General features: G+C 46.3%; 2 protein-coding genes across 8 annotated transcripts in view; one reads left to right on the top strand and one right to left on the bottom strand.

Moving 5' to 3' along the window:
* Nucleotides 1-3775: 3775 nt before the first annotated feature.
* On the bottom strand, nt 3776-51322 carry ZC3H7B (zinc finger CCCH-type containing 7B). 6 transcript variants are annotated; one of them, XM_030959392.1, is made up of 23 exons: nt 50781-51322; nt 44591-44651; nt 42646-42679; nt 42066-42263; nt 41057-41215; nt 38390-38470; nt 36873-36932; nt 35443-35485; nt 31070-31329; nt 29250-29598; nt 28208-28317; nt 27186-27348; nt 26939-27100; nt 25884-26089; nt 24318-24418; nt 23456-23637; nt 19821-19906; nt 14328-14461; nt 12672-12777; nt 11499-11607; nt 9718-9851; nt 8775-8938; nt 3776-8017 (listed from the first exon to the last, which is right to left on the bottom strand). In XM_030959392.1, the coding sequence occupies exons 2-23, from the start codon at nt 44641-44643 to the stop codon at nt 7825-7827; spliced, it is 3087 nt and encodes a 1028-aa protein (XP_030815252.1). In that variant the 5' UTR covers nt 44644-44651; nt 50781-51322; the 3' UTR covers nt 3776-7824. The 6 variants fall into 6 exon arrangements, with proteins under 6 accessions (XP_030815252.1, XP_030815255.1, XP_030815254.1 ...); XM_030959395.1 differs by having other exon boundaries at nt 28259-28317; XM_030959394.1 differs by having other exon boundaries at nt 28208-28314.
* A 3477-nt stretch (nt 51323-54799) lies between these two features.
* Nucleotides 54800-56674, top strand: part of RANGAP1 (Ran GTPase activating protein 1) — a 23199-nt gene continuing 21324 nt past the window's right edge. The window contains exons 1-2 of one of the 2 annotated variants that reach the window (XM_030960729.1): nt 54865-54917; nt 55542-55579. The gene's annotated coding sequence lies outside the window, so the exon portion shown is untranslated. Of the gene's footprint in view, nt 54918-55541; nt 55580-56674 lie in introns of both variants that reach the window. The other variant, XM_030960730.1, reaches the window with a different exon arrangement.

The following is a 56674-nucleotide window of genomic DNA, read 5'->3' as shown; positions in this document are numbered from 1 at the left end:
GGGACTAGGGCTCTGTATTGGCTAAAGACCCTGCCTGGTGCCTGCAACATGGGCATGCAACCCTTTGGGTACTTTTGATGGTAGCAACATGTGACACAGATGCCTCACTCCTCAGAGCTCCCTTCCCACCCCTGGAAGGGCTTCCTTCCCCAGCAGGGTATGGCGTGCATACATGTGCCTATGTGTGTATACAAATGTGCCTGCCTGCCTCCCTGTGTGGAGGAGCAGCGCTGGAATCTCTCAGGCAAGCAGTGAACTTCAGTGGAAGGAAGTGCCTGCACCTCCTGCCTGAGGCAAAAGAATTTCTAAAAACTAATTCCCCAAAATGAGTGCCAAAAAGTTAATGAGCTTTGCTTCCCCACCACCCCCGCCAAGACTTCTCCCCCTTCTTGGGGTGCTCACATGGCAGCTGGGCTCACCACAGCTCTGCTTCTCTGCACATGGCCTTCACTTGTGAGGTGTCATTTGCCAGAGGACTAGGTGCTAGGCAGGGAGAAAACCTGAGAAAGGGCCTTGGGATCACGAGAATTTTTACTGTCCTGGGCAGGAAGGACACCTAGAGCTGCCTTTTTGCATTTCCCTGCTCTGAAAACACTCTGGCAGCCTGGACAGAGACAGTTTTGGGAGCTCTTGGAACAAGCCTTGGCAGGAGGCAGAGCCCAGGAGGTGCCGAGAGCAGCAATAAACCAAGGGGTTGAAATCAGGATGGGGAAATCCAAGGCCTGTGATGTTGGGCCATGGGAGATCATTGGGTGGGACAGCGAGACACATTCCTGTGGCTGCTTCTCTCTCAAAACCAAGGCTGTCTGTAAGGACCTAGGCTGTCTGTCAGTCATCCCTTCCTACTCACATCTGCTAAGGACAACATGGTCCCCAGCAAGAGCAGGGATTCTGAAGCATTGTAGCACAAGAGGTCTGAGCTTGACAGAAAGATATAGGAGTCAGCAGCTGAGCCTGGGGAAGGCATGTGGGCTGAAAGAAAACAAATGACCCTTAAAAAGGCTTTGACAGTTTGGCTGCCACTGATACCCCAAAACCAAGACATGAATGGTCTCAAACAGGAGAAACTCCAGGCTGCCTAGAGCTTCTTTTGAAACACTGCTGCTGTATTGAATCCCCACCACAGCTCCTAGGGGCAATGCCCAGCTGTGTTGCAGTTATTTTCAAGCAATTTTGCTGAGGAAAACTGGGGCCATCTCAGTCCCATGGAAGCAGGACTTTCCCTCTCTGTCTCAGAGCTTTGCTGGGGTACAGATGGGGGCATGTGCCTTGGTATTCAATTAGCAAAACTATGTAGCTCTTCATCCTTCCCAGCCATCTGCCGGAGGGCTGCAGCGCTATTGGAAGCCCACAGCTAAGGAAGACGTAGGAAATCCACTGAGAACAAAGGAAATATGCCAAAGAGCACCTCCAGAGCTGAGTGTTTTTCCAATTCAAAGCAAGCCAAATCTACTCTGGCATCTAGCTTTAGAGACTTCTATCACACCCCTGGGTAAATGTAATTTTTTAGAGGAACAATTCAGATGGTTATGAATGACCCTATTTATGGGGTCTCTGCTATGTTTGTGCCTCCTAAGGCTCTCTGGAACAAGTAGTAGTTTTCTGGGGCACTGCCATCCACAAGATAAACTGCAGATATGAGCATTCCTGAAAGAGGCAATCTTGGGAGCTGCCAGGGACAGGACTGTTGTGGTGGGAAATGAGTCAGCTGGAGCTGTCATCTGGTCTGGTCCCTGCTCTTGTCTTTGCTGCACCTGGAGCTGTTTTCAGGAAACACCACTCCTGTCCCAGAGGCACCAGGACACACTGCTCTTGCCTGGAGGAGGAACCACAAAGAAACAAGAGGTGACAATCAGTCTGGGAAGGGAGAGAAGTTATGTGGAATGGACAGATCCTGTCCTGTCCACTCCCATCCTGGGGAGAAAAGGGTGAGGCTCAATGAGATATGGCTCAGCTCCTGACCAGAGCCTGCAGCTTTCCAGGAAGCCCCAATAGCTGTGTGTCCACAGGACCTCTGCCCAGAGCCATCCCATAGTACTCAACCAAGTCTGTTCAGTGCCTTCCTCCACCACATATCAAACAGCTCTGTGCTTCAGCCAGCGTGCCCATAGCCTTTCTTCCTCCACTTCCCTCCAACTAGTCACTCCTAGCCAGGTCTCTTTGACTATTTAGCTTGTTGCTTTCTGGCCCATGTTTTTCCCCCCAGCTGCCCTACATAGCTATGTCCTCTGTGCCCAGCCAGTGACCAACACACCTCCCCAACTCATGCATGTCAGGAACTCTCTTCTGCTCACTGTGCACAGGACACTACACAACATGACCCTGTTCCTGGTTGCAGTGCAGCAGCAAACACAATGAAGGGGATGACAACATTTGCATGATCTGCTGTCACTGCCCAGAAATGTTTCTGTATAGTGTAGTATGCAGACTCCATTACAGGATTGCTTAGGATTCTCATCTGCAGCAAACTCCCTCTGCCAGGCTGCTGTGTGATGGCATTAACCGTCTTCAATACAAAGCCTTCCTCCCACCTCTCAGGGGTTTCTACTCTGCTCCTCTCAATCTTCCACAGAACCTGGATTTTTCCTGGCTGACCTGGGCCTCTCTGCCTTATCTTTGTATCTGCTGAAGTTCCTAGGAAGATCTGATTACTGAAATCACCACTCCTTTTCTTCCTCTCCAAAATACAAGTTTATTTCAGTGAAGAAACACCAGTTTACAGCTGAGGCTCAAACCCACAGGGAAAACAGGTGTTCTTCTCCTGATGCTTTGTCTTTCTCACAATTTGACAATTTTGGTTTCAATTGTACTGGAAAAGTTACCCTCAACTCTCACCAGCATGGCTTCAACAATCTTTGGAATGTAAAACTAACGTCTCTCACATTGTATGTATCAATTGATGCACCTTGGAAGTGCACACGGCTCCTCGTTCCCCTTGCATTACAAGAATGTGTTCAGGCCTCTTCTTTGACCAGAAGGACATGAGTTCTTATGTCTGTATGAAGGCGCATCAAGGAGAAGTGTGACAAATCTTGTTTCTTCAGGCCTCACTGGATATGACCTTCTGGTCACTACCAGTTTATACAGCAGTAACAGGGCATACCCATGGGACCCCCTGTCAGTGTCTTCACATCTCCAGTTTTGATTTTATCAAGAATCTAGATTAATCTGCATCGTGATGGATTCAAAAAATAAAGAAGCTGGGTTTATTAATAAATGTTTTCACACTGACCTCTTCCCCCAGTGCAGTTTCCTCACACAGCATCCTCTCTAGGAGGAAAGTAAGGGCATGGATGCTTCCCATGGTGAGTAGGGCTAAGGACATGTTCCCTAGCAGGGTGCACACTGCCAGGCAAAAGTACTGGCCAACCCAGTTGAACAGAGCAGCCTACACAGAAGAATCTCTAGATGCAGGTGTTTACCCTATTACTGAAGGTTTCAAAACACAGGTTACCCAAACACCTGAAACTATGTGTTAATGCAGAGCACATGGATTCTTGGCACTAGGGGGAAAGAAAAACATCTTAAGTACACCTAAAGTTTACTAGAACTGTGTGTCTGATGAAGAACTGCATCAACTGTTAATATGCACATTAATAGGCAATTTTCCACTCAGCAAGAAGAGTAGCAGATTATACTTAAAGATGGGAGAAAGCCACAGTGGTCCAATGCTTGATGCACTCCCTTTGCTTCCTGCCTCACAGCAGGGAAACCCGAAAGCAAGATAAAATCCTTTGCAGGCTGTTTGAAAAACACAAACACACTCTGGATCAGGAGAGGGTTTAAAGTGCACACTTTTATTTTCTATTACAAAGGCTAAAAGAAGCAAGTTTGGTTTTTCTTTCTTCATTTAAGAACAAAAACAAAAATGTTGTTAAAACATCTACATATTTATCCTTATACTAGACCTTATGAAAGATACTAAGTTCTTTTTTTAATAGTAAAGCGTGGTATTCTTAAATTATATTAATATGAAGACATATTAAAGGACTCGAAATCATTACTACCCAGCTCAGAACTGCAGCATCCCCTTGCTGTCTTTTCCTTTCACTTGCTAAAACCCATCAATTTTTGACATACAGTTTCATACAACTAAGTAGGGTATTTTTTGTTGGTTGTTGGTTTGTTTTGTTTTTTACTTCTCCCTGTAAAGGCCTGGTTAACTCCAATGCCAGTGTCACCTAATCCCTGCCCCTACCAAAGAATTTGGGAAAAGATTTTCACTAAGTCCTTCAGCATTTAATAAGTTTCTGCTCTGTGTGAATGTCTGTAGTTATTTTACAGGATATGAGATTTTCTTCTCATGTTATAAAATTAAAACATCACTTCCTTTGTTAAAAACTCTTAAATTTGGTTCTGTGCTGCAGAACTTTCTTCTTCCTCTCTCACACAAATAAAGAAGAGAGAGTTATCACAGGGTCTTGTGAACACACCACTAAAGCAGCCTCTACAGCCTGTGGTTTATCTGCTGTAGAGCTGCGAGCACTGAGCATTTCTGCTGAGAGCATATAACGTGCTGAAGAAAACCCTCTTGCCTTGATAAAGCAAGCCTGGGAAGTCAAGTGTGAAACTTCCTGCCTTTCACAATGTCCCTTTAAATAATATAAGCAAAGCCTTATATTAAAACTTTACTCACTAGTTAGCAGTATAATACTCTCTCACTGAGATGGGACTGAAAGGACATCCTAAAGGGTTTCAAAAATGTGAACAGGGAAACCTGTCCCATCTCAAAGCTTATACCTATCTATATAAAACCCTCCCCTCTTTTGTTATTTCCCTTTCCCTATCTCAAATAAAAGGCTTCATAATTAAACTGGAGATGCTGCGTTTCCTGGCTTGAGTCCTTTTCCTTTACGCTCATTTAAAAGATTCCTTCGATACCACACACATATAATATTATATAGAGCGATATATTTAATACCTGTGTATATATGCTTCATGGGAAGGGTCACATATATACACACTAAAACAAGTCTGGTGACGAAGTACTGCAACACCACAGACCAGGTTATCATATCAGGGAAAACAAGAGACACTTGATGCAATCCCCATGACCATGGGCCTACCTCACCTCACCTCACCTCACTCTCACCTCACCCTCTCCCCATCTCAGCCCCAGCCTGAACCTCTGAAGCCCCACTAAGCAGCTCAGCTCTCATTGTAGAGATGGGGAGAGGGGAGAGTGACTCACTCTGTAACTTGTTTAGGTTACATGAGAAATCATGGCTCAGCAAACGCTAGAGTCACACTAGAGATGTTTGTTTTAAAAATAAAAACCGCATTCCAGTGTCCCCCAATCCAGATTTCTTTCCTTGGCATCTCTGCCCAAGAAGAGCAAAATAAGACAACCCAGGAGCTGATGCCTGTCTCCTCCCATCTCTAAAGTTGACCATTGAGCACAAGGATGACCAGGAGAAGGTACCATAGCTACCACAAAGAACAGAGGAGAAAATACAGCACCTGACCACTCAACTGCCATGTCTGATATTGTTCATAGCAAACCAGAGACTACCATCCATATTTTAAGGGAGCGGAAAAAAAGCTCAGCAGAAAAGTGGTTAAGTTGCCCAGGAAAGAGGCTGAATCCCCATCCCCAGAGGTATTTAAAAATACATGTAGATGTGGCACTTTGGGACATGGTTCAGTCTGGGACTTGGCAGTGCCAGGTTAACAGTTGGACTTGATGATCTTCGAGGTCTTTTTCAATTAAATGATTCTAACTGCAGAAGTGCATTCAGTTTGCTTAGAGTACACTGTGTCTCTGGAGAGATTCCAGCACTCTGCTCCATAACTGGACCCTAACTATCCCAGTGGAGCTGAAGCACCCTCCTGCAGGCTGGTTTAGAAAGATGACAGCTGCCCCACACCATCTCCACATCTCCTGATTTCCTCATCCCATCTCTCCTGAAGCTCTGAACCCCAAGGATATGGGAGCAGAGGGGAATGGGAGGATGCAGCAATGCCAAAACATCCAGCAGTTCACGGCCAGATTGTATTTACCATGGATACAGCCCTACCAGCCCCAAGGGTTCTGAGACTGCTGTCCCAGGAGAATCTGTATGAAAAAGACAACCCTGATGAAGGCTGGGAGGGAGATGTGTTAGTGTTTGACTGGATGGTGCCATCCATGCATGCAAAACTGCAGAGCACAGCTGGACTGCAGAAGAGAGAAGGAGAGGGAAGCTCAGAACAGGGAACACGTTTACTGCTTACAGGATGAGACTGCCAGAAAGGACAAGGCTGGCATGCAGAGCAGTATCTTCTCTGCTCTGCTTCTCACTGCTGCCCCTTACAAAAGCAAAACTTCTGTCCCAGAGTTCAGCATTACTGATTACCTCATCAAAGCACACATCAGGCAGCACAAGAGCAGGCCATGGCTGGGTCCCACTCATTCTCCACCACTGTCCCTGCTCTGGGTCACATCCTGGTTGCACTGTGCATCCACAAGCTCCCTGTGCTCTGGCTCTGAGGAGGAGGGGCTGGACCTCTGGTACTGGTAAGTGCTTCCAGCTGGATTCCCATTAGCTTAACGTTGCCTGTGCTGCGCAATGGTGTCCTTTTAAATGGGTCCCCACCCAGTTCTTCTGGCAGCGCAGGGAAAAATGCAGCTCTAAGTAACCAGAAACACATGCCATTTAAAGAGTAAGAAAGAACACCATCACCTCCCTTCCTCTCTTCAGGACACAAGGCAACACAGAAACACAAGCTCCTTTTGGTGACCACCTCCCTCCTGACTGATCCTGCTGTGTGGACTTCAGTGACACATAGTGTGTCACAGACTCCACTACACCTCCTAGATGGGTTCTGTTTTATTTGCAGCAGTCACATCGGCCAAAAAAACCAAACCCAAGCTATCTGCCCTGAATACCTGCCACACACTGAAAAGGACATCTAATGAGAAGTCACCAACTTGCTTTCTGAGTACAGTCAGCTGAAGTTTGAAGTCACCTACAACCCAGTTCCCGCTGCTGCAAGCAGTTTCATTACTTTGCTGCTTTTACCTTGCACTCCTTATATACCACACAGCTGTTATGCTCCTCAGCACCAGTTGATGCCTCAGGGCAATACAGACAGCTAGAGCATAAGCCCAGATCTCTTAAGCCAAATCTAGTGGTTTTCCTTCTTTGCACCACAATTTCTATTTCTTTTGGTACCAAACTCCCAGAAGAGCGGGAGGGCTGCAGCAGAGTAAGTGGCGCTTAGTCTGCAGCACTGAGAAAAGGAACATATGAAATTCATGGTCACCTCCTTTTAACCAGATTTCATAAAATCATAGAACAGTCTGGGCTGGAAGGGACCTTAAGATCATCTAGTTTCAATCCCCCTGTCATTCAGAAGGACATCTTCCACTAGACCACATTGCTCAGAGCTCTATCCAACCTGGACTTGAACAGTTCCATGGATGGGGCATCCACAACTTTTCTGTTCCCCTCTCTCAGCTTTGTCCTCCAGACCTCTGCAGTCATACTCTGAATTGAAAGACAGAAGAATGACACAAGGAGAAATTCTCTGATTTTCAGCCCAATACACAGACTGAATTAATTCCTTTGAATGAAGGGCGGTGAAAACAAAAAGATGAAGTGGAAGGGGAATTTGGGTGAAAGAAGAGAGAAAAGATGGATCACAAACTCAGTGAGCGTGGCGTCGCTGGCCAACGAGAATTAAATTCACAAATTCATTCACTAATAAATCATTGTCTCATAATCTTAAAACAAAAGAAAAGATAAAGTTCTCATTGCGAGACACAGATCTCGCTCTCCCTGCTACTGCCCTCGGAAAACCCACCCTGTGTTTCTGCAGCTGACAGACTCCCCCCCGCTCACACTATACGTCATCCCGCAATAGGAAGTTGTATTTCCCGAAGTCGTCATCCCTGGGGCAGAGCAGCATGTCCTTGCGAGCTTTGGCCAGTTTCTGTTTCAGCACTTCCCTCCGGTCCAGCCACTCTGTCAGCTCGTCCTGCCCGTGGGCGTAGCGACACTCCTCTCCCTCAGGACAGGCCTTGTTCTTCTGGAACCTGCCAGCACAAGGAGCGCAGTCAGGAGGGCACCCCCAGTGCAGGGGTTTGAGCTCTCTGTCTGGGATACTTGAGCAGGACTCACTGAAACATGCTGTGAACTCTCCTTTTTAAGGGTGAGCTGATTGTCCTACAAACCCATGTGCAGGTGGGAAAGACATCAAGGCTGGGAAAAAAACAAAGTAGCGAAACCAGCAGTGGCTACAAGGGGATTTAGTCAAGAGCACAAAAAAATGTGAGCTGGAACTTGACCAGTAGGGATGAGAAAAAAATAATGCACAAGAGAGGAAATGCCAGGTAACCAGCATGAAAGACAAGAACCTTCTTGCTAACCAAAGTGGCATTTTTACCATCCCAAGCTTTCTGAAGGCACCTTAAGGTGCTGATTCAGAGGGTGTGAGACATTCAAACCATTTAATAAGGCACCTGGGATTCCCCCAAGCACTGGGCCAAGTAGACTTCAGCAGCCTGAGAGCTGAGAGCATCCTGGCTATGAAGAGCACAGGTGCAGACAGGAAGCTCTCCTTTTCTAAAGACACATGCTCAGGAATGTGTTTTTATCCCTCAGTATTGTGGCTGAGCACCTCTGTGATCAAACAGTAGCCTCACTGTCACCCAAACCTGTCATCTCATCCCACTCCTACTCCATGCAGAAGTCTCCAAGAACTCTGTGAGAGGATGAGGAGGGATGATAGGCCCCGGGCCTGTTACCCTGTCCCTGCAGCAGCAGCACAGGAGGGAGGTGAGACAATGGTACCTCTCGCAGAGCCGGAATTCGCCCATGGGGAAGCGGTAGCTCCAGCAGCTGGAGTCACTGTCTGAGGTGAAGACCTTCTCCTTGTGCTTCTCTGACTGGATGTGCTGCTGCCATTGCTTCTTGCTGTTGCTGTTTTTCCCACAGAGCCAGCAGTGGTAGCCCATCTAACCGGTGCAGACAGGGAAAAGGGCCAGTCAGTGCAATAACATTCAATTCCACTGGCCTTCCCTATGCTGGTACTGCCTCTCATCCTCTCCTTCCAGAGCATCCTGGAAGGCTCCACTCAGTCTATGACTATGCACACTTCTCTGCCATATTGTCTTTGGGGAACTGTGCTGACACTAAAGGAGAAGAGAGGAGATGCTCTGTCAGAGTTTATCTATGGCTCAAACAGGCTCAGGGGACAGGGCAGCTCAGTTCATTGACATGGTCCCCCTGCCCCTGCTGATGGCCCCAGTGAGGTCTCATTGCAAGGCCCCCAGGTTCACAGGCAATGCAGCACAGACCCTTACATCAGTACCACCCATGGCATAAGGAAACACATCTGCCTCTAGTTTTTCAAGGCTTCTGTGCCAGCTCTTCTCCAAGCTTCTCCTTCTGCTGACAGGCCTGCAATGGTTTTGCCGGCCTGCCCAGGAGCAGGCAGGAACCCTGGAGAGAAGCTGAGCCCACACAAAAGGGAACCTAAGGTAGACTCCTAATGATTTGGGGATTAACAGAAAAGCCATTGTAGAGCCTTGTTGATCCCAGGTCGATCTCTTCCCACTTAGCTGTGCTGCCCTTGCTGTGCTGCTCCAAGCTGTCCATTTAACCTGCGTTAATACAGGCTGTTCCACTAGAGCAATGCAGTCACTGCTAGCCACACCTGGAGCACAGGAAAGAGGCAGGCTGGCAGCACTGAGGAGGAGGAGGAGGAATGAAGGACAAGAGATCAGCTTATTACCATGATGTCCGCATAGTCAGTGGGCATCTGGATCTGTTTCTCCCCTTCTCGCGAGGTGAGTGGTGTTCCCTCTCCAGGCTTCCCAGGATTGTGTTTCTTTAGCCACATGTCATAGGTCTGCTGCATATCTAGTACTGCACAAAGGGGACACATGAAGCCACTCAACAACCTCCCACTTGGTGCACAAACTATGAGAAAAGGACAAATGCTGGGGCAGCCCTTCCCTCCCCTCGCCTGTGCAGCAGCACCAGACTGAAGGGCTGTGCCCCATGTTGCCTCCTCAGATAAGACCCCTGGGGAGAGGAGCCAAATTCACAGCACACTACCTGGCACAGGGGGTGTCTTCTGTCAGTCCAGGGGCAACTGTGACAACAGCCACACAAACTTTTCAGAAAGATGGCAAAGTGCTGCAAGATCTCATTGGAATTCACCCCACAAGATGATTCTCCAAGAGGCCTAGATTCTACTTGACCTCAGGAGACATCTCATCCAGCCAGGAAGCTAAGGCATGACTAGTTTCAGATCCATCTCTTTCCTCTAAGCCCAAGCTTCACCCTCAGCACTACAGAGGAGGAGAGCCCCTAAGCAAGTTGGCCACAGGAAGCACTGCAAAGCTCAAAACCTGTCTGGAGAACTGCAGTCAATGTCTCTCGCGGCTTTTGATTTAAAAGCCATTCAACATTGGGGAAGGGAAATTTGAGGTGGAAACTTTAACTACACATCTGCCTTTGCAAGATCAGCTCCTGAGAGAGGCTATGGAAACATGAATGTTTTCAGATATCAATATGATGCTCTAAGTGTGATGCATTAGTGATTTACTCTTTGCTAAATGAGTGATTGAGGAACTTGAGGTAACTGGGGATAATGAATGCAAATTCCCCCAAAGTGAGACAACGCTGTTATTTGACGATTCACCTTTGTGCTTGAGCAAAACACACCCAGACTGATGTGCTTTAAAGGCCACAGCAATGAAATGCTTTGAATTGCAACAAGTAACAGTTTGGCTCAGCAGAGAGAAGGACCCTCCACAGAACCAAAAAAACTCAGGGCAGGCCTGAAATCCTTCAGGCTTTCCAGCAGCTCCAACAGAGGTCGATGAGCACCTGGACAGCTGGCCCTTTTTCCCCAGCCTCCTTATGATCTGAATAAACAAGGATTTCTGCCACAGCACTGGCTCTCCAGGATATGGGCAACCCCCAAACTATTGCCCAAAAGGTAAGCCTGCAGAATTAAATATAGACAAGTTCTTCCACAAAGGCACCACCCAACAATGTTCTCATTCCGGATCTCAACTCCACCCCTTTGAATGCAATGCCATGAACAGGGAGTGCCACAGCTCAAGACCAAGGAATACAAGCAGAAATAGGTAAGACAGACATGGCAGATAGAAGACAGACAAGAAAGATATAGGAGTAGCTACAGGCTGAGACTGGTGCTTTGGCAGAGCTCCATATAGAGTCAGACCTGGGACATTACAGGCAACTGGAGGGACAGTACAGGGTGGATTCAAAAGTGATGCAGAAAGAGAGAGCAGCAGTGAAGCAATGTAAGACATAAAACTTGTGCACTAGTCCCACAGCAAGGGACTCAAGAGATACATGCCCATTTATGAAAAGAGCAGCTGTAGACAGACCTGACCCATAATCCCACATAAACTCATGGCAGCAGCCTTGTTCAGCTCCATCTCTGTTGTCAAGAATATGTCTTAGCAGACCCTCCAGATGACCAAATGTCCTCTTCCCTCTCCCCAAACTCTTTGGTCCACATTTTCCCCCACTCACTTTTATTTTCCTTCATGAAGGTCCACATGTCTCTCTCCTCGGGGCTGTGGGCAAAGGAGCAGTTGCCCACATACTGGCATTTCCTGCCATTCTGTGCATGGATACACAACTGTTAAAAGACAGAAAGAAAAATTTAGCATCTGCACAATCAGTCCTTGCTAGAGGGGAAAGTGGGTTTGATAACAAGCTGGGGCATTAAATTGCACAGGAGAGGTTGCAAACAGGACACTTTATATATCATTAACTCATTATTCTTTTCCTCAGTCTCCTGATGACATAAACACACAAGCAGTTCAGCACTTGCTGCCATTTCCATAGGTGACTGGGTGCAGATACAGGGCAACAGCAGGGAGCATCCTGGATTGACCCAATAGTGTTTCCTACTGACGAAGCTACTGGTCCCCAGTGGCGACTCATTCTCACTCTCATTCTCTGAATGGATGAAGAGTGGCCTTACAGATTGCTTAGACCACACTGGTGCACACACAGCTACCAACAGCATCATTGCCAGAGAAAATGTGAAACTTTCTAAACATCATATTTACTGATCATCTTTTCTCCCCGTCCTGGCACGAAAGGAGGACCTATCATAGGGTAGGGGGAAGGAGCTTTCTCCTTCCAGGGAAAAAAGAAAGGACAGAGAGAGAAACTCTCTATTACGACATTTGGGGCTGGGGTTGGAGGCTGGATATCTGTAATTTTCCTCAGCACATGGCTTTTTAGCTGAGTTCTTAGTTTTGGTTTCAAAAGCCATTGTGAGCAAATTTCACAATCTATAGCACACAGTCACAGCAAAGGCAGGGATAGGCTTCTCCTAAGCATCTTGCCTCTCACCCACATTGAGAAACCCTGACCTAAGGGGAGTCTTAAATTTCATTCCCAAACCCTGTGCCAGCCAGAGATGCATTAACAGCTTTTGTTATGCGTTAACAGCAACACTGGAAACTCGCATTTGTGCAGAGAGTGGTTTAAATGGGTGCTGCTCCTTCTTCTGCTCCATCTTTTTGCTGGATGTATTTTGCTGCCATCAGTCTGTCCTTACCTCCCATCTCAGCCATCATGTGCTTGCCTGCCTGACAAGTCTTCAAGGGAGCAGCCCTCAAAACACTGTACCATGGTGGAAGGGAAAGGGGAAGGGATGGGGCACCTGGCCATGGCGGGTGTGGGGCTTACATCATATTGCTGTGGGAAATTACGGATGGAAGGCAGTGGTCGGACTGACACCCACTTCTTCTTAGCTTTGGACATCACCAGCAGGACACGGCGTTCCTTCGTCCAGCTGAAGAAGAGAGAATAAATCAAGAGAGACTTAAGAAAGAGCAGAAAAAATGGTCTTTACCTCAGAGACCCTTAAATCCTGAGAGATGAACAGATCCTCCTGTCTAGCTTGTCCCTGCACTATCTGGCTGTTGCTAGACATGCACATCTGTGATGGAGAAGCCACAAGAAGGCTGCTTTAGGAGGACTTCTCCCTGTAAATATTACCTATTTCCTGGGGTACCTCCTTTCATAAAGCCACAAAAGTCTCCTCCAAATCTCACATGGCATCACCACAGATTATTAAACAGCTGCATTCCATCCTTTGACACAGCCAATTCTTGTGCAATCAGATCCATGAAGAACACTTGGGAATATTTTCTGCTTGAAAGGTGCAATAGAAATGCAAGTCATTACAAGCACTACCTTATGAATAGTGCCAGGAAGTATTTATTCTCCTGCAGCTCCAGCACGGGATCACCAGGAGATACCCTGAGCAAAAACCCTAGCTCTATTCAGCAGCTGCACAAAGAGGTGTTATTTTTCCCATCCCAGGAAGCAATCCTCACCCACTTACTTCTTCCAGAAACTGCTGCTTCTGTCTCTTCTTCAACAAAAGTTTTACATTTACAATATTAAGCAGGACTGTGCCTTTGTGGCTTGTTTTATGAGAAGACAAGTTCTATCAACCCTTCCATCCTATCCCTGCAGGCTGCCTGGGTGGCACAGGCCACAGTTTCCATGACCAAACAGTGACTTCCCAGCCAATATTTCCCTTCTAGGGGCCTTATAAGACAAATGGGGACAATTTTTTTAGTGGGGCCTGTAGTGTTGTGACAAGGGGTAGTGTCTTGAAACTAAAAGAGGGTAGATTCAGACAAGATATAAGGAAAGAATTTTTTATGATGAGGATGTTGAAACACTGGCACAACCCAGAGAGGCGGTGGATGCCTCATCCCTGGAAACATTCAAGGTCAGGCTGAGCAACCTGATCTAGTTGAAGATGTGCCTGCTCATTGCAGAATGGCTGGATTAGATGACCTTTAAAGGTCTCTCCCAATCCAAACTGTTCTAGGATTCAATGCTTCTATCACACCAAACATTCTCATGTGCCCCAAGGAGTCAAGAGGTGCAAACAGACAGGAGATCCATCATAGAGGAGCAACCAAAGCAATGAAAGAGCCAAGTGAAACTAATTTAAAAGGAAGCAGGGTATCTTGAATCAGTTGTGACCTGACAGACAGCTAAGTGCATAAACACGTGCAGAGGAGAACGCTGTTAGTGGCCTTGGTAAAAAGAAATTATAGGAACTGGGAGAAAAGGGAACTGTGGGATCTGGACTGCCTGTGCCAGGAGTAACAGTCTGCATTTGCTGGCAGTAACGAGAGAAGGAAGCTGGAAAACAGCTATCTGCAATGCCTGCTATAGTGACAAACACCCTGAGCAGTGACAGGCTGCTAGAAAAGCTTACAGCCTCTTCCAAAGATGCCAAATAAAGCCCTAGAGAAGGTAGGATGAATAAATTCCTGCCCTTGAAGAGGGGTAGAGGAAAGAGAAGATTGAATTGCTTACCAGTGGGGGGCTTTGGCACTACAGTACTTGAGGTCTTTATCTGGCTCCACCAGCTGCCCATTCCTCCAGCACTGGCCACACACAAATTTCATCTGGAGGTCAAAGGTGCTTGATGTGGGATTCCGGGGAGAAGCCTGGGGAAAAGAACCAGAGCCTCAGGCCAAGAGAGGCAAAATGCACCCCCCCAAACCTGCCACAGAGATGCTGGCAGCTCCCTGCACGCCTGTGTGCCAGCAACAAGCCAGATTAAATCAGCTCTCCTTTGCCAGTGTTAGCCGGCGGCCCGATGAGATACCAGACAGGAGCAAAACCACTACTTGCTTCAGCATGATTTCCTGAGCTTTGACATCTGGCCAAAAGCACAGACAGCCTGGCAGCTTCCAACACTGACCATGCCTGGCTGTGAAACCCCTGCAGTGTACCTCCATGTACAGACAAGCTCTGTGAGACTTGCCCCAGAGCTTAATCCCCACTTCCCTGCAGAGAGGGCAATCCATGTCTCCACTCTGCCTGTGGAGAGCCCTTGGTCACACAGCCAAGAGAGGCCCCTTGCTAGGAAGCTGGACCATATCACAATGCAGGACACAAAACTCCTGCTTTTGGACCAAGAACCTCCTGTCACACCTAACATTTGACACAATGAAGTCAGATCTGGGTCTTCTTATTGATGTCCTTCCAGGCCTTTTCTGGGCAGGTTTCCGTCTCTCACAGTTCCTCTGCACTGCATTTCACAAGCAGTTAAATCACAGTCTCTGGACAGAGGTACAATGCACATATTTTGTATCTTCTCAGCCATTGCACTTATTGCTCCCACCCCATCTGAAAAGGCTAGTTTGGGATTATGACTAACAGATTGTGGAGAAGGAAAAGAAAAGGAGCCAATCTCATATCACCGCTGCCTCATGTTTTCTGAGCAAATCTCTGGAAAATTGTTTGCATTCTGTATCACCACTGGAAGAACATGACACTGGTGTCTCCTGTTCATTTCCAAACCAAAAAACAAACCCAACTGGATGCCAGTGGCCCTGGGCACAGGAGTATGTGAGAGTACAAGAGAACACCCTGGTCATCGAGCTGGCCAGGAAGCACAAAGGTCATGCACCAGCAAAACAATTCTCTGACTGTCAGCCACATCAGCAGCCCGTGCCACCTGCCATGCCTTGACTTTAACCCTAAGCATCTCACAATAACCAGACATGCCAGCCGAGCCCCTGAAGAGCAGGTTTCTGCCAGGAATTGATTAGCAGCAGCATGGAGCCTGGCTGCACCCCTTGGTGAAGGGAAAACAGCAAGCACAGGCAGCACAGAATCAAAGCATTTCCCAGGAGACACCACTTCAGCTATCAACTACCCCTCTGCATCCTCCAGACATAGTCTTTTGGAGAACCAGAGCTGACATATAGGGTCCTCTGTCACTGTGAAAAGCTGTCTGGGGAGCTGACCTCACCTGTGCTGCATACATGAGGCCATCAGTTCTCTGATGTCCCAGCAAAAGGACCCTCCAAGAGAACCAGCATCTCTTTTGAAAGAGGGCAATCTGGGAGAATGACCTTTCTGGTGGCTCCCAGCACATGACTTCTTCACCGCTTGCTGTCAGCTGTCACCTGTGCTGGTGACCCCCAAGAACATTTCAAAGTGGCTGGCTGTGACATGAGCAGAGTTGAGATTTGGGCTACCATGAAAGGCAGTAAGGTGCTTCCCTCTCAGATATGTGGCCTTGCAACAGTAGCTTTAATCTCCACTTGGTCTCCAAAGGAAATTCCACTACTGCTCACTACCGATCCATCAAACCTATAGGCCTATGGTAACAAAATGGCACTGCTGGCATATTCCCTTTTATCAACCCCATGCTATCCTCCTGGTGACATCTCTCTCGGCACAGCCAGGAAGCTTTGCTCAAACCTACTGACCCAGCAAAACTAAACACTGAGTGTCTGCAGAAGAGACAAGAGATCAGAGAGAAAGAAAATATGTCTCAGGTAGTTCTGGTAATCTGGGCTGCTTTTTCCACAAATTCTTAACCAAAAGAAGCCCTGTGCATTTCTTCATCTGAGTCATACAAACTGCTGGTCAATCCAGTGGGCATGTGTGCTCCCAGGGGATTAGGAGCCAAGCAGAAATTCAAAGCGGCTCCTGTTAATGCTACATGACTGTATTTGTAAAGGCAAGACACATACCTGGCAGGCTGCTGACAACCAACAGTGTGGAAATTATATCACATGAGACTCTAGCAGACGAAGCCAGGCAAAAGTGCTGTGGGCTATGGCACCGCCCCTTGCTATGAAGCCAGACAGTATAGTGCTAGCTGTGCTCCATGGCAACCAAATAAAACCAAACAAGACTCTGGCACAGCCGCTCTCCACTTCAGGCTCTGCAGAAAGCAACAGACCCTGCACGGCCATTCATGTCTCCCAGCTTCAGGAGCTCCTCTCAGCGATACTGAAATGCTCTCTGGAGGAGCCACATACCTCAGGTTACTCAGCCACCTAACTGAGTGAGTAGTACTTAGGTGCAAGTACTCCTTAATGGAGAGCGTTTTTTCCTCTCCATGCTTAAATTGATAATTCTAGGGTGAGCTTTCATGGGGGTTCTGGTGCTGGCTAGGGGAATAAAAACAAAGCAGCTCTTGAAAACCAGAAAAAATGAGGGCTACAATCCCTCAGTTTGCTGGGATGTGATGAGAGGACACCCAGCTCCTACAACAGCCCCTCCTGCTGACTGGCTCTTCAATCTGTGGCCACTGGGTTTACTCCTAGAGCAGCTGCTGTGAGGCCAAATTTGTGGGGCCAAGTGCAAGATTCCTGGCAGGTGCTTGGCAAGCAGTGTATCTTCATTTTTCATTTCTTGCTAAGCCTCTTGACCTTCACTGTCACAGCTACTGGGCCCCTGTATGCTGCCTGCCTCTTTTCTCCACAACTGGACAGCCCTGGGTGCTGAGTCCAGCTGGCAGCTGTGACAAAAGTGCAGCAAAATCCCCCAGAGTGACTTCGCTTCCACTGACCAGAGGGCACTGGAGTGAGAGTGGATCACACGGGACGGTGGGAAGGAGGGGTCTGTTTTTACAGCACTCCTGGGAAGTTGTCTTTGCCAGGCAGCCAACTTTGAAAGTTGGAAGGCTGCTGAGAAAACTCTGAGTCACGTTAGCCTGCTTGGACAGGAGAAAACAATGGCAAAAGTAAACATCTCTCAGCAGATAGCAAGTCCTGCCCGCAGGGCCTTCGGCAGCAAGCCCGAGTCTCATCCCAAAGCACAGCCCTCTGGCTGAGGACGTGCTGCTGCCAAAGCCATGGTGTGCTACTGCAAACACATGCATCTGACTGACTTGACTGCCTCCCTGCACAGTGCCAGTGCCAGTGCCAGGCTGCCAATCCTTAGAGACAGCTGGTGGTGCTGCTGGGAGGCACTTTCTCACTGTACCAACACGGCTGCTGCTTTGCCTCTGCACCCTGGAAGGGCTGTGGGTGCAGTCAGCTCTGTGACAGGCATTTGTGAGGCACAGCCAGACTTTGCCATTGGTCATTAGCCCTAGCACTGCCCACAGGGACCAGAAACTGTAGTTCTCTACCCATCCCCTGGTTTAGCAGGCTCTGGCATTTCCTTTCCTGATCCTCTGCCCCTTGCAAGCCCCAGCAGCCAGAAATGGAACCCTCACTTAGCATCCAGATCCCACGTGCTTCAGAGGATATGCTCTGACCATGCCTGCTGTACAGCTTATTCTTCCAGCAGCAGCACCTCCAGACAAAGGTGAATTTGAAGCTGCAAGGCTTACAGGAAAACAGTTGTCCATTTATCTTTTCTTTAATCCCCTCATTACGCACAGAGAATGGCAAGACAGAGCTTTCTTGAAAATGCAGGTAAATTCACAGCAGGCAGGACAGAACCAATCTCTGGACTGTGCTCTTGGGGCAAGGCACATATGGAGCAGGGATTGCTGATATAAATCCAACTGCTGTCACAAACTGCTGCAAATTCACATCTAGGGAATCCTCCCATGTGGAGATGCAGGCCACTGCCTCTCTTCCCACACCAGGCAGAAAGAGATCACAGCCAGCTCTGGTTGCAGGGACCATTCAGATCATCCACTTCTCATATAACACAGGATGCAGAAACTTGTCCTGCTCAGCTTCCTCAGAGGTTAGAACATATTCCTTAAGCAAGTCAGACAGTCCTGGGAACTACAGACCTTGGTTATTCTTGTTTATTCTGGACTGCTGCTTCCCATTCCTCTCCTCCAACTGCTTCAGACCACAACAGCTGCACAGGTTTATTGCTGAGCATCCACTTGAAGACGAATCCATCTCATGCAGCATAACCAGTGCATAGGTGGACACAGAGCCCCCTGCAATGTCAGTGCAGTCACCTACATATTTTCTGTTAGGCTAAGCTATGCCCATCAGACCTTCCCACAGATGCTTCCCCAGCATCAGTGCCCTACAGCCTCCAGAACACTTCTGATGGCGCACAACCAAGACAAAAAACAGCAGCTAAACATCACATGAGTGACTCAGATTCCTCTCCTATAAAAGACCTCCTCCCCAGGGTGCTCACAGACTGCACTTGGCACTGGTCTCTGCAGAGGAACTCCTGGGTGACAGATCCCACACAAAGGTGAAACATTCTTGCTCAGACAGTAAGGCACAGGCCAAGGGATGGCAAGCTCAGGTTTGCCAAGGTTAAACAAAGCTGTCAAATGGGAACAAAAAGGATTTACACCACTTTCCCCACCATTGTCCTGTTCTAATGGCAAAAAGTGCTTTAGTTCAACCCCAGGACTGGGCTAGGAATTGTCCTCACTGGGTGGGCTCTGCTCCTACAGTACAGAAATCCCCTCTGGGATAAAAAAAAAGGATGACAGAACTGCCCATAGCCAACAAGACAGAGGAAAGTAAATAAAGCAAAAGCCCTTTGCTTCTAACCCCTCTCACACTACCCTGGTATGCTCTTGGCAGTGCTGGAGGGTGCAGCCCTCCACACTGAGAGACTGGTGGCAAAAAAGAGGCAAAGCTCCCAGCCTCCTCCTGGTAAAGCACCACTAAGGTCTCTGTCAGCCTCAACAGCTGCCAGTTCCACCCACTCCTGCATGTAGATCAGACATCATGACTCATTCCTTAGAAGTCCTTCAAACTGCTGTACTGCCCCTTGGCCACTAAAGGGCAGCAGGACACATTTGGTCCCCACTGTGTGACCACTGCCCCAAAATCTCCCAGTTTCACCAGCAAGGTGGCACAGGAAACAACATTCTCAGGTGTGTTGCCCTCGGTGACCTGGAGGCTTCACCCTAGCAGGGAACAGAGCAGATCACAACACTGCAAAACAAGGCACAAAGCTCAACACCAGCACTGCAACCAGGAAAGCTCTCAGCTCTCCTCCACCTCAATGGCCAGCCTGGTCTGCCTGGGACCTGTCAGGCACAATCATGGGAGGAAAAGAGAGAAAGGGCTGGAACCACTGGGAGCAAAATCTGTCTCCAAGCCCTCGATGGACCTTACTTACCACGCTGTTGGCTGGTTTGCTGGCATGTGCCTCCATCTGCTGCCAGTACTTCTTGGACTCCTGCACAATATCTTCGTGGGTCATCCCTGGGAACAAAAAGGAGACAGAACTGAGCTACACTCCTTTGGCCAAGAGAAGAGAGGGAGGGGTTGCAGGACTGTTTAGTTTGGGCTTAGTAACCCCTGAGTAGGTGACAGCTCCCAACAGTCCTCCTGGTAATGTCAGGACTGAGTTGTGACAGAATGCAACACAGAGTATGTCTAATCCCTTGCTAAGCAAGCTCCTCTCTACACAAGCCAAACAAAAGGAGAAGAGGTCAGTCTCCTGGGCTTGTTCAGACTTGGCTTTCTGCTCAGGCAGTCTGCAAAGGACCCAGACACTGCTTCCAAGTGAAAAATTCTTCACAAGGGTCAAGAGCTTGACCAAGGCTGTCCTCGACCCCCATATCAGCAGATTCTACCAAGATTCTAAAGGCAATGCTTTGTTACTATTAATCTAGTGTATATGGAGTTTTTGCTTCTAGCTTGGAAGATCAAAGACACCCACTGAGACATCTAGCATCTGAAAGACCCCAGAAGTCTCACCTATTATCTGCTGGGATTAATTAGCCTGTTACACCTTCAAGTTGAGAGGGCCCCCCACAGGCAAAGAGAAAGGTGAAATTCAACAGAAATAGACACCAAGCACAACCAAGGCAGCAGTGCAAAACTAACCAAGGAACAGCTGCTAGTAAATAGCCAGCAAGGAAAGATCTGCAAGGTCTCAGATATCAGAAATACAACATCAGACAACAAGAAAAAGGATAGGTCAGACCTTATCTAAGGAACTAGCTCCTGACCAGCTCAAGTGGTGAGGGAACAGCCTCTGTTAGCACCAGCCAGCTAGATGGGCATTTGAGTTATTAAGTGCTCTAAAGACCCAAGACAGCTGCCAAAACAAACAAGCAAATATCTTGCACAGGCAGCTGATTGCAAGGGGCGTGCTGAGGATGGCCATGATGCAGCATCCCCAGGACACAGACATTGCAAATTTGATTGCTTTGCTGATGCCTACAGCTTTTATTCCTAAAATGAGGTGTTCCCCAGGATTATTACATGAACACAATCATTGATCTGGGAGACGGCACATTCCAGAACTTAAGGGCCACCAAACAAAGTTTTTGTCTCAGCTTAGGCTGTGTGTAGCTTGGGTAAGCCACAGCATTCCTGACCTCATTTTTCCTGTCTGTGATTTCGGCTGTTCATGTCCCTATCAGGCACCACTACTGCCATTTACACAGGGTTTGAACAGGATGAAAAGCACTCAGGAAACTTCACCATTATTCCAGAACATTTGCTCAGGTCTTTAAAATGGCAGCTACTGCATAATTGGTATTGCTCACAGATCAGAGCTGTTGGTGAATAGTCTACCTCTTAACCCTTAATCCCAGAAGAAATGGTGTCAGGTTAGAAAAATTGCAACTCCCTCTTCCATGTCCAAGTATTCCAGGGTCAGACACAATGATGATTCATATTTTGGGGGACAAAACCTCTAAATCTGGGAAAACCACAACAAAAAATTTACATGCTGCACTGGACCTGGCTGGCAAAGGTCTGAAGCAGCTCCCACCTTCTCCATTTTGCACACCTGTGATCCATGGGGTGCAGAACCAAAGGGAGAAGCACACACAGGTCTTGTCAGAAAACTGAATTTCAAACGTAGTTCTTGTGACTGCCTTATTCCAGTTCTAGAATTCTGAACTATCTCAACAATACAGTCTAGAAATGTGGTGGTTGGGAAAGAAAAACCCTCACAAATGTGAAAGGATGGTTTCCAATCTACCAGTTTTTCAAAGCAAGAACTGTCACAAAGAAATGAGCTGGGAACCAAAAGGCCCATGTGTTGATTACTTATAATATTTCGGCATCTTTTGCAATATCATTAGTGAAGACAAAGAGTCTGTTATTACCACTGGTTGAAGAAGATAACAAGTGATGCCTGTGAAAAGCCACAGTGAACAAGAAAACAGTCCTGCCTGTCCAATTTTCAGATCTTGGGAACCTTTACTCCACTAATACAATCCTTTATCCCCATGAACAAAGCCAAAAGCTCTGTAAATGCTCAAATGGCTGTGAAGTGTTTCAAATGTAAGCTGCCCTCTCCCTATTCTTGCTGAGCAAATAGTGCTCAAATGAAACTTCCTGCTCCAAAGCTAAAGCATTCCCAGAGAATGGCAACAACTACCTTTAATCTTGGTTTCCATAATGAAGGCTACACTTGAGAGAGGCAAACTATCAAGGAAAGCAGGCTCATATATACAGCTCTGCAGAAAAAAACCCAAACCAAGATAATGTCTCTCTATTGTTGGAAAAGGTGGACCATTAAGCACAAGGCTTAATGATCAACTCTGCAGCTTAACTCATGGCTTGTTTCATCTTTTCAACTTTCCCTTTGAAATAATTTCTTCAAATAAAGAAGGAAAGAAGAAAAAAATTATTTCTTCTGCAGGATGAAGAGGAAGGGACACCGAGGGAAGGAAGAAGGCAGCGAAGAAGTTTTTCAAGTGAAAAAACCTGACCAAAACAACTAAAATAAACCAACCATGAGATGGGGATAAAAGCAAGGTACTTGAATATTAGAGTGCCCAGAGTACAATGAGCAGAATCACAAACATGTAGGGCAGCAATGGTGGCCCATGACTCACAGGCAGTGTGCTATCTTAGAAATTCCAGAGCTGTAATTTTTTAATTTCCTCAGGCCACAAGTAAAAGAGGGCAAACGGAAAGATTAAAGATGCCATTTGCCACAGTGTGCTCCTTGTTCATCACTGTCCCTCATGAGCTGAAGCCAAGGCCAAGGACTGCACTGAACATCAATTATGACATCAAAGAATGGTGAGAAACATGCATAATGTATTTCCTCTCTGAAGTACTCCCATTACCAGGCTGGGTGTTGCACTAAATGAGACCCTGTGGTGAAAAAACATGTAGGTAGCACTGTGGGTGGAGTAATATCTACACAGCCAACAGGACAGCAGCCAGAGAAAACCTCCAATATATCAGACAGAGACAAAGTGACAGGACTGAAAGTGCCAGATGTGACAGTGTCACTATATGATTTCCCTGAGTATAATCTCCATAAAACCCTCTCCTGAGGCATGTCATCAAAGGCTTTTTGGGAAACACTAAGTATCTTGCAATTTCCTCCTGTTGGTGAATTTGTTTTGAGAAACTGGAGATTCACAGCCTTCTTTATATAACCAACTGCTTTGTCACCTGTGCTGCCATTCTCATGGCAAAACATGTTCACTCAGGGGTCCAGCTGCTATTTGCACAAGATCTAAGCACCAAACAGCTCTTGGGATTCAGCTCTACCTTCCTAATTATCATTTTAATTTATTCAGCTGGTCACAAGGGAAAGGCTTTCTGGTCTGCAAATTATAATAGCCCTGTTCCTATAAATGGACAAGGGCCAAATCACTTCACAGAACACCTTGGTCCTCTCTTTTCTGTCCCAGAGGAGGCAGAGTAAGTAATATGCAGGAGTGAGTGACACTTTCTCAGTAGTCCCAAATCACCTTCTGTCCCTCTCAACTGGCCCTGGGTGCACACTGGAAGAAACTCAGGTGTACACAACACCAGCCAAGTCACACTCACCTGAATATTGCTGCAGCAGCCAGACCTTGAGCTCAATGAAACTGTGAGCAAAGTGGCAGCTGTCCTCACGCAGGCAGCCATAACGCACCTCGTGTCGGCACACGTCAAACTGGAAGTGCTCCTGGAACTGACGGATCTTGGAATATTTCAGGGAGGTGGAACGCACAATGTGGACCAGACACCTGCAGAAAAATACAAAGCACCAGAGGATCAAACCCTCCCCTCTCCTCCTTACATATGACATCCAGACATTTGACTGGGCAGGCAAAGGACACAAGAAAATCAACACTGGGAGAGACAGAGTCCCTCTGGGAAAAGCAAAGCCCTGCCCTCCCACCCTGTCAAGCCTGGGTGGTTATTTTCACCCTGAGCACATGGGTGATGCTCTGCCTAACTTCAGAGATCAGATAAGTTTCAAAATAGGCAGCAAAGATACCAACTCCTCTGGTTCAGCATCTCCCCATGTCTGAGGTTGCCAGGAACCAGAAGGAATTGTATGACTGTGTACTTGACATGTTTGCTATACTTGTTTTCCTAAACATTTATTACTAGACAGTCAGAGGCAGGATCCTGAACTAGAGGATCTCTGTTTTGACCTTTTTGTAAAGGCCAAACTGAAAGGTAAATTAAGTCAATAGAAAACTTAACATAGTGACTCCAAAGGGCTTTGCTGATGCCTGAAATCCCTGAGCATCAGAAGGAAACATGCAGGGTGAAGCCCATAGTGCTATTTATCATGACTTGAGCTGTCCTATGATTGGAACCCATAGGGAGGAAAGAAGAAAGAGACCAGAGCCCTAGAGTTAAACTGGCTGGACTTGTGAGACATGGTTCCCATCAGGAGAAAAAATTGTTCACTCACTTGTTGTCATGGAAAATGTGTTTTGCAGAAAGGTTGGAGCAGACAGATGGCGTGTCCTTGGTCCCTTTGCTGATAATCCGGGGTTTGCTGTCAAAGCAAATCTGTGAAGAGAAGAAGTAGCACACTGGGAAAATCTTAGAGAGCAGTGAACCAGAGCAACTTCACTTAGAGGAGAAAGAAGAACCAGAGCCAGCCTATTCTAATGTTCAAAGTTCACAAGAAGTGTGGTGAAAACTTTGTGGTAGGGCTTAAAATAAAGCAAGACAATCTCTGGAAAAGCTTCCGGACAACATTTTTTGGCTTATTCTCCACAATATTTTCCATTGTGGTTGGAAAAATTTTGGTCAGAGCCACATATTCTTTCACTGTTAGCCAACAGAACAAGAATAAGGGAGAAAAAAGAACAGCCACTTCACAGCAAAGAACGGGTCCCTTTACATGCACTGCCAACATGGGAAACTCTGTGCTGCAGAGCATTAAGATGATATGAGGCAATTCTCAACTGACCAACTCAATAGCTCCGCACAGACATCAAGTGGGAATTTGTTGTATTATGGAATTCTAGTTTCTAAAGTAACTGGGGCTAAATTACAATTCAAAATGATATGTCAAAATGGGGGAAGAGACAGGTGATCCCGTGAGGCTATGAGCACCTAGTTCAGCTGCAGGGCTAAGGAGAGAAACTACTCCTTTCTCCTGCACAATCCTGTGTACAATGCTCACTGTCCTTCTGGGAGCAGGGCACTGGCTGGGACACACAGAGTTACAGATGGCTTGCTCCTGCACCTTTAAGATTTCCTTCTTGAAGAATGTCCAACATTCCTGGACTCTTTTTCCCTTCAGGACTGCCTCCCAAGATACTCTGTCAACCAGGCTCCTAAAGAGGCTAAAGTCTGCCCTTCAGAAGGTGAAGTGGCAAGGTTGCAGTTCTGCTGACCCCTCTCCTTATTGCTCCAAGAACTGAAAACTCTACCATTGTATGATTGCTGTGCCCAAGACAGCTTCCAACCATTCTATCATCCCCCAGTCCTTCTCTGCTCACAAACACCAGACCCAGTGGATGCCTTCCCTAGCTGTCACCCTCACCAGCTGTGTCAGGAGTTATCTTCCACACACTCCAGGAACCTCCTGGACTGTTTCTTCTCTGCTGTGCTGTACTTACACCAGACACCTGGTAAGTTGAAGTTCCCCACAATAAAAAGGGCCAACAATGATGAGACTTATCCCATCTGCCTATAGAATATTTTGTCTGCCTCTTCATCCTGGTTGGGTGGCCTGTAACAGACTCCCACCTTATTGGCCTTCCCCCAGTTCCTACCCATAACCACTCAACCCCATCATTGTCAAACTCTGGACAGGGAAAACATTCCCTAACACACAGGGCTCCCCCACTGCCTCTCCTTCCTCACCTGTCCCTCCTGAAGAGTTTACAGACATCCACTGCAAGCATTCCAGTTGTGTGAGTCATCCCACCATATTTTCGTGGGGGCAACTACCAATATATCAGTGGTCCAGATACATACTGAAGAGATGATGGATGCCTGCCCCCTCCCACCAGTTCTGTACCTCACAGAGGAAGGTGAAGATGCCCTGATGTTCCTTGAGGAGCTTGGCAATTGTGAGGCTGCTCTGCTTGATCCCACCTAGCGGGTCAAAGAGGAGGTCACGGTTGAGGGTCCCCTTCCTCTCCTCCGTCCAGACGTCGATCTCTTCCTGGTGGTACGCGAAGGTGCAGTTATCCCCGTACTTACAGTCCTGCTTGTTAAGCATATCTACAAAGCAACAAACAGCACACACCACCACACAGGCAGGGCGGCCCAGTCAGAAACTAAACTCTCTCTCGTCTTCTCCCACTGCCCATGCCTCACATGGAACTGAAAGCAAGAAAACAAAGAGCTACTAAAAGAAAAAGGAAAAGACATCTCCTGCCAAGTTCACCTATATCAAGACATTCAGGAGTTAATGCAAACTACTGAATGGTGACAATCTCCAGTAATGCTGCTATGGGGGAAACCATCTCAAAACAAGAGGCCACCTTTCATTCAGTGCCTGGCCTGAATCATGACTTCTCTAACTCTTTTTAAAGCCAATACAGATTAAGTTCTCTCATAGGCCCAGCAGTAAGGAGCTATTTTAGCTTGGCTCTTGCAATCTCCCCACCTCATTAGGTACTTTGTAATGACACTGCCTTGGGATACCAGTCTGGCCACACTGCCTGCATGTACTGTGGGATGGGCTGGAGCAAAGGAGCAGGCAGAGAATGCTTTTCCCTAGGCAGAACTACAGCCCTGCTATGGGGCAGCTGGGTTGAGTGGGACTAATTATGAGCACATGTACAGGAGGCAGGTTCTCAGTAAAACCCATGTCAGCAGAGCAGTTCTGAGCACTCAACTGTGCACAGCAGTTCACTGAGCCTTTGGAACCCTTCTGCCCCACCACTTTAGAAGCTGCCTGCTCTCCATGACATGGTAGCTCATTGCCCTTCAGTGTACTGAGCCATCCAGTCCATAGGCTACTGATGGAACAGGACACCCTAGAGCCAGCAGCCAACATCAAACACAATTTCCCTCCCAGTCTCCCCTGGCACAGCCCTTTCCCAGTGACCAACTGCCACAGATCACCTTTGCACAGATAATACGATCCTACAAAGTTGGTTTTGGTTGGGCGAGGACGGATCCTCTTCCAGGTCTTGTCTTCAGAGCTTTTCAGCCTGCCCAGCAGGATGTCCCGCTTGCACTTGTGCTCCAAGCCTTCCCGATAGGTGTAATCACCAGCCTTGGGCCCTGCCAGAGAGAATAACCCCATCAGCTTGGGGAAAGCCAACTCCTAGTCTGTGCCAGTGCTCTGGTGGCAGAGCAAATGCATCACCTGTTTTGGGGTAGCAGATATGACAGGCTTGTTTGAAAACGTGAGTAGACGCCAGGGGGTTCTTCACCAGCAGAGCCGTGTTGGGCATTACTGGTTCTGGCTGAGACAGCAGGTGCTCAGTGGCCTTGGGCACAGCTGGGTGACTCCCTCCACCAAGGCTGACCTGAGTGAAAACACACACACCTCTCTGTTCAGCTCTGCAACCACACAGGCAAGAGACCTCTCCAACCCCTGCCCCACCCCAGTCTCTCAAAACCTTTCTCATTCCGTCTCTCATCAAAATGCTCACATCTGAAATGACATTTCCAGAAGAGATGACTGCAACTTTTTCAAAGAGTATGAACACACTGTGGTGTGTTCACTTCAAAGACAGGCCTCTTTCCTACCAGTAAGAGACCTCAGTTTTCTATCACGAGCCACAGAACAAAATGCCCTCCTCACTCCTTCCCATTCCTTCCATCACAATCTACTCTGCAATGAAAGACTTTTAAATCAACCTCATCCCAAGCTAAGAAAAAACCCAAACTGCTTATCAGTCAATCTTCAGGGATATTCACATTGATGTTAACAGGGCCAGCAGGTGACAGGAACTCAAGAATAACTTTTGTTCCAAGCTTACTAATCCTCCCCTTTTTCTCCGAGACTGGAGACACAGGACAGAGGCAGAACATCTGGAGAAGTCTCCTGACAGGGGCAGAGAGCAACAAAGAACTTCAGTAGCCTGAAGTTGAAGTTGGCTTACTCTGCCCCATCCTTGAGCATTATGTGGCTGCCAGATCCAGTGGGAGCCCAGCTTCCCATGATCCCCTGCTGACCCTACAGCCTTGGTCACACCATGTTTACCTGGGCAATGTGGAGTTATGGATAAAAACAAAGATGGAACAAATGTCTTCCTGCTGACTCAGTGGAAATCTTTACCTGCCTTGCCATAACATGGGAGGCAACATTCACCAGGGCAGGGTAAGAGGAGGGCCCCAAATTACCTACATGACCCAAGTGACCACTACCACCACCACTACTACCTTGGTTCCAGAGCACCCTGGGACGTCAGCACGGGGCAGTAGCTCACTCACCACTGGGGCTGGCTTTTGGCTGCCAGGTGGGTGTCGCAGTTCCTGAGAGCTAGTTTCTTCTAGGTAAAAGAAGGGGAAAAGAGCCCCACAAAACAAAAACAATCATTTCACTCTCAGAGGCAGTTCTATTCACAAAGAAAGTTCTACTTTCTTCCCAAAGCATCTGTCTAGACTCGAAAAACTCCAGGGAACACTTTCTTGTCCCGGAAATCCTACTGAACCCAACTCTTTGCTGCTGAGAACTGGCATTACTAAGGTGGCAACCCAAAGCTGAGGTGAATTGTGAGTGTTCAAGTGCTGACTGGTCAATCTCTGCTGTTCTCAAAATACTTTTGTTGCCAATATACTGCAATACTGGGAACAAATTAACCACGAAGAAGCCCACTTCCCTCCTGAACAGGAGGCAACTTAGTCTTTGCCCACCATCCTCCACAGCTTTTCTCCTTATGACATGAGAGTTCAGAGCCCCATTCGAGAGGACACTCCTTGCCCTTAATCCAGAGATGGGAAAGACCTACCTTGGCCTCTACCATTCTGCCCAGCACAACAAGGTCCTGTATCATCTAAAACCATCACCACCATTCTGCTCACTTTGTGGAGAATGTCAAGGAATCATTGAGGAGCAAGGTGGAGCAATCATGCTATAGTCCAGCAAATTGTGCCAAGGAAGGTGTTCTGGACACCAAGGCAAGTTTAAATCTCATCATTCATCATTATATACCTTGATGTTCCTTTCTCCTCTTTAGATTTCACTCCATGCAGGTACTGGTTATCTGGGATAACATACCTACAGCTTTTTCTCATTACTTTTGAGCTAAACATTGTCAGTTACTCTGTCCAAGACAATTCACTGCTCTCTTCTAAATTTATATTCCTGTTCTGCCACACCAGCAGAGAAAGCTACAGGATATATGTCCTCAGCATTGAAGGAAATAATTCTGGCACGCATTCACAGCTAAGGCAACAAAAAGCCACATCAACCTGCACCTACCAATGGCAAAGGAATCCAAGGTATCCAGCGACCCCCTGCTTGTCCCAAAGGAGTCCAGGGCATCAAGCCTTGTATCTGTGTATGGAAGCAGATCCAGGGAATCCAGCGAATCTAAAGTGGAGCCGCCACTTCCTCCTGGTGGGGCCTCGAAGGCATCCAGGACAGAGGAGGAGGAGAGCTGCTTGGTGGGATCCATCACCAGGCCAAAGGAGGCAGGTGGCAGAGGGGTAGAGACAGGGATGCTGGCTGTCACAACTGGAGGCAGCAGCGGAGTTCCCCCCGGAAACACAGGAATCAACTGGGGCATCTCTGTCGGCAGGTTGGTGGGAATGGTGCCCTGGACCAGAGACTTCAGGAGAGCAGGAAGGAGGAAAATCAGCGAATTAGTATTGAGGAGCAAAGACTGAAAAGAGATGTCCTGGTTTTGGCCAGCACAGAGTTAATTTTCTTCTTAGCAGCTGGTACAGCACTGTGTTTTGGATTTAGCATGAGAATAATGTTGATAACACACTGATGTTTGCGTTATTGCTAAGTCATGCTTCCTCAAAGTCAAGGACTTTCCATTTCTCATGCTCTACCAGTGAGCAGGTACACAAGAAGATGGGGGAGAGCATGGCCAGGAGAGCTGATCTGAACAAGCCAAGGGGATATTCCATACCAGAGAACATCATGCCCAGGATATAAACTGAGGGAAGTTGGTCAGGGTCACTGACTGCTGCTTAAGGAAGGCTGGGCATTGATCAGCAAGTAGTGAGCAATTGTACTGTGCATCACTTGTTTCTCTTGGGTTTTATTCCTCCCTCTCCTTTTCTACTGTTATTGTTTTTGTTAATATTGTATTTTATTTTGTTTCAATTATTAAGCTGTTCTTATCTTAAGCCACAAGTTTGGGTTTTTCTCAATTATCCTCCTCACTGGGGAAGGGGCAGGAAGAAAGTGAGTGAGCAGCTGTCTGGTACTTAGTTGCTGACTGGGGTCAAACCATGACAACAGAGAGCAACAGGCTCCCAGTGAAGAGCGTGTTGTACTAGCTGGAGCAAAAGGATACCTGGCAGCTCAATCCACCTGCAGACTTTCCACAGACTTCCCAATTTTTCTGTACTGCAAACAGTCTGGACCGGGATCCCTGAGGAGGTGTTGGGATACCTGAGTTCATCAGTCTGCAAGGCAGTGCCCTGGGAGGGGCACTTAAACCAGCTCAGGTTGAGAAACAAGGCAGCTGAGTACACCCAGTGCAAAGGTCAGGGAAATGATCACAACCCGTGGCACCTCTCACGAGGGCTTTTCCAAGATGAAAATCACTATACTGCCTTCAGACCCAAGGTGGGTCACATAAGCAACACTGGCAAGTAAAATCCAACATAAGTATGAATACAGATTGTTTATGCAGCTCCCAGACCTGTTCAACAAGCTCAAGCTGAGTGCAACTTGAGTGCAACAAAATACAAGGAGATTAGAGCATGCCCACTGTATAAAATGCATCCATCATTCCTGCTTCACCACACTCCTTTTACTACTGTCAGACTTGCTTCAACTTCATGGACATGAGAGGCCAGGTGGAAAGAGATATAAGAGGAGGGCTACCTTGGGTATATTTTGAGAGGCAGCTCCCTGAAGCTGCACACAGCAAAGCATGCTTGGAGGAGGACTCTACATACTCACAGTAGCAGAAATAAAGGAAAGAATGAATGAGTTTTTCCAGAGGAAGAGATCGGAGAAAAGAATTACAGAAAGAGAATGAGAGGCAGCATGCACATCTCATGCTCCAAGGACCTATTTGGAAAAAAGAAGCAGCAGACCCATGCAGCCCCCGCTCTTACCAGAGGGTATGGTGACCCTTCAGCAAGCGAATCCAGGAGTGAGTCTAGTTCTTCCCCAATGATGTCCCCATCTGTGAAGTCCTCTGTGTTCTCAGGCACTGGCAAGGGTACACAGTCTGGAGACGGGAGCAAGCTGGCAGCAGGAAGTGAGGTGGGCAAGCCCTTTGCATCTGAGTCAGGAGGCAAAGGGGCCAGCCCCTCATTCACAGGGATGGAGGTGGCCACAGGAGCTGGGAGGCACTGCAGGTCCATAGAGCAGTCTGTGATGAGAGAGAAACAGAGCCAGTCACCAGGAGAGCCTCTTGCAAGAGACAAATACAGCACAACATGGCAAAAACAATATTGTACAACTCCATCAAATCACAAAAACCAAATATGCCAATTTTCTGAGAGAAGAGGCTCTACTGTGAAGAGTTCTTGCCCTTTCATTTTTGTTCCCACTCTCCAATGGCTCACCAATAGCTGAAATACATTTTAAGGGCCAGTGCCCAGTCTGACTGTCAGGATTTGGCAAGCACCTACAACAACCAGGAACAACACAAAACCTGTGGCTGAGCAGTTACCAAATTCATTATGGCCAGGACTAAAGGCCAGGAGCACGTAATACAACTTCTCTATAACCCACCACCTGGTGTTTTTCTTTAATGTTCCTCACTAATGCATTTGGCAGAAGTCACTGCCTTCTCCAAGGAGTAGTCCTTGGAGCTTTGATATCCCAGCTGAAAGCTTGCTTACTTGCACACCCTCTCTAAAAACCCAGGCATCCTAAATGGAAGAAGACAAAAACCACAAGGCCCTGTTGAGAGGAGAGTCAGAGATTTAGTGGTGAGATCAGGTTGTGCTAACAACGTGCCCCAAAAATCCCCATCAGACTCACTCAGCTCTCTTTACCCAAGTAAATTCTCTGCTCTTGAGGCCTTCCTGATGTCCAAAAGTTGGAGGTTGCTACTCATTTTCCCCCTCAACATCTGATCAGCAAACATGCCCTTGGGAACTCATGTGAGGTGGGGCTGAGGCAGGAAAGAGGCAGTGGTTTTCCCTAAGGTTTCTTCCCCTCTCCAGTACAGTACTGAAGTAGCAAGATGTTCCCATCATGCAATATAAACCTCTGTTAAGTGAAGTTAAGGTTGCAAGCACGTGTTCTTCACAGAATAGCATTTTATTCTCAAAAAAATTAAAGGTTAAAAAAAAGTTCAAATGTTAGAAATTTGGAAAATGCAGCGTTACATTCGCAGTTCTCAAACCAAGCACCCAAACTACCTTAATTCTGCCCCTGTGCAGATGTCCTGGAATAAAAGAAAAGAAATAAGACAAAGATGCTACTTTCTTCATCGACATCCCATTGGCTGCACTCTAACTGCAACAGAGTAAGGCTATAAAAGCAAGGCAAAGTTTGGAAGGAGAGACAATAGCTTTTATTAGAAAGACTAATAAAATTGGGAAAGAAACTAGACAAACTTCAGAGACACAAAACTTGATCCAGCAAGAAATGCTGCATCCTGTCTATACCAGGTCTGTTCACTCAGCCCCCATGAGAACTTGGCCATCCCTCTGCATCAGGGACCGGGCAAGCGAGCCCTGTTACTGGCTGCAAAGTGAGAGCTTCTTCTTTAGCAATTCCAGCAAACCCCCAAGTCCTTAACAAAACAACAGCAGAGATGACAAACACAGGCATGCCCCCTTATCTCTAACCCCACCTGGAGCACAGCACCAACCCCTGCAACCTTTCCTCCAGTATTTGCTGTGAATGGCCCACATGGATGGACTGCAGCAAGGTCACTGTGCAAGGCACTGGAGGCTGAGCCATGACAAAAGACAGGGACGCAGGAGAAGTGGCAAGGAACAGACACAGGTCCCTCTCCACATCCTCAAACATGCCATTGAAGGCAAACACATGTTGTACCTCATGGGATCCAACACAGGATTTCGCAGCTGAATGCATTTCCCACAGGCTGTACATGTCCTTAGTTTTGCAGCTGCCCCACCAATCAGGCTCAGCTCCAACCCCATGCCCCCTTAGCAATGACTTTCTTGTCTCGTCCGTCTCGTCTCGTCTCATCTCATCTCATCTCATCTCATCTCATCTCATCTCATCTCATCTCATCTCATCTCATCTCATCTCATCTCATCTCATCTCATCTCATCTCATCTCAATCATCTCAATCATCTCATCCTTTGGTGCAGAACCCCCAGCCACCAGGGAGCCAGCTATCCAGCTTTTCTCATGGCTGGAACCTTGGCCAGATTCCCTGCAGTACAAAGGGATGGCTTGTGCCTTCCCATTTTTCAGATGTTTAAATCTGGAGTATTGTCAAGATCCCTACAGAGGCCAACAAGAAGTTCAGAACATGCCGGAAGGGATGGGGACACATGCAGCAGAGAGCAAAAGGATGCACAATGACAGGGCCCCAAAGGATCCAGCAGTTCAGACCTTCTCTGAGGAATGAATGAAGCCCTGGATTTTCCACTCAGACTGGGAAGCAAAGAAAAGAGGCCCTCACACACCCTAAGAGACCACACACACCCTAAGAGGCCCCAAACCCAAAATGCTGAATGCATGACCAAAAGGCAGACAATAACATGAGACCCCCACAGCTCAATGCATATGAAGGGCAAGGAAAATAGCAGGGACCAACAGGTTCCGCTACTTGTAAGTGGAAGAGGGAAGATATCCATTCCCCTCTCCCTGACCACCCAAACACTATTATTCCTTCAGCCACTGCCTCCCACTCTATTCTGTCCAATCTTTTTCCTTATCTCTCCTTTCCCATTCCTGCTTTTCGCAGGACACCAGATCTGCTGACCTCGCTCACCAGCTGTGATACCCACATCTCACATATTCTCCTTACAGAATGCTCAGGCATCCTCTGCATTCCCCTAATGTTTGCTCCATCTTAAAAGAATAAAACAGCTTTCTCTGATGAGTAGCTCACAGGCACACCCACACCTGCTGATTTCTGCCCCTGCCATCACACTCAGCCCCACATATTATTATAAGGTCAACAAGGGGTGTGTCCATACACACCCATGAACCGAGTCTCTCATACCAAGCCCCCCCAGCTGGTAGCTTCTCTGGCCATTCACCTGCCTGTCCCTGAGGGGCAAGTACAGAGCTTTTAAAAGCACTGTTTCTAGCTCTGCTCTCCAAAACAGCAGTGGTTCCCTGGTGCATTAGCTGGCCAATGGCCATACTGAGCCAGATCTGAGCCATGATCTCTCTGTAGGACTGGGCTGAGTTAATCAGATAACTTCAAGCAAAACATGGAGGAAAGGGCTTCAAGAGTCTGCACTTTAAAACAACAACCACAAAAACTTGCTAAAAAAACTCTTCTAATCTGAAACTCTCAGGGTACCCAGCACCCACAGTCGTCCTGGTGGCACACCATGCTCAAGGCAATTGGATAACATAATTCGAGTGCTTTTGCAAAGATTTCCTAGCAGTAAAGGCTCTGTCTACCTGATCTGCAGTAAAGGTAGCATGCTGCTCTTACACCAAATCCAGATTAGATAAAGAGCTTACTGGATGCGGTCATTCGTTAGTCTGTAGGAGGAGTCCAGTTAATTTTAGCACAGCAAGATAATGTGAAAAACTCTCCTTAATTCACAGAACTGGGTCTCATGATCTCACATAGCATGCAGATACAAAGCTGGCATTCAACAGAGAACTAACATGCTTTCCAAAGCACCGTAATAATGAAATTAGTTTCTTTCTATAAAAAGAGCAATTGCTACTTGTGGTGTTAAGTCCTCACACTTACCTTCACGCACACAGAGCTACTTTACAAAGGAACAAAGACTGATGTGCTCAGAGGCAGAAGTTCAGTGCTCCAGCACACAAGGTAGCAAGCCTTTCTACAGGGGCAGAGTTAAGGTCACTTGTTTCCCAGCATGAGAAAAGCAACCCTGTTAATCTTCCTTCTCCTCCTGAGTGCCTAACCCTGAACTCGGCTCTCCCTGGGTTCCTCCCAACTCCTTTGTTTTCAATTCTTCCACCTCAGTGTCTTGGAGGACCACATGCACTCACATGCATGCAGAGCAAAACAACCTTAACTTCACTTTATCTGAACTGTTTTGTCTTGGAGCAGAATTTCAGAAGCTTTGCCAAGAGCAGCTTCAAGAAAGCACAACTGGAGAGAGCTGTGTACCTCAGCAGACCCTTTTAACTCCCAGACACACCTCTCACCAGGCCTAGACAAAAAGCTGGTTTTGGAAAAGAAACACTCTTGCTTTGCACCACTTTTTCCTTCTCCCAGTTACCAAAGTTAGGAGTGTGCAGAAGAGACACAAATGTAGGTGATGAACCTCTCAAGCCTGCCAGCCTGGTCACATACCATACTGAAGCCACAAAAGTCTGAAGAGAGAGATAGCTTTACCTGTTTCAATGTCATCTATTGAGCCCAATCCATTGGAAGTAGTCTGCAAAGAGAATGTAGGAAAAGGGAGACAAAAAATATTGTGAGAAGTTAATCTTTAAAGAGATATCCACACTTTACATATGGGACTCTTCACTACTGAAGAAGATGTATATGGCCCTTTCTTTTCCTATATGGCCTCTTTCTGTGCTGGAACAGTAAAACCAATGAACTTTAGGAGGCCATTGATCCAAGGAACCTATTCATGTTTACCTTCAGCAGCCGACAAATCCTTTTGCTACAAAGGAAAACCCTGTCTGCACCATATCCAACCATGTGAGCAACTCCATACATAGAACAGGGTATTTCATGTGTGGATGAGAACACTGTGTCCCAAGTCCCAGGACACATCAATTGGTCAGCCCACTGCATGGGAGATCTGATTAGCCTGATCTTACACAACGTTCCTTTTCTTAGTTCACATATTTTGCAATCTAACAACCACAAACTTCTACAGCAAATTCAAAACAGGAAAATGTTTCTGCCAAGACAACTGCTGACTTGGAGCTCAAGGCAAGGAATAAATTGAGTCCATATTTTACAGAAACATAAATAGAGGTAAGTACATGTGCCTTCAGATTAAGCTTTAAAAGGCAGAAGTAAAGCATTTGTCTTGTAATATTGCATCTACTACAGTGGGGTTTGGACTATTTTCAATTCTTATAAAAGGAATAGATTTTGAAATTAAAAACTAGGTGTAGCTATTAAAGAAAGTTGACTGGCCTTCCTAGAAAGACGTGAAGCCCAATCACTGAACAGTGATAGGTAAAGTTGTTCTTTAGTCGTTTGTTGTACAAAATTATTATGTTTATAGTTTTATTGTTTATTTGCTTTGAGGACCATTGTGGAATACCAAACAGATGGTAAAAACACTAAGTACTTGTTGGGACTTTTTTTTGCCCAGTGGTAGACCGAGGAAACCAGAAATTTCTTATATTTTACCTTAGTATTTGTACACTGTCCTGCCCAGCTGGGTCTCCAAGGACAATACAAACAATACATGAACTGTGTATGTACCTTACTCAATACATCGCAGGATTTAATTTTATATGTTTCTTCAGCAGTTGCACTTTCTGACTTTTATTTAGCATTGTTGTTAGACATTCAAAACTTGAAAAGAAAAATTTATTTATAATGCAAGAGATAGCAAACATCCACAATAACTAAGAAAAATAACAATCTTTGGTGATCTAATTACCAACATAAAACTTATGTCAGCAGAAATGTTTTCAAAGAAATTAATTTCTTGGAAATATATCTTAAGAGCAGAAAGCACTAATTAAAACAGTTCAAACTTAAAAGACAGTTATAAATTTGCATGTAAATAAAACTTTAAAGCATTCTAGTAGCACAATCCATAAACAGTAACAACCACAGGATGCAAACTCTACCTGGTTTGATGAATTGATTGAAGTGCCATTACTGAGTAGAGAGAATGTTTCCAATTCCTGCTGCAAGGAAGAGAGAGGTCTTAGAGCAGAATTCAGCCTGTGAATGCTCATGAACTAGGTAAAGCTGGGTTACAATATGGTTTCCTTCCAAGCACTGCCCAAAAATAAAAGTCACCCCGAAAGGCTACCCTGCTGTGACACAAGAGTGCATGTTTGTCAACACTGAAAAGGGACATTTAATTGTTCTGTATACCTCAGAACATCTGACCCACAACCAGGAGGCAAAAAACTTCCTTGAGAAACAGATGGGTTTGCTTTTAGTCAAGAAGGTGTTACTTTGGGAAGGCATTCCCATACTGGAGTGAAAACTGGAACTCAACACAAAAGATCAAAAGTGTTAACAAAATACCAATCACAGAATTTCAAATAATAAAAAGCATTCTGGAGTGTTTAATTTTTATATTTCTAATATACAGGTGGTTTAAGCCCATCTCAGCTGAGTAACATGACAGTGGCAAAAAAGGTGGCAAGGCCAATACAGTGAACAGCTACAAAAAGTATTTCCACATAAACTTCCCTTTCTTTGAGACAGAAACATTTTGCAATGTGAAAAGCTGCTATGAGATCAAGGAGTTTTCTTAGGGAAGGCAAATCACACGTGAGGTTTGTTGGGGAGAGGATTAACACGTTACAGCCAGATTTATCCTAAAAGCTCTCTGCAAACCAGATGCCCACCAATCATTCCACCTCATGCTACAGAGGAGTCCCTCTGCAGATGGAACACGCTGTTTGTTTAACATTGCTGTGCTTGGGGCTGAGAATGCAAACGCAACGTCAGCCTCCACTACTAGCTCATGTTCTCTGCTCCTGAGAACAAAATCTGTGACCAAGGCAGCTTTATGGGAGAGCAGCTTTATGGCTAGCAGTGGCCTAACGCCCTCTAGCTCCATCCCAGGGTACACATTCAAACACCTACAGCACCTCCTTGTAGAGCCAAGTTACAGATCCAGCCACTGGGGTCAATTAGCTTCTGACCAGGTGTTCTCCCAAAGCCAAGCCTTTCCCCCACCACAAAGAAGTGTATGCCTAGAAATGGAGCAGGAACCCTTCATGATCCACTGCACTATAAAACCAGCCATGCCTCCAAAGCAGCAGAGGATCCCATCCTTCTCATCTCATAACAGGGAGAGGATTGTGATGCTGAACCTGCTTTGGGATCAGGTCACATGTTCCTCTCCTGTAAAAAACACAGCAGGCATCTACTGTGTTGGAAGTTTCTCCTGCAGCACCACCTGGGGACTCAGAAAACATCCTGGCAGTAGACACAGAACAGCACTGGGGTTAGAAATGGATCAAGGCAAAGTGAGTCAGAGGGTCAGGACAAGGAGGGTTGCCAGCAGCCTGCTAGAGTTTGGAGGGTTGTGTACACGTCTGTAACTGCAGAGCAGCACCTACCACTTCTGCAAAAGTAAATTTGTACAAGCAAAGGATAGCTTTTAAGACAAAAGGAGTCATACCTGAGGTCTTTTGTATGCTTTTCGAACCCTCAGTCCCAGCTTCTGGGCAAGCTCCTGCCCCAGTTGTGTGACACTTTCATCCTGGGGACAAAACAATTGATGGGACACTTTCAGTTTTGCCTTTGTGGCACACAGAACAAAATAAAGAGGAATGCAGTTATGCACATTGGGCTGCACCAAGTCTCAACTTCAGGTAACAGCAGATAGATAATTTCCAGAACAGCCCCAGGAGAGTCCAGACAGACTTCGGCATTTTTGTCATTTAATCCTGCCAAGATGCTGCAGTTGCACCAGGAGTTTTTCCCTACACTCATTCAATGCTGCAGAAAATCAGAATCAAGTATCTGCTTCCAACAAAGCACCCACTCTGTGAAAACAGGGTTCAGGAGTCCTGCAGGCAAGCTGGCTGAAGGAGCTGCCAAGGCTGGCTGCTGATACAGCTTCCACAAGGTCTCCATGCCTGGGAAGGCCTGCATGTCTTCCCTCTCTGCCAGCTGCAGAGTTAATAATCAGTTTTGATATGCAGACAGTACCCACTAGCCTGTTTTGCTTGTTTGTTTTTAAAGCTGAAGCCAAGTCTCAGTTTTCAACCTACTAGCTAGAAGGCATTTTGACTGTCTCCAGCTCCAGCTAAACTGTCTCAGCTTAGTCAAGCAGATCTTGAGCTTTCCCTGTTGTGTAGCATTTTACCATCCTCCCTGCCCAGTGTCCATGCCCACTCACACACCACCATGGGCTTCCTGCCCAGATTAACAACCTGCCACAGTCTTCTACACTTATATATCACCAGCAACTGTTTCCTTCTGTTTTCCTCTCTCTCCCTGTTTGCAAAAATATCAGAATGCTTCAACAGTTTTTTCAAAGAAGAAAAAAGGTATCTATCTGCCCAACCTGTCGTGATAGCCCACCTTAATCTCCCAACATTTCCCCCCTCATGTCCAACCTTGAAGCTTGCCCTCTTCTCTCTACTTGCCGTGCTGGTCTTTCCAATCCCCTTCTCCCTGCAGGTTGAGTCCTTTCCCTTTCAAGAGCTGAGAAGCCTCTGGTTCTTCCAGCCCACCATATCAGTAACTTTCCCCTTCAATCTGGCATGCCATTTTTTGATCATGTTCCCCCACACCCTCAACATTAGTCTTGGCACCATCTTCACTGAACTCAGTGAAAACAAAATCTAGCTTGTCCATTTCTTCTTCTAAAACACCTCATGCCATACCAAACACAAGTGTACCACAGAGAAGTATTAACTTCACCATACTGAGAACTTCTGCAAACTAGCAGCACTGAGTATCTGCACCCAGAAATAAGTTAACTCTAGTAGACAGTGAGCCAAATGAGTGGCACATCCTTTATCATCAGAAGTTTTAAGACAGGCTCTGTTTTGAACACAACAAAGTTCTCAGCAGTTACAGCAACGCGAAGATGGAAGTACCCATGTGCTCCAGAGGGCAATGGAAACAGGAGTGAAATGATGGATAGCATGACTTGCCTTTGATGCAGAGAAGGCTTATGATTTCTGTTAAGCAGGTAACAATACAATGGAGTATGTTAATTTACAAGGCTGAATTGTTTAGAATAGGAAACACAGATCACTCAATATGGAAATTTTTAGGCTGAACTTTCCTGGCACAGAGAAGTTTGATAAAGTAATGATAATAATGGCAGCTATGTAAACATAACTATATAGTTAAAATATAAATTAAGTGGCTAAACTGCAATGTAAAATATAGCTTTACAAGAACACCTACACTAGATGCTTTTGTTAATCAAAGGGTTTGTTTATAAAACAGTACCATGGGACTCCCCAAAAATGATATCTTAATATGTTTTGGTCACTCTGTTCTGCCAAGTAAAGAAGCTAGAATTTACAAGCTATACAAAAGGAATAACTAACTGCTAACAAGCCTTTCAAAGACTGCTTCTATACCACGAATAATAAAGGAAAGTTAACTTCTCCTGCTGAAGTGGAAGCATTTTTCTTCTAACAACATTACTGTGATGGATCAAAACCAACATCAGCAAAGTGCTCACTTGAATCCATGTAATCACAGTTTGCTCTCCAGATCAATATCTGGCCTAAGAGGATGCTCAGAAGCACTATCAGGAAAATATTTAGCTCCTAGTATATGCAGACAGTCCTCTCCGCATGCAAAAATTTACACACCGCTGAACACAAAAATAACTGTGCTGTGTGATGTCAAGGACACCTCTGCATGTTCCTCAAGAAATAAAAAGCCTGATCACTTTGCCTTAGCAATCAGTAAGTGAAATGTGAGACATTTATATCCAACACAGGAAAACCATACAAGTTTTCCTTTCAGAGCTCCAGTTCCCATTTATCCTTGTCACTTTTATTAGAGATAAAAAAGCAGCCATTTAAAACATTCTCATGGCTTTAGTTCACCTTTTGTTAGAGTAGGGGTTTGTTCTTCACAAACAGACCATGAACCTGCTGTCACTAACTGGTGTCTCTGGCTGGCACTATCTGTAAGAGGTGACTTGGCCTGAAGAAACATGTGAGGACAAACAACTTTGAGTCAGAGAGACAGAATTTCTGGGCATAAGCGTGTTCTTGGGAACAGACAAAAAATTTCTCTCACACTAAGCATGTTGAGGAGAGGAAGGCTGTGAGCCACAAAACCCAGGATGAGTTGTATGTCAAAAACTTACATGTGGGAGGGACAGCAAGCATCGGCTGTTGCACTCATACGCTTCTTTGTGTCTTCCAAGTTCATTTAAGGAACGGGCTTTCCGGAATAGCGCTCGGATGTTCTCTTTGTCGAGACTTAAAGCCTTCTCGCTGTCTTCCAGCGCCTTCTCATACAACCCCTGCATGGAACAGACCACCTGCAGTCAGCTGAGGCCCAGCAGGCTAACTTGTCCTTCTCTGTGAATGCAAATGTTCTATCTCTCAGCAGAAAACAGGAATACAAGCAGCAGGTGGAAGTACATATGTTATCTCATGCAAAGACCAGCGTGCAAACACACCTACATTAACAGAACATTTTGTTAAATCTTGCAAAACTCAAAACACTTCAAAGTCAGGGAATGACAGGACTAAGGCTGCTTGAGCAACCTTATCTTGTCTCCCCCTCTACCCTGAGCATGTTATACTTGAAAGTCTTTAATTATGTGACTGCTTGTTAATTTTCAGGGGACTCAGTGTCCTTACAAACAGGACAGGCTGGCTCTGGGGTTGTGCCATGAAGGAAAGCTGTTACATGCCTGAGTAAAATGGAAGCATGCAGCCTTTCAAAGCCTAGGTATTTCAGAATCCCTTTCCATGTGTATGCTGCAAGTTCCTTCAAGACCCAAAGCCTTCCTACTGTCTTCCAGTATCTCAATGGAGGAGGCAAGAGCCTCCAGAACAATAAACAGTATTCCAGAAAAAATACTTGCTCAACACTGGAAGACACTGGACGGTACTAACTCCTGACCAGTGAAGAGCAGAACTGCATTGTCAGTACCTTAGGCCTGGCCCCCTCTCCTCACATCCATCCTCTGGTCTTGCAAGACACAGTGCAATTGTGAAGAGATTGCAGACTTTTCTGTATGTTGTTGTCTCCTTCAGTGTTTGAACAGGGAGTGGACAAAACCAGCTGAAATGCCTCGTGACATCTTTTCCAACTGCACAGCACTGCACCCCTGGCTCCTGGGGATGACTTGGGAAAGCACTCACCATGGCAAAGTAGCAGGCAGCTCGGTTGACATGGAGCTTGCAGAGGAGTTCCTTTGGGATGGTCACCTCATCAGAGGCTGCATAATCTGCCACATTCAGCCCTTCTACGTACTGGACCAGGGAAAGCTTGAAATCCTTCTCTCGGAACAAATCATTGCCCTCTGCAAACAAGTTTCTCACCAGCTTCTGCAAAAAGGCCTGGGCAGCAGGGAGAGAACAAATAGACTCAAATGGATATTCAGAGACAGGAGAGGCTTCCCAATTTCCTATTCCTTTCTGTATCTTTTAGCAAACTGCTTGCCCAGTAAGATACTCCTGTATCCCTACCCTCCTGTAAAACATCAGGTTTTTTGGTAGATGAGAATAATCAAGTCAAATTCCCATTCTTCTTGAGTACTTAAGTGTCTTGTCCTTTCCCTGAAAGTTGTCATCATCAGAACCTTAAAACTTTAAGTCACAGGCAAATTGTGACAGACCATACCACATTCTTCACTTTTGGCATGTAAACTAATGGCTGTTCAACAGAACAAATCTTGCTAACCAGAGGGCTCCCAGCTTCAACAAACAAAATCTCCATTACCTCATAATCTTCTTGGCTTAGGGGCAATGTGGACCTGAAGAAAAAGAAGAGAAAATACTCATGAAACAGGCATCTATGCAAACAAGGGCTTTTGTCTGATGAAGAGATCCTTTTTCTAGTCCTGTGCTGGTGATCTCAGTAAGTTACTGAACATTTTATCACTGCAAAGGCAGCTGAGGCAAAGAGAACACAGTTAGGGAGCATTATGCTCAGTGACACTCAGAGTAGTGTCAAGCGATGGTCACATCTAAGAGGGACTTGAGACTAGAGGAGTCTTATTTTCATTTATTTTCTGTGCATACATGATCCTCTGTAATGTGCCTTCTGACAGTCACCTAAAAAACCCATCTTTAATAAAGTCCTGTGAGAGACTGCCATGAAGAATACAAGTGTATTTCATGTACATCTGGCTCTAATGAGAGGCACCAGAGTGGCACTCCAAGACCTCTTCAAATTCTTTGTGAGACCAGAGACATACAGAGATAAATGCAATCACTTTTCTCTACCTTAACTTAGCCACATGTCTTTAGGCCTACCCCCCAAAAGGAAGGGAGAAAACAGTGCAGGTTCAGGAGTTCAGTTCATTTAACTCCAACTTTCCTGGCCAAGGCTGAACCACAAAAGTTTGTGTTGTGAGGATAACACCTACCCTACAACAGCACTGAGATTTAAGAACAAAGTTCTCTTCTTCAAATTGGACCACCCAATTCATCCAGGCTTGGTCCACATATATTTATTGCTTTTCTTCAAGGACAAATCAATAGGCTCTAGAGGAATCCTCAGCACCTTTCATAGCTTTTCTCACCTACAGTGCATACATGATCTTACTGGTTACAGAATAAACATTTTTTAGATTTCACCTAATCACGCCTTCAAACTAACTACAGGAAATGTCATGGGTTTGTAAGAAATATTCATGCTGCTTACATACTTGGACTCCCTCTTTCACATCAAAACAAACCAACATATGGCACTGTTCCTGGTTCAGAGTGCAAGATGCACCCCAGATGCATGAACTACACCTCATATTTCTAAATTATTTTCTTCTCCAGAATCTTGTGCATTTTTATAAATGCTACCAATATAAATTTCACATCTCACAATTATCTCTCCAAAACTTGGCTATCAGCCCTATTTAGTCTCAGACTGGGATGAAAATATCATGATCATATTACAGGATACAAATATGTAACATGGAAAATCTAGGGGGTTTCCTATTGTAGTGGCACAGATTTCAGGCATAATAATTGCAGGACACAAAGCAGACCTTAAAAAACCCCAAACTGATCTGATTACAATCTTTCTACTTCCTTACTCATCATGGAACCTGGACCTGAGTTTGAGGCCTCTGCTAAGTCAAACATGGGAGGGAGAAATACTACTGTATCTTATGAGGAAGTACGAGGATTTGTAACTACTACATAAGCAACTTCAAGCTCTACAAGGCCACATGATATTCACAGAAGAGTGATCTGAGACTCTACATTGCAGGTTGGCAACTGTAAAAGAACCCAGGTTATCTATTTTTCCTATAGGCACCATATGGGGTGCCTAACAAGTTATGTACCTTGTTTCCCCACCTACAGAGCTGAAACACTATCTCCGTTCCTAACAAAGGTGGGATAACCTTGTTAAGAGAGCACTTTGAGATCTTCATGCTGAAGATGATGTAGAAGATTCAAGTACGATTAGCATTATGCTGACAGTAAAGATAATCCTGGAACTGCACTGGAGGGCAAAACCAAAGGAAATTAAAATGACAGAATTTTAAGTTAACAGGACAAGAAACACCCTGAAAAAAATCACAGTCAAAATCCTCAGGACAGTATCTCTTTCCCATGCAGCAAACCCAAAGCAGTGAATAGGAAAAACTCAGTTCCTGCAATCCTCAACAGAAAGATGATCGCCTCCAAATCCACAGGGAACACTGAGGTTGTCCACTTACTGAATGAACTGAAGTCCTTTCTCTATTTCTTGTTTTCTCTTCTGCCTCTCCATTATGGTTGCTGTGGAGGAAGAAGAAAAAGAAACAGCACAAAGTGAGTCATTTTAGGTCTTGCTGGCAATTAAACAGCAAAGTATTTTGTTTGTGCCTGAATTTACTACTAACAAAATGTTCCAGACCAGATGCCCTGAACAGCAAAGCCCATGATTTATCCACACTGCAGATACAGCACGGCAAGCAGCTCACTACCAAGTATCTGCTTTTTCTCACATGCCACTGACAGGATACAGGGGCAAAGAGGAATTATTTCAATTTGAGCTCTCTGCTTAGGCTGCCAGTAAATAAAGCAATGGGAACCAACTGTTATCCTGACTGCCTTCTAGGAAAGAGAAAAAACCAAATACCATCTTTGCCTGCACTGGCAGTCATTTCAGGAATGTGTGCCTAGACCCTTCCATGATACACGATTCTGACCACTATTTATCTGGGACAGATTTAAACTGGTTTACTGCACAGCATATGAAATATACCTTGCCTACATAAGGTTTATGGAGGTACAGCATAAAGGGAGATGAAATTGCTTACTGTGGTCCACATAAAAGGACAGCACTGAATCCATGCAATGGGGATTTCATGCTGAAAATCAGCAGGCAAGAGCAGCACAGACTGGAGAACACTTCTTTGGAGAGGGAACAGAGCCCTATCCTGCAGTGCTTTAAACTGGGGTGGGCAGCACCCTTCTGAAGGCTCAAGAGTTATCTGCACTTCATCCTCTGAGTTTGGAAGGAAATCTTGGAATGGCTCCCCAGTGACCTTTCTCCAAGGTACACAGGTCTGCCACACAAGAAAAGAATGATGAAGGCAAGAAAAGATAGCACTTTGTGGTAAAACTGAGCTGCTGATGACAGCAAATTTCACATCAACCAGCTGTGACCACAAATAATGCTCAGCATTTGAGGAACAGGAACTTGGGGACAAAGGCAGCAAGCACAGAAACACTGAAATGAGATGGAGATGAAGACCCTGTACCTTCCCAACCCAAAACTGCCTCTAAGATACTAAATTGATTTCTCCACCTCTACACTACAACAGCTTGGAGAGGATTATCGTCTAGCTCCCTTTTACATTAAGACCATCTCTATAATTCTAAGGTATCTTGCAGTATCAGTGACACAGGTTGAAGGGGCCTTTAAGGTACATAAGAATCAATCCTGACAACTCAGCAAGCCCTTAATTGATTGTGCTCTGTGCCATGCAAAATTTAGAACTGAACTTGCCCTTTACCAACAAGAAGAGTGGGGGGAAGCAGGAAAGACTGGAGTGGGAGAAAGTGGCAGCAGAAGGAAGCAAGAACTTGAAAGTGATACTTTGCAGTTTCTAAGTCATCAGACAGTAAATTTGGGAGCAACCTGGTTCAAGCAGCAGGTAGGAGACTTTAAGCAGCTGAACTTGGAACAGGATGGGCAGTGCAGCAAGAAAGGGAAAGCCAATAGACAAGGTGAGGGATGACCAGCATCTCTACAAAGGCTTTTAAACAGAAGTGATGGAGAAGAGCTGATATACTTCAGTACAACATCAACAGAAGGCCTGTACTGAATCATAAATAGCCTGGATAATGAGCAATCAGGAAGAAAGAGGTAAATTTAACAAGGAGATTGTGAGGTTAATATGATCACTAACGATACAGGCTTGAGAGGTAGACAAGGAGAGAGAGGTAATTAATTTATTTTTTCTCCCTGTGTGAAATTCTGCAAAGACAGAGGAAGAAAGAGAGAACAGAGAAGCAGAAGAGGAGCAGAAGGAACCATTTCCACAAGGTGAAAGACAGCAGTGAAAGACATGAAAGGACAGAGCCACCCCAGATCACTGTAAGAAACTGTGAGGTCCATCTGAGACAAGAGTGAGGAAAGGGCCTCCACAGGAAATGACAAGAGAGAAACTCTGGGGGAGAAGAGGAGGCAAAAGAGTCAAATGGACCCTCCCAAAGGCTCATGGGGAGAGCACAGGGAGGAAGGAAGAATTTCTAGCTGAATACACTAAAAGTCTTGAAGCACTCCAAACAGCCTCACCTTGGACCCCCACCTATGGCCTTCTGTCCATGGTCTAGGAGCTCCATTTCAGCAGAGGTCCAGGTCCTGCCTTGTCTGAGCTATGCTATAGGTGAACTAGTCCTCAGTTCTACCTCTGGGACAAACCTTAGACCTCCACTGCAGGTAGCTTATCTCCAGTCCTGTCTCTGGCACCATCTCCTACCGCTGGACTCAGTGGGTGGACCTGGACCAGATTCACCACCTCATCCTCTTTGGGACTGTTGATGGACCACTCCTATTGGCATCTAGTTCTGCCTACACTGTTCACCTGTGGTGGGACTGTACCCTGTGAGTGAGGCCATTGCTGGTGACTGCCATCACCTTCTGCTGCTACTCGCTTGTCCTGCCTGGAGGTGCAGCCCTGCTCTTGCTGCTCCCTGAGTCATGCTGGAGGGAACAAAATTCAGGGAAGTAAAGCAGAAGCCCATGGATCTGATGAAAAGGGAGATTATTGGCGACTGTGAGGAGGGCAGCTGAACACTGGCTGGTCACCACCAAGGCAATGGCTGCATTCCTAAGATGCCAGGGCACACCTTTACAATTGTGTATATCCACAAAACACATCACCACCTTAAAAAGCTTTCAATACACATGGTCTACTTCTGTTTCTGAGCTCAACCTTTAAAACACTGCAAGGAGTGAAGAAGAGATCAGTATCTGTTCTCACAGCTACCCTGACCCTGCTGCTAAAACACCCTTCACAGCAGGATGTGAGTCTGTGTTACAGTGAGAACTGATTACTGTTGCTTGCCCAGAGAGAAGGGCGTTCAAAAGTTACTGACCCAAACCTGGAGTGCAGCCAAAGGACTACTGGGAATGGCTACAGAATGTCTCCTTTCTAGAGTTACCCAACTCTTCTTGTATCCTGAACTCCCTTTCTGTGTTTTCCTCTCCTCATCACTATTTCCACTGCATCCAGCATGAATATCCCCACACTTGCTTTGCCCTTGGTTGACCAGCTCATTGCATCTCTTAAGTGCCACAATACACAGCTACAGTTTGCTGCTTGCTACAAAACCCTGGTAAAAGACAACCTTCTGTGCCCTGCATGCTGTTTATGCTCTGCAGTTCTACACTCATCTTCCAGAGTGAATGTTCTTCAACACAAAACCCTCCACTGCCTTCTTTAAACATAAACCACAGGCCTGATCTCCACTCTAGACTGCTGCTCCCTGGTGCTGTCCCACATTCCTCCCTCCCTGCAAGGGGGTGACCAGCTTTCTCTGCTACAGGTCAGTCACATCTCCAGGCTTATGTCATGACTTTGCACATAAGACTCATCCCCTCATGGCAACACCTTCAAAGCACTCACCATGTGCTGCTACCCAACAAATTCTTGCACATCTCTCAGGAACAACTACCTTTCTTTCCCCTTCAATGTGACTCCACACCAGCAATCTCCTTCACATGTGGCAGGCCCCTCATCTGTCCTGCCTGCCCCAACCACTGCAGGAGGCTGCCAGTCAGACTCCTCTTTTTGTTCCTCACACCTCCTCCTCCACTACCTCACCAGCAAATTCAGTCACTTCTGTCTCCCCCATCGTTCCAGCCTCTTCACCGTGCTGCATTTAACATTTAGACCAAGCCATGCACTTGTTACACTAGCAAACCCAACACACAGTGAGCCACCCACATGAGCAACACTTCAGTTCTGCTGCACACTATACCACAGCTACTGCATAATTAATTTTAAGTGCAAAGCTTGTTTAGCTTTTGTTTTCTCGGGCTTTCAAATATTTTTAGAAACACAGTAGAAAACATTTTATGAAGCACTGTCTCTAAGTGTCCCTTTTCTCTCTCCCACCAAATCTCTCTGTCCAGACTTGTCCACTCAAATCACCAGCAAAATTCAAATACCAAGTATTTATATCTCCATTACAAAGCTCTCATCCTTTCAGTCCAGAGACATTTATCCTCCCTGGTCCAGCATCTAGAGAGAACTTTATTCACAGTTTGTCAATAAATTACAAACCATTTGCCAGAGAGGAATATAATGCTACAGACAGGCAAAACAGTTTTCTTGCCTCAGAAGGAAGCATGAGCCAGTGAACTGGGTGACTGAATCACAAACTGGGTGGATATCCTCTAGATGGGTAGATGGTAGAAACACGAGATGAACGGAAAGACTTGAGTTTATCTTATCAAGGACACAGCTCTTATTCATAACCCTGTCAGAACTGAATTTGGGCAAAATTTTTCACTGTATTTCTGAGATGGCAATGAGCTGACATGTGACTGACTTCCAGGCATTGACTGTAACATTTCAGCTAGAAATAAGTACACTCAGATGCAAGTGGCAGGTTGCAGAGCTGACACTGGTCCTCCCCAGGAAAAAGGCTCCAGGATACACTGGTCTGAAACATGGCAGTCTTTCACTGCCTGCAGTTTGGCCACCTTAGTGGTACAGCAGAATAGCTAACTGGGCACACATCAAGTAAAGGACAAACTGCAGAGCCCACTACAAACTTGGGCTCTTGCTCACTCCTGCAGCTGCCTTCTGCCATGTCCCAGTCCCCGGGTTTCACTGCTTCTCTCAGCCAGCCACTCTTGGACTCCCCACCACTGTGCTGTGCCCACCAGGGCTGACTCCTCTGTCCCTCCCCACACCGGCTGCCCCAAGGAACTTCCATGGCCACCATCTCACATCCCAGCACCCCACTAGTGCCACTCCAGCTTTGCAGCATCACTGGCGTCACTGGGGTGCCACCAGCTGCACCCAGCAATATTCACTGCACCCACTGAATGCAGAGCAAGGTAGCAACAACCAGCTCACCTCCACTGAAAATAAAAGCTGTGACTCTTAAGTTTCCCTGAGAGAGGGCTGGTGGTGGGGGCTAAAGCCTCAACTGACCACATCAGCCCCCATTACCTCATTTTCCAGCCCTTTCAGCCTTGTGTTTCACACATAACACCTTCATGTACCACACGCCACACTTCCTCCTGCCCCCACTGCAGCGCAGCCAAGGAGCAAGGAGAGAGCTGGGGGATAATGCTGCCTATCCCTAAGCCACTTGCTCTCGGGTTTCTGCCCACCCATCTTGCATTCCTGTGCCTCATTTGAAAAACTAAATCCGGGGGCTGGTTCCCACACGGATGGCGCGGGAACCCTCGCTCGCTCCCTCCGCCCGCTGTCCGCACTAGGCCGCCGGTCCCCGGCCTTGCGTAGAGGCCGCAGCCGGGAGAGGCGCCACCTCGGCCGCTGGAGCGGAGAGGGGCCGGCGGCGCCTCCCGCGCCCCCGCGACTCTGCCGAACGCCGGCACCCCGGCACTCCAACACCGCGGCCCTGCTGGGAGGGGTCTCCAGGGCAGGAGACATCCATGTTTCCCCGCGAAAAGGAAAGCAAACCAAAACATTCTCTTCCTCCTTCCCCACCCCCCATCCGCTTAAATAAAAATCACGCGTCTCCAAGAGTCTGGGAGACAGCTTTAAGAGGAAAAAAAAAAAACCAAAATCCAACACATAACGTCCCTTGCCACCCGGAAACTGTCTAAAACATTAAAGAATTAAAACCAAAACAAACAAAATAAAACCTAAAGGAGCCATAACACAGTCTTCTTATTTGATAAACTTTAGAAGACCCTACAGAAGGTCCATCTAAAAAGCAATTCCAAAGGGCTTCTCTGCCGTTTCATGGGGTTTGGACCAAACAAGAGGGGGAAACTGCAGCCTAGATACAGAGCAGAACACACATCCCAAACGTACAAAACACAAACAGGCACAAACGCGATTAATACTAAGTTTTCCACATAAACCCAGGGTCTTTCCCCCTAGCTATGCAATTTTAGACTACCACATTTTTTTCCAGGGGGTGGGATTAGGATCTTTGACAATATTTTTTTTTTTTTGCAAACCCCACATTTTTGGCAGAAGAGGGTTTAGCTTCAAAATCTCACCCGTATTATTTTTCACCACATTTTTTTTACATTTCCAATTACACAACCTTTCATCGATGCAGTTACTATCTGAAATCTTTACTTTCTAATGAAGCAACATCCAGAATTTCTTGTTACTTAAGTCCACCCCTTTCTACATACACAAACACACAGAGAATTGATTTAAGACAAAAATAATCCCCCCAAAATAATAATAAAGAACTCACCTCTCCTCGGGTTTTCCTCCCCACACTAGGCATAAACTTTCCTTGATAAATTGTATTGTATTACTAGAGATATTATTAATGTATTATTACTAAAAGTAATAATAATAGTAAGTGCTATTTAATTATAGAAGGCAGCATTCTGCTTCTGGATCGGCTGCCCCTGCAGCTCCCTCCATGTGCCTCCTGATCTCTTTACTTTCATTTCCAGGTCTCGCTCTCTCTCGCTCGCTCTCAGCTGCACCAGCAAGAGAAAATGCCTCCCTGCATATCCTCTGGGCCCTAGAGGCTACCGCTTTCCATTACAAAAACTAACAAATCTTTCCCTTGAGGCTGCTTTTGAGATTCTTTAAGGTGAATTAGGCTTTAAAAACAACAACAACAACAAAAAATCTAAAAAATAAAGCGCTTCAGCAGTCGACTCTCCGTTCTAATTTTAATGCAACATTTTTTTCTTCCTGGTTGTCTTTGCTGATACAAAAAAATATACCCAAGAGAAAGCAAAGCTGCCTCTGCAGAGGGAATGCATGCATACGAACGCGGCGAGGAACTGAATTGTGAGACCCCCTCTGGGATTATCACATCCGTGAAGCAGTGACCCTTGTGCCCACCCATTTCTGTTCACTGGACAGGGGCCAGGGCCATCGCTGATGGCCGAGCAATTATCTGCTCCAGCCAGACCTTACTTACTCCACCCCGCACTGCTGAGGGGGTTCCCTGTAAATAAAATAATCTGAAAACATAAATCTTTGGGTGGAAAGGAATATGCATTTTTAAAAAATTCCAAAAACAACAACAACAACAAACAAAAAAACAAACAAAAAAACCCAAAACCAAAACAACAACAAAACCAAACTAAACACAAAAATGAAACAAACAAACAAAAATTTAAATCTCAATTAATATTATATTTTATATGTCTGGGTATTATACAATCTACATATATTTTATATATATACACACATGTATATATATAAATGTAGATGCATAGATGCAGCATTAATAAACCATATTAATAATGAATTTTATATGATTGGGTAATATACAATCTACATATATATTATAACTATGTAGATGCATACATATTTTTATATTTATGCATACACATGTGAGTTTAGACACTTTCTGGAATTGGATTTTTTGCTTGTTTTCATCCCAAATCCCTCAATATTTTCCAAAAGTGGACTGAATCTCCAAGCAGTCCTTGCTAGCAGAGCCCCAGGAAGACAGCTGCTGCTGGAAAGGGAGGCTGAGTGGAACCTGTTCTACCATAGGTTGTGAAGATCCAGATGCACAGACCATCTTAGCTGGGGGGTCACCCATGCCCACCCAGCTGCACTACCTTCAAATAACCCTCTGCAAGGAACTTTATGCTCCTACAGCCTCCCTGGTAGAACAGTTTCCCTCTCCCTAAAGGATTCTGTCTACCATTAGATTAATAATTTCCAGACTGACTCTGGCTAAAATTACCAGCTTTCCCCCAATCTAATCAGTGACATGTTTACTCCTGAGTATCTCACTTCTCTATTTACAGTGACCCACAAGAATGTCAGCTTGTGCTTTGCAACTGTGTACTCTGCCAAGATTCAAAGGCAGATAGAAGGAACATCTGAAGTGTACTAGCCTTGCTTGGTATTTAAAATGCATTGATCAGAAAAGGAAAGACTTTATTATACTGAGTGGGATTGGCTTGTGACAGCATTGCCAACACAATAAACTGATAATTTATGAAATACAGGCTGTGACTTGTATAGTGTACCTTATGACACTGGAGAACATTGTCCAATGCTCTTCACAATATTTTATTACAATGCACATTTTTAGGTATTGGTTTTGATCCAAAGATTGCTACTATCCATGGATAACGTTTATTTTTATTAACTCTTCAGAAGATTTGTTATTTCTTAATTTAAGGTGGCGACACTGTGACAATGTCTAGAACCTAAACTAAGCTGGGCCTCTGGTGCAGAAGCAGCTGGCTGAAATGTACATTAAATGACAAACCCTATTAATGGAGTGGTTTTGGGCAGAAGAAAGGTGGAGCAGGTCTGGAGGCAGAAAGCAAACACAGGGAGAGCAGATATGCCAGATCACAGTGGGAGGGCAGCCCTACAGAGCCATCACCAAATGAGTCACAGAGCCCAGGACACCTCCAACCCTGCAGCACCTGGGAAAGTAAAAGACATCACTGCTGGATGAGAAGAAAGGTTAAGAGGAGACGAGGAAAAAGAGGAATAAAACTAAAATGTACACACAATCAAGAGTTATGCTGGAATAAACAGTAGCTTTAATTTAAGAGCATTCATTTCCAATACTGCATTTCTCAGTTGAAAGTCATGTTGTGCTTTCCTCCATCCCAATTTCCTTTGTCTGTAAGACCGAGAGGTGTTCTGCAAGGTCATGGGGCATGCACCACTCCTCTCATGAAGTAAAATCTTTCCTTAGCAGTTAACATGAAGATTTTCACAGTTTCAAAGTGCAGTTATTGAGGTCTCAGTCTCAATGTACAGGTAGTCAGCAAGAGTCAAACTCTGCAAACCCCTGTTACAAACCAGATACACTGTCATAGAAGTTGCTTTGATGTGTAAAGCTATTTTTTTATGAAGAATGAGTGTATGGGTCTATCCTACAGTGGCATGGTGCACCTACAATCCAATATAGCTGCACCTAGAGTCAATGCCTTTATTCCTGCCCCTCTGGCAAAAACAGTATTTGGGAGAATGACAGGGAGGGGAATCTGATGTATTTGATAAGATCCTGTTTATTACTAAAAATTATGAGGAACTAATATCCAGTACCAAATATCTTGCTTATATTTTCCAGGTTCAAGCTCCTTCTCAAGATCACACTAATTTAGTTCCTCATCAGCTGTATGTATTCTAGCAGCTTTATGCTTCTCACGTGCAGCCAGTCTAGTGTCTAAGTGGTTCTTAATTTTCTTCAGTTGCAAAAGAAACTTGTCTTACTATTTATGAAGCTGGTCACCCAGCGCCATCAACTACTGACATTCTTTTCTTGGGTCCATACAAGCATTTGCCGTTGCTTATTAAAATCACAGCTGGAAAATTTGTGAGAGACTGGAAAATGCCTTTTACAATGTTTTGGGACTAAACAGTAGAATAAATCCTACCTATGGCCCTCCTCAACAGCAATCTCTCCAGGTATCTGCCACCTGAAATGCCACCTACATTGGTGCCTGTAGGTTTGCAGGTTGCAGAGAGGTGCTGTGCAAACCCACTGCAGTAGCAGGCAGGTCTGTGCACAGCTCACCCTGCCTCATCCCATGTACTTTTGTTTCTATACTCAGGAAGAAAATGTCCTGCACAGTGTGCACACAAGGCTGTCACACAAACCAAGGCTTTTTCCCATGCTGAAGCAGGAATGACTTTGCACTCCAGGCTGAAAGTGACAGATGAGAGAACACAGCTGTAATGCTGTGCCAGAGGAGGTTTAGGTTGGCCATTAGGAAGAATTTGGTCACAGAAAGGGTGATTGGGTATTAGGATGGGCTGTCCAGGGAGGTGATGTTGTCACCGTCCCTGGAGATATTTAAGACTAGATGTGGCACTTAGTGCCATGGTCTGTTTGATAAGGTGTTGTTTGATCATAGGTTGGACTTGATGATCTCAGAGGTCTTTTCCAAGCAAACAGATTCTGTGAAATGCCTTCCTTAGCAGAATGGTATGACAGTAACATGCGAGTACGAACAGGAGGCCCCAGGGACATTATCTAGGTGAGGCCTCACATCAGAAGGTGCTCGTGTGCCCCTTGCGGGAGCTCCCCCAGCCACCCTTCCGCGAACAGGGTTTGTGAGCGGCCGGACACACCCCCGCACAGCCCGCTCAGGCCCCGGCCGCACCCGGAGCCGAGGGCAGGAACGGGACTACAGCTCCCGGCGTGCCCCGCGGCCGCCGCGCGCGCTCCCCCGCAGCCCCGCCCACGCCCGGCGTGGCGACACCGGCTGCGTCGAGGCGGCGGAGCGCGTCCCGTGATGTCACGAGGCAGCAGCCAATCCCGGAGCGGAGAGCAGAGCTGCCGGCGTTCAAATCCTCCGCCTCCCCCGCCCGCCCCTCACCCAGCGGCCCCGGCGCGGCGGCGTGAGGCTCCCGCGCCTTCCCCGGCGGCGGAACCCCCGAGCAGGTGAGGGGAGGGGAGCGGCGGCCGCTGCCGTTAGCGGCCGGGGAGGGGCCGTGCGTGAGCGGAGGTGATCCCGCGGGCTGACGCGCTGCTCGGCCCCGCCTGCGGGGGGCGCTCCCAGGCGCGGGCGGGGGTCCCCGCTCGTGGTTCGCGTCACGCGTGTCCGGCCGCGGGTCCCGCTCCACGCTCCCGCTCCCAGCGCGGGGCGGGAAGGGGCGATCTGGCGTTCTGGACGTGCTTTGGCCCCGGTGCGTGGGGCGGGAGCGTGCGGACGGCGCTCGGCTGCTCCCCTCCCGCGGGGGAAGAGGGGAGGAGAGGAGCCTTCGGGCACCCCTGGAGGAGCGGCGCTGCCAGGCTGGCGGGGGCTGGCGGGGCGGGCACCTCGGGCTGTCACCCTGCTCTGCCAGTGCCCCGTGGCTGGGCGAACAGCAGGTAGCCGGTGTGTTGGCTGTTGGGGTCGACAAGTGTTGTAATTGAAATATTCGTCTGAACTAACTTTTTGATCATCAGGAAGTGTAAAGTTTCATACAGCCTTTAAGTGAAAAGGAAACCTGTCTTTAGGCATTTTCAGATCTTGGTTGTGTTTGCCAAACAGACTAACTTTTCCTTTCCCCCCCCCACCCCAAGCTTTCTCTGCGGAGGACTTAACAGTGAAGAGACCTCTGGTAGGTTGGCAGTTGGGTGTGGCTGACATGTGCTATAAAACATGCTTTGGGATGTGGTGCTGGATTTGTATGTTGAGATTAGGAGGTAGTCTGTGTTAAGGTGAAGAATGACAAAGGATATTCAAGGGAAAGAGAAGCCAGGAGGATGTAAACATCTGTAAGGAAGATGATCATAGTGGACTGGAACCGATTTCTAAGAGTGAAGTTGTTAATTGAACTAAGTGGACAGACTAACTTCTGCAGATATTAACTTCTGTTCCTGTCTGGTAAAGCCTTCATGGTTTGGAGGATGTCCTCTTTTTCTTTCTTCTCAGTGTTTTGTTGGCAGAGGCTGGGAATGTCCGTGAGTTTGGTGTCTGCATGGTCTGGTAGGAATGGAGTCAGTTATGTGGGTTTGATGCCTGAAGTTTTAGCTTTCGTATTTTCTGGATTCTGTACTGCCTTAGTGTGTAACTCTGAACTTCATAGAACGTGTTAGCAAGTTCTCTTCACAGGGCAGTTAGGCAAAGCAATCCTTTTCCAGCCTGAGAACCAAGGACACCATTGCAGCTTCAGGCCCAAAAAGTGTAAACAGCAAATTGAGGAGAGCACTCTGGGAGGAGGGGACTTCCTAAGCTGAAGCTGAAATTGGACAATTAACCCCAATATGTAAATGGGCCAAAACTTACAGTATAAGTGGGAAAAGTCATGACCAGGAGTCCATCTTGGGTGGAGCCATGGCTCTTTTATTGCCCAGTAAATACCTACTTTATTCCTTTAACTCTGTCCAGGCTGTGCTCCAGGTAGCCTCACTAGGCATCAGGTTTCTTTCTAGTGGCAGCACCTACTTGAGAGGATGGTCATCCTAGAAAAGTTATGTTCTTCAGCCTTGGAGATTTTCACCCCTTGTTTCCAAAAGGGATATTAAAATTAAAGACTCCTGAAGAGAAGTCATGCTCTGGGGAAGCGGGGGGCTTTACAGATGGGTATCAGGAGGAAAGTATGTGGGGGGAAAAGATAGAGCTTTTGTATAGGGGATATTTTAAAACCAGCACTGTTGGCCTCAAACAGCTCCAAGAGTGTGGGGTCACTTCTAATCAGACAGGAATGGAAGGG

The sequence above is a fragment of the Camarhynchus parvulus genome, chromosome 1A, assembly GCF_901933205.1.
Source record: "Camarhynchus parvulus chromosome 1A, STF_HiC, whole genome shotgun sequence".
NCBI classification, from domain to species: Eukaryota; Metazoa; Chordata; class Aves; order Passeriformes; family Thraupidae; genus Camarhynchus; species Camarhynchus parvulus.
The sequence above is the reverse complement of the archived record's forward strand: the minus strand, read 5'-3'. Positions and strand labels throughout refer to the sequence as shown.

What these genes read in the sequence shown, in the direction of transcription:
- ZC3H7B (XM_030959392.1), bottom strand. Translation starts at nt 44,643, where the DNA reads ATGGAGAGGCAGAAGAGAAAACAAGAAATAGAGAAAGGACTTCAGTTC. An exon ending in AAGCATACAAAAGACCTCAG is followed by an intron (nt 36,933 to 38,389) that starts GTATGACTCCTT and finishes TCTTCCTTGCAG; the next exon opens with CAGGAATTGGAAACATTCTC. An exon ending in TATCTGCTACCCCAAAACAG is followed by an intron (nt 27,101 to 27,185) that starts GTGATGCATTTG and finishes TCTCTCTGGCAG; the next exon opens with GGCCCAAGGCTGGTGATTAC.